The sequence below is a fragment of the Hemicordylus capensis genome, chromosome 1 (assembly GCF_027244095.1).
Source record: "Hemicordylus capensis ecotype Gifberg chromosome 1, rHemCap1.1.pri, whole genome shotgun sequence".
NCBI lineage: Eukaryota > Metazoa > Chordata > Lepidosauria > Squamata > Cordylidae > Hemicordylus > Hemicordylus capensis.
In genome coordinates, this window is record NC_069657.1 from 247,154,090 (window position 1) to 247,214,876 (window position 60,787).

Genomic DNA, 60,787 nt, shown 5'->3' on the forward strand with positions numbered 1-60,787 from the left:
TCCCAATTTCTTCCCCAAACTGCCCCAAAGTCACTAAAACTTCAAGAATTACCCAAAAATCATCCCTTTGCCCAATCCCCCTGAAATTGGGGTGGTAGCTTCCACCCATTGGGCAATACCACCCCACCCCAAAATTTTGCCCCTGGGCCCTTTCCCCCCCAAATCGATTTAGATTTGGATTAAATCCAAATCCGAACCGAATCAAGGGTGATTCGGGTGGCCCATATTCGGGCACAAAACAGAACAGGGGTGATTTGGTTTGGGTCCTGAACCGAATCACTGAAACTCCGAATTGCCACCCCTAATTCTGGGACATGTTTCAGGTGAAAGAATGGCAACAAAAAGAAGAAGGACCTAGGTGAGTCCAATAGAAACTCTATATTGCACCACAAGAACCCACCCACACAAAACATTTGCTGTATGCAATATTAAATAAATCTGTAAAAAGACATTAAGGGGACACATTCAACTGCAACCTATTGTAAGGATTTTTCTCAAAACATACCAAAGGATGAAAGTTGCTGGATATTTAATATATACTGTTTTATAATTACCCACATATATACTCAAATCAATACATAAATCCTTAAAATCATCAAAATCCACATATACATACACATTAAAATAAACAATAATACCCATTATGTTAATATTTCATATGGGCTAATACATAAAATCTAAAAGCACCCAACTATTCTTTCAATAATACCTTCGTTTTATAGCTTCATGAGTTCCAAACTTCCAAAAGATGCACAAATGCAAAGAAGGGGTCACAAAACTCTATATGGACTTCTTGTACCACATGTGCTGATGTTTTAAAATCCACATCCATAAGTAGCTTCCTCTGTCTCAAAAAGGTGATAAAACCAGCTCCACATTCTACAATGCATGTGTAAGCACTCCTTTCTGTACTGAGCTGAAAATGCCATCAGATAAATTCTGATTTTATTTATATCTATAGCCCTATTCAGATGTTAGATTATGTTCAGATGTTACAGATGCTACACATGTACACATTTTTCTGTGAATGCTTGTACATGGATTCATTTAAAAGTTGGACCTGAGTACAGGCCCCTCAAACACAGGCTACAGATATGAAGTGTACCATTGTTTGTGCATTGAACGTAACTTGTGAATAGGGCTTATTCGTACACATAATATGCATTCAAGGACACTGATTCCAAGTATGCTTACATGGCAGTCCAAGGAGCACACTTCAGTTTCCTTAAAAGGAAACAGCACTAGCATTTTTTGCTGTTTTTGTAATATCTTTTATTGACTGACCAATCAATCAAACTATATCAGGGGCTATCAATGGCCAGTTATGGAGAAGATGGCATGATTCTGTCATGAATACAATGTAGCAACACATGTATTTTGCCATAGGAATGTTTACAAAATATATAATGCATGAAGGTGGCATAAAGACACTGGTTGATACCAATGCTGACAAGGCACATGTGAATCCATGTCAGCATCCAGACTTCTGCTGCTCCATTGCACTCGTGGGAGACTGTCCAATGACAGTCAAAATGAACATTTTGACTTCCCCTTCCCTCTGAAGCCCACTGTGTGTCCCAAAAAGATGTCCCTGAGGGTTTCACAGCCCTTTGGAACATATTTTTCTGATGCACAAGGGGCTTCATAAGATAGGGGTGATTGTCAAATACTGCTGCTTCCCCCATGCACAAAATGACACAGTGGTACTCTGGATCTTCAAATTTCAACAAATATTTGTATACCATTTTTTAACAAAAGTGTTCAAAGTGGTTTACATAGAGAAATAACAAACAAACAAACAAAGTTGGATCCCTGTCCCCAAAGGGCTCACAATCTAAAAAGAAATGTAAGATAGACACCAGCAACAGTCACTGGAGGGGTACTGTGCTGTGGGTCGATAGGGTCAGTTGCTCTCCCCCTGCTAAATAAAGAGAACCACCATGTTTAAAAAGTGCCTCTTTGCCTTGTTAGCAGGGGTTAACTAGGCAAAGAGTTAATCCTGGCACTGCTGCATGAGCACAGTGCTAGTCAGGATGTCAGCCCCTGTTAAGAAATTTATCAAGTATGTGTGCGTGTGTGAATAAAAATCCAAAAACCTTCAACCTGAATACATTATTTTAAGCAAATGCACAGGAGAAATATGCAGGAGAAAGCCCACTGGCTAAGGAGAAAGCCCACCAGCTGCGGCTTTCTCCACATCTGAGCAGCTGTTTGGGTCCAATCTGACCCTTGTGATCTTTTGCAAGAAGTAACTGTCCTCACATTCCTTGAAAAGCTTGCAATATGCCCGAGGAAAGAAGAAGAGGCTGCTGGAAACCTGGGTGCTGTTGGGAATTCTCTCTGGTAAGAGAATCCCTTTTTCATTATAGCAGAGTGCAGAGGCATATCTAGTGAAAATAGCGCCTAGGTCAAGCATTGAAATTGCACCCCCTGTCCAAACATCTGACACCCATCTTTCAGATAACTTTACCATAATATCAGCTGAAAAATACAAGTCTGAAGGTCACATACAAGTCACATATCTGAATATGTGTACAGTGATTTATATTATATTAATTTTTTTAAAAGATTTTTACCTGTAGCCCCTTTGGGGGGCTTCCTAAAGGCCATGGGGGGTCTTCAAAGGTCCCCTGCTGGCCTCTAGGGCCTCACAGGGACCATTTGAGCATGTGCGGTGGCCATTTTTAAAAATAATTTAAAAAAAAAAGGCAGCTGAAAACAAAATGGCCACCACGCATGCTCAAATGGCCTCTGTGAGGCCTGGTATGGCCTAGGGCCTCACAGAGGCCATTTCAGCATGCGTGGTGGCCATTTTGTTTTCGGCAGGCTTTTCTTAAAAAAATTTTTTTTTTAAGAAATGGTGCCCCCCTTCAAGTGGCGCCTGGGGCACGTGCCCTGCCTGCCCCACCCTAGATACGCCCCTGGCAGAGTGCACAGAGGCACAGCACAGTGGAATTTGGTTAGGCATGCGTGTATGCTGAGAGTAAAGTAACTTGGAGCCAGTTCATAGTTACAAATCAATATATATGGCATTTATTAAAGAACTCCATTCTAGATAGGAAAGTGAGGAGTTAGGATCTCTAATCTAGCTAGCTAGCTGGATGCAGATGGATTCTGCATCTCTGCACACATGGTGCAGGGGAGAGGATCTTGCATGTTGCAAGGTAGAAGGAACAGGAAGAGAATGGAAAGAGGAAGTGCAAAACAGGAAGGAAGGAAGTTAGTCCCTAAGAGTAGCAATCTACATTCCAAAGGGATAGTGTCAGAGCAGTAGAGAAGGGATGACCAATGTCTTGACCCTCTAGCCCTCTGACTCACTAGTCTGCCCTCCTATGTCACTGAGACAAGAGACAGCGCAAAGTCCTTCACTTCCAACAGGTGCCACAGGTAAGCATGATGATCACCAGTCATGATGTTTATGGCACTGTCCCTCTCCAGACAAACAGTGCTGTAAGCATGGTTGTTGCGTGCAGGGAGGATGAGTGACAGCAGGGGGCAGAACATCCTCCCTGCTTCCCCACTCATGAGCAGTGCTCAGTTATGATTCATAAAGTCTGAAGAGGGCTAGTGACAGCTGCTTTTGTTGGAGTTGCAGCTCCAGTTGCATCGTCTGTTTGCACCTTTTGTCCTAGTTCCCACTAGCAACATTAGGAATACAGATAGTAAGCAGGGGTCTCACTCTTTGTCTCCCGCCCCCATTTCTGGTATCTCTTTGCTCTGCCTTCTGATTGGTACACCCAATTGGTATTGGTATTAACCCCACCCCCATGCCTTTGTGTCAGGTGGAATCAGAAAGGGAAAGGAGGAGGAGAAAATGGAGTTGTTGCTGAATAAACTCTTAGTTAAATCTATACAAGATGACTTTGTGTTTGTGAGGGAAGCAGCTATAACAATTGCCAATGAGCAGTGGTGTAACTAGGGAAAACGGCACCTAGGGCAAGCACTGAAATTGCGCCCCCTACGCCCCCCCCCATCCAAACATCTGACATGCATCTTTCAGGAAACATGTATTTTACCATAACATTACCTCAAAAATACCAAAATACCAAAAATATAGAAATTACAAAAAGTACAAGTCAAGCTCGTTAAACTTTTAATTAACAAATTATGATATGTCTGAAAATTATAACTAGACCGTCCTTGATACAGCATGATCTGTATCACCAACATATATGCCCTTCTCCATCTTTTATAAGCTATATCCTAGGAATCTTATCATATAGTCCTGCAACCAAGACACCTGCATCTTGTTTGTGCAACTGATGCCAATTGAATTGAATTGAAGAGCCAGCATGGTGTAGTGGTTAGAGTGCTGGACTAGGACCAGGAAGACCCGAGTTCAAATCCCCATTCAGCCATGATACTTGCTGGGTGACTCTGAGCCAGTCACTTCTCTTTCAGCCTAACCTACTTCACAGGGTTGTTGTGAGAGGAAACCTAAGTATGTAGTACACCGCTCTGGGCTCCCTGGAGGAAGAATGGGGTATAAATGTAATAATAATGATGATAATGATAACAACAATAATAATAATTCCTTTGCTACAGAAACAGAAAATGCATCAGCTTCTCATACTTGCATCATATATCCCTGTATGGAGTACACTTCAGAGAAGTAGAAATACAGAGCTATAACCCTTGTAATCATCACAAAGATTAAGTCAGCAACAATATTAGTTAGGAAAATCAAACTCTCAGAGAACACTGTGGAAAGGTTTCATTCTTATCAAAATGCAGTTCTGAAGGAATTATTATTACCCTGCTGTAATGACCATCTGCTAACATCTGCTATAAGCTTGCAGTGGATAGAGGAATCAAAAGCTTTTGTCAAAAAGGGTAAAAATAAAGAAGAGAGTAAAAATAAAGCATAGGGGAAAGTGTGTCCCCAAAGAGTTCACAGGCTACTATCCTTAAGTTTCAAAGAGCAGGAACATTAGATAAATTTGCCAAAGACTCATCCAGCTAACACTGCTATAAACTGCATTTCTCAAACAGAAACAGAAGAAAGGGGATGGATGGGTGGGGGGACAGGCACACACAACCGCTTCCCTCCGCTCTGCCCAACCAAACCGCACACATGCACCACTTCCCTCCTCCTCCTCCCCTATTGTGAAGAAAGGCAAGGGGAAAGGGAATATTGACTATTGAAAGGTTCTCAGAGTTTGTTTGTTTATAAACATGCTATCAGACCAGTGCCTTTGGGCTACCAGTTTTATTTATGTATATATTTATTACATTTATATCCCGCGTTTCCTAACGTCAGTCAGGTAATAAAATAATACACGAATAGACAGAGCAAGCAGTTCTTTTCTTACTTTGCAACTACTCCTTTACCATTTATCTCATATGTCCTCCAGTGTTTCTCCCCATATATAATGTTACATACAATATTACCTGCACAGGACCACACCTCCCCAGCTCTGTGCCCCCATGCTCTGGCCAAATTGAAACAGCGAGCGACCCTCAACCACACTGCCCCTCTCTCCTTTCTCCAAGTTATCACTACCTCCCCTCAAAGAGGTTATTCATTCTCCACTGAACTAATCCACCTCCTCCCTCGCTCCCAGGTGCCTTGCTATCTCGTCTTCCTCCAGTGGTAGCAGCAGCAGCAGCAGCATCCTCCCCGAGTCCCATGCACTGGTCATGGGAACTCGGCCATCAGGGATGGAGTGGAGGGGCAGGGGCACACTGAGATTTCCCCTTCACTCCGAAAGAGCGGCAAGGAGCCGAGGGGGGAGGTCGGCCCAATTAACTCCTCCCTTCAGTGGAGGCAGCAGCAGAGACTGGAAGGCGTGTGAGAGAAATGTAACCCGAGCGCGCGCCCCTCCTGCCTCTCTCTTCCCCCTTAGCTACAGTAGTCGAGGGAAGGCAAAAACGGGAGGAGCAGCCTTGCCCTGTGCAAGAGCTGACAAGCGCTGAGGAGAGTCAGAAGAACCAGCCACTCTCTTTCCATGCATGCATTATACCTACATACGCCGCCAGCCACCCTCTTCTCCAGCTTAGACCATCACCTCTCCCGGCAGGATGGGGGAAGAAAGGAACGCAGTCAGTCTCCCTCAGCCCCAAGTTTCCCTCCCAAGCAAGAGCCATCGCCGTGTGTCCCTCTCTCGTCATGTAGCGAGCCAGCCAGCTAGCTAATGTGCTGCCCCAATTCCTCCCCGCTTCTCCTCCTCTGTTCACATTGTTTGTCTCTGAAATAAAAACTCCATGCCCATCCTCGCCCCACAAGGAAGCCTCATGTTGAGGGATGAATGGAAAGCCAGGCTAGGAGCACAGGGCAAGAGCGCTTTCCGGAAGTGCTTTGTGGGTGGCAGCTTCAGCCAAGCAACACCCAACACTGCCGCTGCGGTGCCCCAGTTCTCTCAGCGCCCGGGCAGGCAGCAGCAGGGCATGGACATGGGAACGGTTCATTTGGGATGGATGGGAGCGGGTGGGGGGAGAGAGGCAGCGGAACGAGCCGAGCGGCTGCTGCTGACTGGGAAGGCAAGCCTCTTTTCTCTTCTTCTCTTGACGCCTCGCCTACACCGACCTCATCCACCACCCCACCGGTGGTGAGACTAGAGCATGTTTATTGCTCGAGGAGAGAGGGGTGCTTAAACAAGGGCCCACTGCTGCCCGCACCCAGCCGCCCAAGTGGCGTGGGGAGGAGAGGAGGAGAGGGGCAGGGTTGCTCATGGGGCACACGCACACACACAAAGGACATGCCCAATCTAAGCAGTGGGTGCGGGCGGCTGCTCCAAGGGGAGCTTCCAAGTTCCTCGCTGCTGCTGGCAAGCAAATTTGTGCCCCCTCCCTCAGCAGTCAGCTTGGCACTGCAGCAGCACAGAGCAGCATGGGGACCAGCCCAGGACTTAAACAATTATGGTAGTAAACAATGATGATGGCAGAGATACACACAAACTACATGCTGCCTACCTAATCCAAATGGCCGGGGCGGCGGCTCCATGGGGAGCTTTCTCGCCGCTGGCTGCTCACCGCCCCACCCCCCAGTAGCATAGTATAACTAACCCCCCCCCAAGAAAGAGACTCCCCTAACGCTGGCCATACTCTCAGTCAGGACTCAGGAGGGGGAAAAAACATCCATTTTGATTGTGGTTTGTGCACGCACCAGGCAGCCCGCCCTCCCGCCGCAGCTTGAGCACCCTAGCACATGGTTACAGAAATAAATTTTAAAAGAGTAAAGGCTCATGCTGCAAGCACTGCACACACACACACCTTTTAATGCTTGCTTTTTTAAAAATTGCACTGTTCGCTCGATGACCTTCTCTTCCTCCTGCTCTCAGCCCCGAAGAACAGGCAGCAGGCACCACCAGCAGACGCTCTCACCAGCAGCCTCGAAAAAGCACATGACGTGACTGATGAGATCTCGCGCAAGCGCGAGTGTGTGTGAGGGCATGGGACGTCCAGCTGTTCGGCCAGCCAATGGCAGCAGCAGGTGCAGGGAGCAGGCAGTGCGTGTCCGGAGTAGAGACGCCGCACCCAAGGAGGAAAGGCCGGCTGCGCAAGGCATTTGGCAATCAGGACTCAGGAGGATTAAGCTAGAAATTTGTGGGGGATGCTGAGTGGGGGCGGGGCCAGTCAGCATTTTTGCGCCCTCCTATAGTGGCGCCTAGGGCACGTGCCCTGCCTGCCCCCCCATCATTACGCCTCTGCCAATGAGATTTTGAACCAGCTAAGAATGTGAGCCTGCAAAGCTTGTGAATGTTCCTGCAACTTCGTTTCATTGCATTACTGGGCCTGCACTGCTTTCTGCTATTACTGCTGCTGATTGTTTCTCTAGCTTCCTGCCCTGCACAATCCCTGAAGGTACTTTCCCCTTATCAATCCTAGACTCCGTTGTTCCCTGGATGCCCACCATAGCATCCACACTAGTCCAAACTGGATTGGGCCCAGCTTGGCAGGGAGGGGGAGAAAAATACTTTCAATCCAAAAAATGGTGGACTTACTGCCATTATGGGGCTTCAGGGATGCTGCTGCTGTTGCAGCCATGGGGGGGGGGGTATCCTGATGTTCCCCCTCCCTCTTCTGTCCTCACCCCAGCCATTTTTGGCCACTTTGGTGCTGTTTTCAGCCCATTATGGGCCTCTCTGTGATGACGGCAGCCATATTGGAGGCTGCCATGCATGCCCACTGGCCATCTGCATGCCCCTGGCCACACAGAAGGCCAGTGGGCATGCACAGCAACCTACAAATGGCTACCACCATGGCAGAAAGCCCCGTTATGGGCCAAAAATGACCAGTGGGAGGCCAGGGGGAGAGGGACTACCCCCATGGCAGCACTGCTGAAGTCCTGCAAAGCCAGCAAGTCCACCTTTTTAAAAATCCCGAACTGGCCCCATACCAGACCTGCGGATTCATCTCGACTTTGAGCCGAACCAGGCTGGTCTGGCTCAAGGGCAAGCCCTTGAGCTGGGCCAGTTCAAGTGTGAGCTGGCTCAACCTCCAGCTGGCTCACACATCCCTAATGCCTCTGACAGGAAAATCCTCCGGGTGTTCGTCAGATGGTAACTTGGTTGCCATTTGACTGGAATAATGAAACAACATATAAAGCTCTGGGAGTTTGTGCTGCAATTTGCAGAATTTGTGTATAATTGTATTGAAATTTTGTTTTAAGATGTTTTAATATAAGGCTGTTGTAAATACTGGTTGCAGACTGCAATAAAATTAAAGGTAGTGCCCATTTCCCCTCCATTATGAACTAACAATAAATGGATGCTAAGTTAGACATTCAGTTCCCATTGCTGGAGGATTTAATGTGCATACTGAATACATAATATAGAATATACAATAAAACGCTTGCTAATATTTCCTGACAACTCTGTGCTCTCTCAGTGATGCCATTACTTTTTGCCATTTAGGACATCACATTTGTTATGCAAAGAGGAAAGAAGGCCTATAAACTGGATACATGGTAGGCAGGTACAGTGAACCATGTTGGTAAGTACATTATTTTAAGGAGAAAGATAACCGTGCTTTTGCTCAATGTCAGATCCATCATTTGTTCCAGTGTATAGTTATCATATTATGTTACAAATGCAGTCATAGAAACTCGTGTCTGGAATTAAATAATAATCTTCCTTCTCTACTAAATATTCATCCTGTCCCCACCCCCCACCCCCATACTTCAGAGCCTATCATTCTGGCTAGTGACAAGCTCTTGAAATGGGATGCAGCCTGATCCAGCAAGGAGGAGCAAGCAGCGCACACGCCATTCTTGTCTGGAGGCCACCACATGCTGCTGCTTCGTCCTCCTTGCTCTGCCAGGCAACCTGTGCTGCCTACAGTTTTACCACCCCTGCCTCTTGCTGCAGCTGCACTTCCTGTTCCAGCTCCGAAACTGGAGGCACAGTGCCTATAAAGCATGGAGCAGCATGGCTGCCCTGGGACAGCAGTGGAGTGCTGCACTCCTCTTCCCGTGAAGCACACTGTAAAAGGAAAACACAGACCCTACCTGGAGATGCCACCAGGGACTGGACCTGGGACCTTCTGCACGCAAAGCAGATATTATTTAACTGGGCTATAGTCCTGCCACCTTAATGAGCTTATTTCTTCTTTAACCAGTAGAAGCTGGATTGTGGCTCCTTGTGAATGGGGACTATGGAGGGGTGTTAGAGGGGCTATAACCCTCCCCTCCTTGCAATGGTTCTAATTTGGAGGAGGCCCCATTCCAGCTCCTCTTGAATTAAAAATGCCTGTCACGGTGGATAACACTTTAAACAGTGCATATAGTTTAGTATCAGATCTCATTGTAAAAATAATGTTTTGAGTCCTTTTGATTTCAGTTCTGAGATACACATTAAAATCATGGAGTGGCATCTCCCCCACTAGTCCAGTTGCTAAAAGGCAAATGAAAAGAATCCTATTATTTCCTCAAATCATATGATATCTAGGCTCATTTGAGGGGACTCTGCTCCGGGTGCCGACAATGAGGGAGGCTAGGTTGTCATGCACTTGGGACAGGGCCTTCTCTGTTGCTGCCCCCAGGCTTTGGAATGCTCTCCCTGTGGCCATTCGTTCCTCAGACTCCGTTACTGTTTTTAGAAAGCGGGTTAAATCTTGGCTTTTTATCCAGGCCTTTACATGATTGTTTTATTGCTGCTTATGTGTGTTTTTATCCATGTATTGTTGGGTTTTTTTGTATTTTGTATATATATTTTAATATCGGATTGTTTTTATATTTTTAGCTAAATACTTTTAATTCATTTTTATGTGTTTTAACTTTTGTAAACCGCCTTGGTGTTGTTTTTAGCGAAAGGCGGTATATAAATCTAACAATAAATAAAAATAAATAAATAAAAATTTAGTGAGTTTCAGGGCATGCAATTATACGGATTATTGAAGAGAACACTGATTGGGCTCTTGGCCCTCTTCCCTGGCAGCTTCGGCGAATGGCCTGGAAGCACCTGCTTGGGTAGCCTTCTTGAAGCTAAGTGGGCACGGGACTGAAGGGCCCTGCCTGGGCGGCAGACCACTGGGAGTCCTATGGGAGGAGCCACTCTCAGCTTTCTAAAGGGGGAATGGGATGCCAGTAGAATAAATGTACCTGGCAGAAAGATGTAGCCAGCAGGGTTGCCAAGCTGACCAAGAAATAAGCATGGCCTTCAGCTTGAATCGTGATTGTGCAAGTAGCAGCTGTGAGCATTGTTGCTGATGCTGGAGTGTGAAGCTGGCCCTTCCAGCCTTCCCCTTTCTTCTCATGGCCTTGACCTGGCTGCTTTTCCAAAGCCAACCTCTTGCTGTGCAGGTCTGAGGAATGCATGTTTATTTACTCCCAGTCACAGTCAGCCCTTGAATTAGTGGTTCCCTATTTGGAGTCCATAAAATTCCACAAATTCCACTTGCTCATTTACCTTTTTACCTTTAAAAAAATGTCATTGTGCTTGATAGGGAAACACACACATACACAGTTTATTTGTACACTACACTCACTGTTAATTGCAAAATGAGACTACAAAAACAACACCCCATCCTTCTAGTTTTCCACATCATCAAATTAAAAGCTTGTGTATGAGTTTACCCTGCAGGATTATAGCCATGGCTGGTTATTCTTTCTTGAATGTTAGAGCAATCATAAAACTGGCATCACCAGAATTCAAGACTCAATCATTTGTACCTTAACTTTTGGCAGAGCACCACTCTGTATGGAAGGCCTTTACAGAATTGTAATTGGAGTTGCACTCACAAGTTTCTAATGATGGACCTGTGCTTCACTGAAAATTAGAATGCATCCCTATGTATATCATGCAAGATTACTTTCACTTTCACATTCAATATTTCACAGTTAAAATGTTCTGAGTCTGAGCATGGAGAGCCAGTGTGGTGTAGTGGTTAGAGTGCTGGACTAGGAGTGGACAACAAAATGGCAAATGCAATTCAATGTAAGCAAATATAAAGTGAACCAGTGTGGTATAGTGGCTAGAGTGCTGGACTAGGACCAGGGAGACCCGAGTTCAAATCCCCATTCGGCCAGAATACTAGCTCGGTGACTCTGGGCCAGTCACTTCTCTCCCAGACTAACCTACTTCACAGGGTTGTTGTGAGGAGAAATGTAAGTATGTAGTACACCGCTCTGGGCTCCTTGGAGGAATAATAATAATAATAATGAATATGAAACTTAATAATGAATGCCTGAATCTTTATATGCTTCTTGCATCTATTTCCTATTTTTTCTTTAAAAAAAATCAATGGACATGCTATGATTGGAACTGCAGAATTTATCAGTTAATAACTAGATTCAGAATTCGCATGTAGCTTACTGAACAACATTCCAGATTAACATATAGCAAAGAATATATCAATTACTGTGAATTGAAATCAAATAATTGGGGGGAGGGGAATGATGAATACTTTGCAAGGTTTAAATATTTAGCTCAGAAATCTTCAAAACCATTTTCTTCAGCAGAACAAGAAAGAATTGAAAAGGGGAAAAGTTGACAAGAGTGTTGATAAAGTTGACATGAGTGTTACTCTCTTTACAAATGACTTTTGGAAATGTTCTTTTTTTATCTACCAATAATTTCAAATGCTACATCTTGATCAGTTTTAGATAACATGTTTTTCCCTCTTTGTGCTTATTATTTACCCGCTTCCATTTAAGAACAAATGCCTCAAGATCAACCTTGCAATGCTGAGGTGTATGTCATATAATGGCTTTTCCACATCTACAGGTGGCTTGGCATTGCTGGTACATCAGCTGATTATCACACTTGAACAGACGTAGCAGATCTTTGCAATTTTCTGTAGTATCCATGTACTGGCATAAGGAAATGGCTGAAAGAAATCAAACCAAAATGAACTTAGATGCAAACAACAGAAAACCAACCATTTTACTTGCACTGTTATTACACTCCCCTCTAGTTTGTATAATGCCTTGTTTCTCTTATTGGGGAGCATTTATGACAGATTGGTGTGCAACCATCTTTCAGAATGGTTGGAGGAAATTCATATTCACACAGGGCTGCTCAGAGACACCACTACACGAGTCAGTGCTGCCTTGGGAACTTTTCAGATTTATAATACATTGGGAGCTGTCCTTGAAAAATATTTAAAAGTGAGGGCTGGTGTGGAATGTTATGCCCTATTTATTAAGACAGCATCAGATCAGTCCAGTCATTATTCCAGTCTTGGGCTCAACACCACAGATTCCTGTCTGTTTCACGGGCTCAACTGAAGGTTCTATTTCTTATTACGTAGGAGGCCTAAATGGCCTGGACCCAGCCTCCTTTAGCAAATGTCATCTCACACAATTATGTCCCTGATAGCAAGTCCTTCTGGGAGGATCTTAACTTGGGGTTCTAGTCCCACTAGATGTTCATTCCACAGATGGATACAATACAGCCTCATCATTAGATGGTATCTAAATGATGAAATTCACTTCCCAGGTAAGGTTACAAGATTAAGCTAAGATTGTGATATAAGGGAAGTAGTTTCAGATAAGATTCTGGACTGATTTACTATATCTATCACTGATAGCTCAGAAGAGGATTTATATTATCCAAAGGAAATTGGTTTATATCAACTTACTGCAGAGTTTATCTTCACAATTGTTAGGGCAGTCTTCACATGGTGGACCTTCTTTGTAGGGTTTTGGGTTTCCTCTTATTACATTCCCTCTGAAATCACAGAGCAATGAAAGGTGTTTATCGTCAAGCCATTCTTAAAAGAAGGTACAATATCATGCAGCATTATTTTGCTAGTTTATATAGCATAATAATTTTGCACCACTTTCCGGAAATAATGTTTTAACCCTAATGTTTAGCAAAGCCTATGCGCATGACAGGGGCTGTGTCCATGAGAGATTCTGCAATGGAGAATCAGTATGTTGCTGAGCAAGCAAATGCATGTGTAGAGGAGGGGAGATTTGGGCCATTCTCTCCTCTCTTCAAAATACTTTTTGACCTCAAAAATATATCCCTGAGGGCTGCACAGCCCTCCCCCTCTACCTGCGCTTGCCTGCTCATCAGCAACACACTCCATGACAGAGTTTTCCACAGATGCAGCTCCTGTTACATACTTCTAACACTGCTCAGAATGTCAGGCATTGTCTTTATTTATAACCTGCCTTTCCAGAAATGTCAAAGGCAATTTGCAATGCAATGAAACAATAAAAACAACAAATACTATAAAAACACTGCAAATTAGCAGCCAAGATAAACTGTAAAAAACAACCAGAAATGCACCATAGAAAAATCAAGATATGTGAAGGAATGAGGCCTGAAACTCCTCTTTTTGTCTTACAGATTTCTATACTGCACATATATATGCTTACTCCTTATGTTCTGTGTCCAAAAGCTGTGCAGGGTTAAACGTTCACAGCTCCTGTTCTACAGTTTGGTTTAACAGGGAAAAGAGTTTTACTGGTTAACCTTTGGAGGGAAGAGAGGGTTTGATTTGATTGGGTATGTTTTAAAATAATGGAGGGAATTTGAGTTGTCCTGACTGGTTTGTTTAGAAAAATTTGGAGCAGGGGAAGGGGAATAAAAGGAGGCTTGCCTGCAGTAGAGCAAGTTGGAGTTGGAGTCTTGGAGAGCCAGGAAAGAAGAGCTGAGAAGAGCTGCTGAAATCAGAGCTGAGAAATCATTGGGAGAGTTAAGCTGAAAACTCTCTTGAGAACTGAATCACCCTCAAAGCAGCTGAAGGAACAGTCTGGAATTGAACCCCCAGTACTGGAAAGGAAGAGCCAGACTGAAGCTGAGCAAGGGAAAAAGCAAGGTTCGCTGCAGAAGTTGACTGTAAGAACGTGATTATAAGAAAATTCCTGGTAGAGGCTTTGGGTTAAGGCACAGTATTAGGTGCATGTTACATTGGACGTGTCTTTCTCCTATTTTATTTGTTCCTTTATGCTCATATGGCTGCTGTTTCTTTGTACGAAAATTTCCAAAAGAACTACTTTTTGAATTGAACAGTTTAAGAGTAAAATTTCTCTTTTTGAATTTAACAATCTGTAGCTTCTGCTTGTTTTCCCCACCCAATGCTTAGAAGCTTTTTCACACTACCTAACTTGGAATAAAACAGAGGTTTTTGAAGTCTTGTTTCAGTAGACTAAGCCATCGAAAATATAAAAGTCTACTTGGTGGCAGCGATGTAGCTTAAAATCACATGACTGGCTGAGACTGGGCCATGGCAAGATACATTCAAAGTCACATTAAATAAATATTTTCAGATTGCAGTGGAAGCAAAACATGGAGGGAGGGAGTCAAATGTCTTGATGCACAGTGTTCCACAACCTGGCCACTGCTAATGAGAAGGCTGTCCTGCGTGAATGTCAAACACCCCTTCAGTAATAGGTGGTATATGCAGAAGGGCCTCAGATATCCCATAGTAATCAGGCAGACTTCTATTGGAGAAGTTGGTCCTTTAGATACACAGCCCCCAGGAAGTTCCGTAAGCACAGGGGGCATTCCGGAGAGACCCCTGGGACCGGGATGCATGTTTTATCCTCCTGGTGGGGGTCTTCTCATGTGTTGCCGTGATGCGGAGCTGTGCCACAGCAGCACACGATCAGCCAAACAGGATTAGCAGAGAGCTCACTCCACTAACCTTTTTGAAGGGGAGGGTTACTTTTGGCAGTTTGCTGCCAGGAGCTATGTGGCTCCCATGGCAGCAGACAACCAGGAGGAATCAGACTAGGCTCCCTTAGCCTGATTTCTTTTGGTCGTGAGATTACTTTTGGTCTTCTACATGTGAGCACAGTAAGACCCTCCCCTTAGGGCATGGGACTGATCTGGGAAGAGCTTCTGCATGCTTGCCTCCGTGGCATCTCCAAGATAGGGCTGAGAGAGATTCCTGCCTGCAACCTTGGAGAAGCCGCTGCCAGTCTTTGTAGACATCACTGAGCTAGATGGACCAATGGTCCGACTCGGTATATGGCAGCTTCCTATGTTCCTCCCAAATCCTTTCTGGCACACAAGCAGAGGGCATAGGTGAGAAGCATGTCTTCTCTTATTTGCACTGGAGGGTAAGAAACTGTGGGTGCTCTCTCCTATTGCTTAAAAAGGATTCCTGCTGTTTCTTACTTTATCAAAGATGGCAGTGGAAATGAGACTTCTGGGGAGATCTGTGTGGTGTTGGGTGTGGGCTGTGTTTGCCAGAGGGCTGTGGGCATCACCACTGATGATATTGCAAGTGAATTTGTAAATGCCTTAAATTGAACCCAGAAACAAATTGGAAGACAGTGCAGGTGGAGGAGAATAGATGTTATATAGTCTAATAGACGACCCCATTCTGCAGCCCTAGTGCACATTCTGCACTAGCTGATGTTTCCAGATTCTCTTCAATAATAGCCCCACATAAAGAATATGACAACAGTCCGGTCTAGAGATGACCAAAGTGTGTCACTATGACAAGATCTGCTGGTTCAAGGAAGGTGAACAGCTGTCACATCCATCAAAGGTGGGCAAAGATACTCTTTGCCACTGCTAACACCTGGATCTCCATTATATCAGCGGAGAGCTAGAATTCTAGATTGTATGGCAAGATTGCTGGTGGAGAATTTCATTCAGAAAACTAGCACTTTCAAGAAAAATGTTTTGCCATCACCCTGATGCATTAGTTTAACTTCATGCAGGGAATGAAATACCGCAGAATGTTCAAAACTGCAACTGACACAGCTACAACAGCAGCGGCAAACCCTAAGGATTGGGGAGGAGATATTTTACATCTTCATCCATTCAGTGAACTCATCAAATAATCACTGCCATTAAAAGAACATATTTTATAGTCATATGTTAATATCATCTTATTGTCAATTGCTTGGAGGTCTGTTGTCAAGCAAGATGGAGGCGTCCAAAAATATACAAAATTCAATGACATTAATTGAACAGTCTGAGCATACCGTAGCTTTGTATGTGCATCAGATAACACATGGGACTCTTGAAAAGGAGGGATTAAGAACATTTTATTTGGAACTGATACTTGCGTAGGGCAATACTGGCATATGTAGAAGAAATGCAGTTTTCTCTTTGGGCAGTAGGCAAGTGCACATCCAACCTCAGTTGAATCATGCCAAATGATCTGTGAACAAAACATTTTAAAAAAAGAACCCACATTAAATCAAGGGTGCATTTTAATGCAGAGTTCCGTGACTGAATTGATATTCTTGTCATTACACAATCAGAGCTTTCCCCAGCCACATTAGGTATATGTAGTTTAGATTCACTTCTATAATAGCCCCACACAGAGAACATGACAACAGTCTAGTCTAGAGATGACCAAATATTCCAGACTTTCTGCCACACATTTATCTGTTGCATTCATTCTTTGGCAGCAGTTCTTGAGTCCTGAAATTACTGGGCCATGGGGGTGGGGAGCTAGTTTTGCTTCTCAAATTCTCACTGTTTACAATACAAACCAAACTTAGTGGCCATTAGTGCAACATATCGTGAGGGCCAGAGTATATGACTGGTGCTGGTGTTTCCATTCATACCTGAGTATAGGGAGAAAGACGTTTTCTTGGTTCAGCTTCCCGAGAAATTTGCCACAGTTCGATTGCCTCTGACCAGGGACTGGGATAATTTGTGTACATTATATTCTCACCACAAACGTCTCCTGCAATAAGAAGAAATGTTATGGTGTCTTGTATACATGTGCTAAATTCCTTTGTGCAGATTCATCAAGATTAGCCACTAAATTGATGCCAGAATTTGCACCCATCTGGACAGGTCAGCAGACTTACAGGATCTATCTTATGATGTTTTGCTGGAGCCCTGAAGTCATCCTGAGATTTTAAAAATGTCCGGAATTTGAGGGTGTTGTTTTTGTTTGTTTGCTCTTTTTTTTTTTTTAAGGAATTCTGACAGGATGGAGGAAAACCTTTATTCCTCTGGTTTTGGCCAGAAAAGCTTGGCCAGAAAGGTCAAGCTGAGGGGAAATGCAAAGCAAATGAAACACGTATCAGAGCAGGAGAACCTCAGGGCTGGAAGCATATCTGGGAAAGGAGGACGGATCGGAAGAACCTGATCTACCTTCTGGCAGCCCACTTAGGCCACAACAAAAGAATTAAATAAACAATGATCTAATGTGTTTAAATGCAATTTATTATTTGATTAAGCATAGTTTGAAAGAAAATACTGTTTCAAGTTATGAAAATTGCCCATGAGTTCTCAACCTCTCATGCTCCTGCATTCATAGGCCAGAACACTGGAAACTGGAAGCTGAATTAAGACCAAACTAGACATCATATGACAGCCACATGTCACAGCCTCTCAAGGTTTGTTGTGGTTTTTTAATTGTTAACGAAAAGCAACAATTGGAAGTCGTCCATTTGAAGAGATTCACAACCCTTTATTAGGCAATTATTCCCACCCATACTGCTTTTCCACTGAGTAGAAAACATCTCCCCCCACCCCTGTATAATGTATGAAATGTCCTTTATAGTGCAATCCTTTGCATGCTTACTCAAATGTAAATCTTGCTGCAGCACTAGGTGGAGCTTACTCACAGATAATTGTGGATAGGATTGTAGCCTTTGTCTTTTCACGTCACATACTAGGGCTGTGCAGTTGGACAGGTCTGACAGCATGTTGGACTCAGTATGGCCTATGGGCACTATTGGGATTAATTCTGCCCTGACAGAAGAATGTGGAATTCTATTGGAATTTCAATATGTCTGTCAGAACTTCCTCTGCCTTCTCCCTGTCCCCCTCCCTTACCTGGGATGCAGGTGGCTTCAGGAAATAGCAGACACAGTGTCCTCTTCATTCTTCTTGGAGCACTGGAGCCAGCCACAGCTTATGGTTTAAAACGTCCCCCTTCCCCCCCCTTTAGGTTCCTTGTAAGACACCAAAGGAGCTTGTGGGTGTATAGGTCTTCTGAGGCATGTAGCTATGGCTGCATTCCTTAAAAGAACTACAATCCCCCCCCCAATCCATAAGGTCCTATGAAGACCTTAAGCGGGGGGGGGGGGAGAAGCCACAGCTGGCTCCAGTGCTCTAGGAGGAGTGAAGAAGACACAATGCCTGCTGTTTCCTACAGCCATCCAAGTCCCAGGTAAGGGAGAGGGATGCAGGAGAAAAGCAGAGGGTGACAGAATATTAATTCCCCCCCCCCCCAGATTTCCTGACATGATCCAACCAAAGTGACAGTTTTAGGGGGTCATATTGGGTCCCTCTGACAATTTCCTTGTCAGTTCTCATTGGATCCAATCCTAGGAGAGGAGAGCTGGTCTTGTGGTAGCAAGCATGACTTGTCCCCATAGCTAAGCAGGGTCTGCCCTGGTTTCATATGAATGGGAGACTTGATGTGTGAGCACTGCAAGATATTCCCCTCAGGGGATGAAGCCGCTCTGGGAAGAGCAGATGGTTTCAAGTTCCCTCCCTGGCAGCATCTCCAAGATAGGGCTGAGAGAGATTCCTGCCTGCAACCTTGGAGAAGTTGCTGCCAGTCTGTGAAGACAGTACTGAGCTAGATAGACCAATGGTCTGACTCAGTATATGGCAGTTTCCTATGTTCCTATGAATCCAACAATTCTGAGCATGCATAGGTCTATCACTTACCTTTCACAATTCGCTCCTCTTGGGGGCTGCGTCTTCCAGGACACGTTTTGGCCCAGTTTCTAGCATTCATGCTAACTTCTTCACTCCATGTCTTAGCAAAGCAAACAAGAGGAAAACCCAAATATTGCATTTTAGATGCAACATCACAACAGACACTCCTGTACAATGCACGGAATGAGTTTGGAGGCCCTAACCCTAACCCTTTATGTGCCTCCGAACTGGTTCAAAAGGTGGCCGGTTCCACTGGTTCAATGCCTGGGGGGGGTTGCTGCTTTAAGAGCAGGGGAGGGTGCACTTACCCCTCCCTCCGCTCCTCCCCCACCGGTGTTCCTTTTTTCTAAAGTTCATCAGTGCAGCAGCATACCTCCCTGCCGCCTTGTTGCCCCCATTTACCGGATACAACCGGAAATATCCGCTGTGCCTGGGCACAGCGGGCATGAGTGTGTGCACTTTGCACGCGCACACACGCATGGCGGGCATGTGTGTGCAACATGTGCGTGCCCATGCCTGATGCGAGCAGGCATGTTGGTTACTTCCAGTTGTATCCTGTAAACAAGGGCAGCAGGGAGGTCTGCTGCTGCCCCGATGCACTTTTGAAAAAAGGATTGCCGGAGGGGGAAGAGCAGAGGGAGGGGTAAGTGCACCCTCTCCTGCTCTTAAAGCATCGCCTCCCTGCCATTGAAACCCCACCCCCACCCTGGCCTGGTTCCATTCACATCCCATATAGAGTGGACATATAGCCGCTAAAATGCAACTATGGGTGGGAGAAGAGAGACTAATTCAGATTTTGCGCACACACATACACACACCTCTTCCCAACCAGTTGATCACCAGGAATTTCCCTTTTTAAAAGAGGCTCTGCAGCCAGAACAAGAATTCTTGTTGAATTGGAGAAGGGAACTGCATTCATCTATCTACCCCCCCCCCCGCCACCAATAGTTCCTGAATAAAAACTAGCCCAGTAGCTTATAGTCAAACCATGGAAAGCATGACAATATACAGGGGGCGGAGGGGGGGAGGGAATCACAACATATTCAAGCAGCAGTTAAAAGCAGCTGTTTGAAAACATACCATGTCTCTGATTGACCTTAAAAGGTTTGTGGAACAAGAAAATCTGTAAACGTTTGAAAGTCGCAAGAAATGGGGCTTGACAGACCTTCCTGGGCAAAAAGGTCCACAAAAGGGGCAACTCCCAATCCCTGGTACTCAGCAAATTGACTGGTGCTAATGGTGGGCATCAGGTGCCATCTTAGGGCTTGCCTGTACGTGCTGGAAGTAGGCAGACTCTATGGTAACCTAGTCCCAGTCCATAGAGGGCATCAAAGCCAGCACTCTGCACTGACTGAAGTGTCTAAAACAGATAGCTATGTGTAGTTGATGAGACTTTATTTCTTAAGATTCAAGAGGTTCCAATTACCTGACAATATATGGCTCAGCTTAGAATATTACATTCTTATCTTGGAATGTTTCTTATCTTTTAAATTTTGTATACCACCTAGAGATGTACATATCAGGTGGTATTAAAATATGTTAGATAGATAGATAGATAGATAGATAGATAGATAGATAGATCCCAGACTCAGGGGTCTCAGAGAGCCAGCGTGGTATAGTGGTTAGAGTGCTGGACTAGGACCGGGGAGACCCAAGTTCAAATCCCCATTCAGCCATGATACTAGCTGGGTGACTCTGGGCCAGTCACTTCTCTCTCAGCCTAACCTACTTCACAGGGTTGTTGTGAAAGAGAAACTCAAGTCTGTAGTACACCGCTCTGGGCTCCTTGGAGGAAGAGTGGGATATAAATGTAATAATAATAATTAAAATAACAACAACAACAACAACAACAACACATGGATACTGAAATGTTTAGAAACAACTGGTGTCAGCAAAAACATTCAGATATTTATTATAAAAGCAATGAGCAGGTGGAGTACACAGTTAACAATCAAAGGCGAGGCACTTGGACAGGTTAGCATTAGAAGAGGCATTTTCCAAGGGGACTCACTATCCCCTCTGTTGTTTGTAATCGCCATGACCCCACTTTCACAAATACTAAACAAAACAGGCCTCGGATACCAAACATCTAAAACATCAAGTAAAATCAACCATCTGCTGTACATGGACAATCTGAAGTTGTATGGAAAGTCCCAGTCAGAAATCGAATCACTGCTAAACACTGTCCGTATATTCAGTAGCGATATAGCAATGGAGTTTGGACTAGACAAGTGTGCTGCATTAATAATGAAAAGAGGAAAAATAAGAAAAACAGAAGGAATAGAACTGCCCAATGGAAGCAAGATCAAGAACCTGGAAGAGAAAGAACGTTACAAATACTTGGGCATTCTCCAGGCTGATAACATCGCACACACTGAAGTTAAAAGAAAAATAGGAAGTGAATACATCAGGAGAGTTAGAAAAATCCTCAAATCCAAACTCAATGGCAGGAACACTATACAAGCCATAAACACCTGGGCTATACCTGTTATATTAGTTATACACTAATATAACAGGTATACTGTTATAATATAACTGTTATATTATACTGGTATAATGTATACTGGTATAATATAACTGTTATACACTGCAGGAATAACAGACTGGACCCAGGCAGAGCTAGAGACGCTAGATCGTAAGACCAGGAAAATCATGACCATCAATCATGCTCTGCACCCCCGCAGTGATGTAGATAGGCTCTACCTCCCTCGCAGCTCAGGTGGAAGAGGAATGCTGCAAGTCCATCAAACAGTAGAGGAGGAGAAAAGAGGCCTTGAAGAATATATCAAGGACAGTGAAGAAGATGCACTTCAAATGGTCAATAACGAGAAACTATTCAACACCAATGAAACAAAGGAGGCCTACAAGAAAGAACAAGTCAAAAACCGAGCAGAAAAATGGAGAAATAAGCCACTGCATGGTCAATATTTGCACAATATAAGTGGAAAATCAGACATCACCAAGACCTGGCAATGGCTTAAGAATGGCAACTTGAAGAAAGAAACAGAGGGTTTAATACTGGCTGCACAAGAACAGGCACTAAAAACAAATGCAATAAGAGCAAAAGTCGAAAAATCCACCACAAACAGCAAGTGCCGCCTTTGTAAAGAAGCAGATGAAACAGTGGACCACCTGATCAGCTGTTGTAAGAAGATCGCACAGACTGACTACAAACAAAGGCATGACAAGGTAGCAGGGATGATACACTGAAACATCTGCAAAAAATACAAGCTACCTGTAGCCAAGAATTGGTGGGACCATAAAATTGAAAAAGTTGAAGAAAGTGAAGATGTAAAAATATTATGGGCCTTCTGACTACAAACAGACAAACATCTGCCACACAATACACCAGATATAACTGTAGTAGAGAAGAAAGAAAAACAAGTCAAAATAATCGACATAGCAATACCAGGGGATAGCAGAATAGAAGAAAAAGAAATAGAAAAAATCACAAAATACAAAGATCTACAAATTGAAATTGAAAGGCTGTGGCAGAAAAAAACCAAAATAATCCCAGTGGTAACTGGCGCCCTGGGTGCAGTCCCAAAAGACCTTGAAGAGCACCTCAACACCATAGGGGCCACAGAAATCACCATCAGCCAATTACAAAAAGCAACTTTACTGGGAACAGCCTATATTCTGCGACGATGTCTATAATCACAGCAACAACATTGACAATAAAATTCAGCCATCCCAGGTCCTTGGGAAGGACTCGATGTCTGGATAAAACAAACCAGTCAATAACACCTGTCTGACTGTGTAAACAAGAAATAATAATCATAGCTGTGGGTCACCTAAGGCTTGCACAGTACAAGAATCCAGCCTGCAAGTCTCCAGCACACACTGCATCATAATCTGGCCTGTCACCCCAGCACACACCACACTTGTACAGCTTAGTTACCTCCATGTGGGATGCTTATATGGAGCTGATTACACAGTTTAGTGCATGCTGGAGAGACAGTGAAGCTTTGCAACTTGGGGTTGATCTCATCACTGCTTCTCAACATTCAGCAGCCTTCAGCAGCTCATGGCAAGCATAGAGAAAAACCTGTTTATATGACCACACACTGCTTGCATTTTGCTTTTCATTTCTTCCTTCTTCCATTCAGCTCTAGACTGGATGCTTCTCTTGTCATCCAAGGATCAGCAGGAAATTGGCTTGCCAAGGGTAGCCCGGGCAAGCTCAGACAGAGGGGAGTGGATGGGCTCTGTATTTGGATGAGCACCAGTGAAGTGGGATTGTTAGTGGAGGACATGGAAGGCTGCAGAGAATGGTGCTGCCATTGTCGCCTCCGCCATGAGGAAGAGTAGCTCTCTTTTCTGCTCCTAACATAAAGCATCTCCCATTGAATTTGAAGAAAAGAGAAGGAAGTTACACCTAAAAAGATCTTCCGGCACTCCTTTCTCCCACCATATTTTAATGTAAGAGTTTGCTTCTTTCTGCTCCTAAAAGTGGGGTGTGCAGAATAGTGGGAGGTGGAGTGGGAGAATCATCTGCACTGCAGTCAGTACCCATCTCAGTCTCTAGGTGGGGACTTGCATGATCAAATGCCAAGTCATAAGGAAAGTGCTCTACACATTAAAAGCTAGACATCAGAGAGCAAGGTTTTGGCCACGGGTTCTACGTAATATACTAGTTTGCTAGTAGCTATGAGCCCTGCATGAATTGCAGACTGTCCCAGAGGCCTCTGAGGTGTGTTCTCATTGACTTTTCATAGGAGGGGCAATGCCAGAACTATCAGAGGAAGGGGTAAAGGGAAATGGTAAAAGAAAAGAGAGAGAAAAGGATAGGCAGACTGTGCACATTGCCAGCTGGCAAGTGGTTTGTGGGTGAGGAAGGCTGAGCTTCACCAAGTGTGCTCACATTCTTCACAGCCTTCTATCAACAGTAGTGGCCTGCTGGGGTTGTTGTGCAACTTTAAAGGTGCTGCTGCTCTTTTATATTTAGTTGTGGGCCTAAGTGGGTCACTACTGTTGGCAGAAGACTGCACAGCACGAAGCCCACTTATTTGATTTGGCTGCAGGCCTCCGCTTTGGAACTTGTCTATAGAGCATCTCAGAAGTATGTGTTCAGATGGCTTCCGTCTCCGCTTCATATCATTTTAGAAGTTGTGGAGGAAGGTTTGTCTGGAATGCTGAAGTGAAAGAAAACCTTTCAACAATAGCTAGAAAAGCTACGAATTGTATCTTACCATTTTCTGCATATTGCTGGCTGTTGGCTTCACCCTGCTCCTGATTTCATTGTGTTTGTCAACAATTTCTTTCTGTTGCTCTTCAGAGGGGATGGTCAGTACGACAAAATTATCCTAATATTAAATATATAAATATAAATAAATATAAATAAATATAAATTTAGATAGACAGACAGATAGATAGATAGATAGCATTGATTTCTTTCCTACATTTTCATGAGCCTAATATGCAGTAATAATATTAACATCCTATTAGGACACCACTGAATGTTTAAATCCTGATCTTTATACTGTGCTTCTTGACAAGAATTTAATGAAACATTGAACTCAGCCTCAGCCTATCAAATGCATCACATTTCTATTCAATTTGCCCTGTTTGGAGACAATTTGTACTTTAACCCCCCACTAACTGGGCAAAGGTGAACTTTTAGAAGTGTCTCTTTCTTATATTTAGTAGTGGGAGAGCAATTGCCTCTATTCCGCACAACATAGGATACCTCACAGTGACTGATGTTGTTATTTCCCTAGTGTTTGTTTTTAGATAGTGAGCTCAGGGAGCCATTTTCTTACTGCTTTTATTTATTTTATTTATTTTTATTTATTTATTTGATTTATATACCGCCCTTCCAAAATGGCTCAGGGCGGTTTACAATTAAAACAAGCCACTAAAACAATAAAAACTAAAACAAATTAAAAACAATATAGCAATTAACAATATAAAAACATTTTAAAATAGGATTAAACAGTTTACAGTAATTAAAAGCCCCAAAATTGGGTTAAAATTTTAAAACCCTGGAAAGCCAGGCCAAACAAATACGTTTTAAGGGCTCTCCTGAAGGCTAACAGAGAATTCAAATCATGGATTTCCGCAGGGAGCGCATTCCACAGCCCCGGAGCAGCCATAGAGAAGGCCTGCCTCCGAGTCGCCACCAGACGAGCTGGTGGTAACTGGAGGCGGACCTCCTGAGATGACCTTAATGTGCGGTAGGGATCACGCAGAAGAAGGCGCTCTCTAAGGTAACTCGGGCCTAAGCCGTTCAGGGCTTTAAAGGTAATCACCAGCACTTTGTATTTTGCCCGGAAACATATTGTCAGCCAGTGCAATTGTTTCAAAATAGGTGTAATATGGTCTCTCCGGGTTACCCCAGAGACCAATCTGGCTGCCACATTCTGAACTAATTGAAGTTTCCGAACTACGTACAAAGGCAGCCCCACTTAGAGCGCATTGCAATAGTCAAGCCGGGAGGTTACCAGCTGGTGCACCACAGTTTTGAGGTCATCCTCCTCAAGGAATGGACGCAACTGTCAAATCAGCCGAAGCTGATAGAAAGCACTCCTGGCCATGGCCTCCACCTGAGATACCAGGGTGAGGCCTGGGTCCAGGAGTACTCCCAAGCTGCGCACCTGCTCCTTCTGGGGGAGTGTAACCCCATCCAGCACAGGGAGATCTAACTCACTCCTCAGATTCTGAGCCCCCACAATGAGCACCTCCGTCTTGATTGGATTCAGCTTCAATCTGTTCTCCCTCATCCAGCCCATTACTGCCTGTAGGCAGGCATTTAAAGATTGAGTGCCATTTCCTGAAGATGAAAAGGAGAAATAGATTTGGGTGTCATCAGCATACTGATAACACCCAGCACCAAATCTCCTGATGACCTCACCCAGTGGTTTCATGTAGATATTAAAAAGCATTGGTGACAGAATGGAGCCCTGAGGGACTCCATATAATAGCTCCTGCTTTGAAGAGCGACTGTCACCAAGCTCCACCATCTGGAATCTACCCGAGAGATAGGAACGGAACCACTGCAAAGCAGTGCCCCCTATTCCCAGTCCCTCCAGGCGACCCAGAAGGATACCATGGTCGATGGTATCGAACGCCGCCGAGAGATCCAAGAAGACCAACAGGGTCACACTCCGTCTGTCGATTCCCCGGTAAAGGTCATCCATTAGGCCAACCAAGGCTGTATCAAGCCCATAGCCAGCTCTAAAGCCAGTTTGAAATGGGTCTAGATAATCAGTTTCCTCCAAAACCGCCTGGAGCTGGTTAACCACCACCCTCTTGATTACCTTGCCCAGCCAGGGGAGATTGGAGATTGGCCTATAACTATCCATTGCTGAGGGATCCAGGGTAGGCTTCTTAAGAAGAGGTCTAACTATTGCCTCCTTCAGACAAGGAGGCACTCTACCCTCCCCCAGTGATGCATTTATGATATTAACTAGGCCATCTCCAACAATCTCTCCACTAGATCGAAGCAGCCAGGTCGGGCAAGGATCCAGAGAACAAGTGGTAGGCCGTACCGCTCCAAGCAGCTTGTCCACGTCATCAGGAGTCACAGATTGAAACTGATCCAACCTAACACTGCAAGAGGGATTGCTGGATACCTCCCTCACAGACCCTGCAGAAATAGTGGAGTCCAAGTCGGCCCGAATACAGGAGATTTTATTCGCAAAGAACCCACTAAAGGCATCACAGCAGAGTGTCTCTGGGAGCTGATTTGAGGCAGAAGGAGCAGAAATTATACTCCTCACCACCCGGGACAACTCTGCCGAACGTGAACCCACAGACGCAATGCGCGCCGACCAAAAATGCTTTTTTGCTGCGCGCACTGCCATTGCATAGGTCTTCAAATGGGTTCTATGCTGCATCCTGTCAGATTCGAGCTGAGTTCTCCTCCACTTGCGTTCCAGTCTCCTACCAAGCCACTTCATCCCCCGCAACTCCTCCGTGTACCAGGGGGCCATCTTAGAAGCAGGCCTGGAGGGACGCTTAGGAGCGATAATATCTACTGCCCTGGTGAGTTCTCTATTCCATGTTCCCACCAGGGCATTGACAGAATCACCGGCCACACCAACATCAAAACCCTCCAAGGCCTTTTGGAAACCCACTGGGTCCAGCAGCCTTTTGGGGCGGACCATCCTAATAGGTCCATCACCCCTGCAGGGGTGGATTGTGACCGTGATACCAACCTTAACCATGTAGTGATCCGTCCATGACAATGGGGTAACCTCCGGATTCCCCACCCACGGAACACCCCCCGATCCGAACAGAAGACCAAATCCAGTGTGTGGCCGGCAACATGAGTTGGTTCAGAAATTAACTGGGATAGGCCCATAGTTGTCATGGCCGCTATGAACTCCTGAGCCGCACCAGACAAGCCAGTCCCAAAGTGGATATTGAAGTCCCCCAGCACCAAGAGCCTGGGGGACTCCAACACCAACTCTGCGACCAGCTCCGTCAGCTCAGTTAGGGAGTCAGTTGGGCAGCGGGGTGGATGGTACACCAACAGAATCCCCAATCGATCCCTAGTTCCCAGCCTCAAGAATACACACTCAGTATAGGTCAACTGTCTCACAGGGGCCCTGGTAAGGGAGATAGTATTTTTATGGACCACAGCCACTCCACCACCACCCCCGCCCACTTCCCCTGGCCTGCTCCATGACAGAGTAACCTGGAGGGAGAAGCTGAGCTAAGAAAACCACTTTGAGAACTGTTTTTGTTGAAAAGTAGTATATAAATATTAATATTAACAACTCTATGTATGGCCTAGAATCCTCTGCAATGTGTTGGGATTCTGTGGCAGATGTCATAAGAACATATAAGAACATAAGAACAGGCCTGCTGGATCAGATCCAAGGCCTATCTAATCCAGCATCCTGTTTCACACAGTAGCACACCAGATGCTTCCGAGAAGCCCACAGGCAAGAGGTGAGGGCATGCCCTCTCTCCTGCTGTTGCTCCCCAGCAACTGGTATTGCAGGGATGTAGCAAGGTTAGAGTGGGCCCAGAGACAAGATTTTAAAATGCCCCCCCTCACTGAAGCTCAGCTCATGAAGTAAAGAATTCTTAAATGAGGCTGAATAGTGGTAACAAAAAGCCCAACCGTGCACTTGGATGATGTTCTATTGTGGCACATAGGAGGAGAGAGAGAGAGAGAGAGAGAGAGAGAGAGAGAGAGAGAGAGCCTCTGGGCCCACTCTATATATATATAGCGCCTCTGGGCCCACTCTAACCTTGCTACGCCCCTGCCTGGAGGACCCCAATTCTTACTTCTCTCCATTGTGAAAACTGTCCATTTATTCCTAGCCTCTAATTCCTGTCCTTCATCCAGTTACCAATCCACACATGAACCTGTCCCCTTATCCCATAACTGCTAAATTTACACAAGAGCTTTTGATGGGGAACTTTGTGAAAAGCGTTTTGAAAGCCAGGTATACTATGTCTTAGGATTAACTCAGTGAAAAGTATGTGGAAAAGGTCAGGGGCATATCTCTGGTGGGGCAGGCAGGGCATGTGCTCCAGGCACCACTTGAAGGGGGCGCCATTTTAAAAAATGATTTTATTTTTTTTAAAAGGCTGCCGAAAACAAAATGGCCACTGTGCATGCTCAAATGGACTCTGTGAGGGCCTAGGACATGCCAGGCCTCGCAGAGGCCATTTGAGCATGTGAGGTGGCCATTTTGTTTTTGGCGGCCATTTATTTTTTTTAAAAAAATTTTTTAATGGCCACCGCACATGCTCCAGTGGTCCCTGCAAGGCCCTAGGAGGGCCTTGATCATGCATGGTGGCCTCCAAAATGGCCACCATGCCAATCTTTGTAGGCCCGAAGAGTCCCCAAAATCAGCCCAGGACGGCTGCAGCAGTGAATTAAAAGGCCGGTGGGGGAGGGGGGTCCTTTGCAGCCCCCCCCATGGCCTTTAGGAAGCCCCTCAAAGGGGCTACAGATTTTTTTTAATTTAATATAAGTCACTGTACACATATTCAGTTTGGCACTATGTACAGGGCTTGTGAATACTGAGCTGAAGCTTATAAACTAGTATTGTATTCACTGGCTCTTATTTTGCTTTTTGTGATAAGTGAGTTAAATGTGATGACTTAATAATATGGCTATTAATGGTGAGTTTGTCTTTGAATCAGTGTGAAATCCTTAGTATTAAGGCCCACTGAGAGTTTCTTGTTCTTTTCTCTCATTTTAACTGTCTTTCTGAAATACTAGAATATATTCCAAGCAGTGACACAGTTTACTCTGCATATCCTTTAATTATTTCCAGAATATCTGGGAAAGGCAAATTCTCCATTTATTTTTAAAACTTATGTTTTCCAAGTACACCTCCACATAGTATTTGGGTATTTCATGAGCCCCAGCATACTGAAATCTGTAGTTTTCCAGCATTTTTTGGTCTGGCTATGTCCACTGCTAAATAGTTTTTGAAATATTAAAAGATTACCGAGCTTGATTTGTATTTTTGAGCTGATATTATGGTAAAGTTATCTGAAAGATGGGTGTCAGATGTTTGGACAGAGAGCACAATTTCAGTGCTTGCCCTAGGCGCTATTTTCCCTAGATATGCCTCTGGAAAAGGTTCTCTGAAGACAGAATATTTGAAAAGCTCTGCTTCATAGTCAATGCAACTTAGTATAAACCTTACAGAGAGAGCCTACCTCTGTGAGTATAGCTTGGGTCTCTTTCCATGTCCTCCATGCCTTCCATCCTTTTTCCTCTATACATTCTTATCTTATAGAAAATGGATAGGAACAAGGTGAAGAAGTATGACCTTCTGGAACTAGTGGGAAAGTATTTCAAGAAACTGTGGGACCAAACAATTGTAGCTTCCTGACCGAGCCACATCTGACATATGTTCCACTTACGTCTCCTAGAGATTGTTGTAGCACAGCAGCCAAGGGCAAGCAGATGAGCAGAAGAAGCATTTCTGGAGCAGGGTGGAAACAATAAGCAAATACAATTAGAATCTTTTGCTGGCCTATAGCCATAACAGCAGGATGATGATGATGATCTTGTATTTAGGAGGTCAGCATGGATGGTCTTGTGGGTGCTGTACAGTGGCCATGTTTTATAATGCCTGAGTAGGGCTTATGTGTTAGTATACGTTGATTCCAAACAGGGGTAACCAAGTTAATTCCATCAGAAGATGTATTTCAGCGAATGAAACTAATACTTTGATAGATTAGCATGTGGCTATGTAGCAATTATTTTCTAATTTTATCCTGACATCAGCTTATTATCCCTCTCTATTCATTCAGAAAACCAAATTTCACTGAAATTGCTGTACCTTGACACAAGTTAACCCTCTTAGAGTTAGTGATGTGCCCGGACCGGTCTGGAGGCCATTCTACAGGCCTCCAGACCAGTCCGGACATGGGCGGTTCAGGTTCGGGTGGATTGGGGTGGGGGGTTCCTTTAAGAGCGGAGGAGGGTTTACTTACCCCTCCCGCGCTTTCCCAACTCTGGCACCCGTATTTCCTTTAGCAATCAGGCAGCAGGATACCTCCCTGCCGCCCCTTCGCCCGCTTGGCTGCAAAAGGCTTTAAGGTATCCTGCCACCCGATTGCTAAAGGAAATATGGGTGCCGGAGCTGGGAAAGTGCGGGAGGGGTAAGTAAACCCTCCCCTGCCCTTAAGGAACCCCCCACCCCAGTGCCGGACCGCAGCTCCGCGGTTCCGTGCACACCCTTACTTAGAGTTGCCACGTTCTCTCTTGCACTGCAAAATGAGGCAGTCACCTATGGGTGTAAATTATGTGAAGACTCTTAGCTTTGCCTACCTTATCAGCATCTTCAAACTACTATCCTTATTCCCAATAATAAGGGTATTTACACGCACACTCGCGCAGCCTAAGCCAGGCTAGGACAGCCCAGCCTGGGTTAGGCTGCATGTGTGAAGTGCCAGGAGCAAAATTATTCCTAGCATTGCCCCCGCAACAAGCCCCGCTTTTTAACCTGGCATTTAGCCAAGGTTAAGTGGACCTGTGGTTTGTTTAGCCAAAGTTAAATGAATCTGTGGTTTGTTTATCCAAGGTTAGAGTGCTGGACTAGGACCACGGAGACCCGAGTTCAAATCTCTATTCAGCCATGATACTTGCTGGGTGACTCTGGGCCAGACACATCTCTCTCAGCCTAACCTCAGGGTTGTTGTGAGGAGAAACTTAAATATGTAGTACATCACTCTGGGCTCCTTAGAGGAAAAGCGGAATATAAAATGTAAAAACGGAAATAAATAAAATAAATAAACCTGTGGTTCACTTAACCTCGGCTGGCAATCATCCGGGCGATCACCAGGTTAAACAGCTTCCCCCCATTTCTGGCAGCAAGCCGGGGGTGGGGAGCAGCCATGCAGTGTGCGGTGATGTTTCTAATGAGAGCAGCTACCATGTCCATGTCCCAGGGCTCCCTGGGATGCGGGGCGGGGGGGGAGTTCCTCCCACTCCCAGCATCTCCCTCTGCTGCACTCATGTGGGCGTGTGGTGTGGCAGAGAGGCAGACGATGGCTGCTTGTCTGCTGGAGAAGGCAGGTGAGCTCCTGCCTCCACCACAGTCTACCCTCCCTCCCCAGCAAGGTCATGTGAAAGATCTCCGCATCTCTTTAATATTTTAATGGAGTTTGTCTCAGTTCTACAACATACAATCTAACATGTTAATTCTAAACAAACTGATTGCAGGTAGGCTCCACTGATTATCAATTATTCTTAAGTAATCTATTTAGGTGGTAAGGATTACTTTGAATGTTGTCCCTTACAGACCACAATAATCCATTCTCTCCTTTGCCACATTATCTAATCATCTTTCCTGCAATATACTTTTAATAGTATAAGCAAGATGAACTTCACTGCCTACACATGATTAGTTTTTCCTTACAACAGTAAATTTGGCAGACATACACTTGAAATATGAACCTGGGAAGCAGATTTTGGGTCAAAATCAAAGACTTTTCTACATTACCTTTCCCAGTCTGTTCTTCCGTGTCTTCAGAAGGGATTCAGTTCTAAATTTCTCTAGAGAGATGTATATATAGCAGGAACACTTCCTTCTGTGTAAATGAGTGCTAATAAACAAAACAAAAAATCCACATCAGAATCTAGCTGCTTTTTGCCTTTTTTTTTTTTTAGTTTTATAGTTCTCAGGAATTATCATTAACTGCTTTAAAATACTGGGTCCATTATATTCATCAACCACAGAATTACAAAAATAATGTGAAAAGTCAGAGTATCCAACAACAATATCTTGAGATGGGGGTGGGGGTGGGGAATGGAGCTGTGTTTTGATACTGCTGGGGCTGGTTTGGGAACTCCGTGAGCTTGGTCAACGTGTGCCTTCATCAGAGGTCTTGAACGGAGGTGCATGAAATCTCTGCTGGTGCTGCAAGGAAAGGCTTAACAAGCGACGCTGAGGATGATGCAGAAAACATCATGAACCTGCCCCATTTGCCACAGTCAGCTGTTCAGACTGATTTTACTTCCTGGGATCATGCTTGAAAGACAACAAAACTCTGACGCAGACACCAGCATATTATCATCCTCCCAGAGGCCCATCTGGTATGGACATGGGCTGCCATCTTGGCCATGGTTCACATACTGTGCATACTGTGCAGTGAGCTGCAGATCCAAGAGAGGGGTGAGCTCACTGCTTCCGAGGCACTCTGCAGCCCACCTTTGCTGCTTCCAACAGTGGGGCTGTTTCATGACTACTAAGGAGTGCATCACCTCACTTTTGAGGCTACTCCCATTGGGAATGGTGTATGACATTCACTTTAGCAGCCATGGAGCAGACCCCCTGTCGGAAGCAGCGTGGACAGGCTGCAGAGTGCCTCAGAAGCAGTGAGCACCCCTCTCTTGGATCGACGCCAGCAGCCACCCTCCCCCCAGTTTGGATCCCACCACACTGCTCAATCAAGCTCCCATATTGTGCAGTAACTGAAGTTTCTGATATCTTCAAGTACAGCTCCGCATAAAGCATACTGTAAAACACACTGTCTTGAGGTGACAAAAATGGTTGCCAGGTCAGCATCTGATTAAAAAGGTAGGACAAATCTGATAACCATCATTTATACCTCCATCAGCTTGAGGTTAGACCACTATAGGGTAGCTGATTACAGGCCCCCTAGCCCCTTCTGAATTCTTGGATTTCACATACTTATTTATTCTTGAATTTTATATACCTATTTTATTTATTTATTTTAAATATATATGCTTTTACTCCAACAAAGTGCACAGAGCAGTCTATAAGATGATAATACAGAATTATAAGGGCAAAGTTTCATGTTACATGGGATAGCTGTGATTGGATCTCTCGGTATTGTACCCGTATTCCACCCCCACCTCCCATGGAACTATCAGTAGCATGGAGGAGTCATCTAGATGGAGAGTATGATGCAGGGCAGAGGTTTAAAACACCTTCTCCAACCCTGCCTCAGCCAACTGGAAGACTGCTTAGGAACATGGAGAGCTGACTTCAGACCATTGGTCCATCTAGCTTAGTATTGTCTATACAGACTGGCAGCAGCTTCTCCAACACTGCAGGCCAGAGTCTCTCTCAGCCCTAACTTGGAGATGCAAGGGAGGGAACTTGAAACCTTCTGCATGAAAGCAATCAGGTGCTTTTCCCAGAGTGGCCCCATCCCCTACGGGGAATATCTTACAGTGCTCACACATGTAGCCTCCCATTCAAATGCAAGCCAGGGTAGATCCTGCTTAGTGCTCTCCTCCCATGTTACAGCTACTGTTCAGTAAAAATAACTCCTATTAAAATCATGCAACTTGCAGTTTAGCCTCAGGAGTCTGCCTTCACAACTATATCATATTCTGTTCACTCAACTCGGTTGAGGATAGCCTCTTGATAATTCCATCCATGACCCTGAGCCTGAGCCTTCTTACTTGTGTCTGATGTGTTCACCTTCCAGTTACAGACAACACAGAAAGAGAGCTTCATTTTGGAAATTTATGTATTTATTTAGATGTTTATGCCACCTCACACAGTTGGCTCTAGGCAGTTGACAAATATAAAAACAAAATAAATAATCCGTTTAGCACAAATAAAATTTAAACCGGTTTAAAATCATTAATCTGCACATGATGCACCCAAAGGCTTTATTTTCAACAGAAATTTTCAAGCATAGGCTAGATTTGCCTTTCCAGGCACTGCCAAAATATTTATGACTCTCACTTCCTATTGATCCCAGTGCAATGTTATGAGGAGGCCTATCTCGCTGGGCCCAATCCTCATTGCAGAACCACTGCAAGAAGATTAGATGGTTGTTCCTTGCACAAGCTGGTACTTCAGTGCAGCTGTGTGCCTGTGATCTCCCTCTGAATGCTCTGTTGCCCTGTTGCATCACCTAGAGAGAGAGGACAAGTGTGCAATTGGACAGAAATGACAATTTGCACTCTCTGGCTCTGGGCAGCATCATGGGGTCATTCCTCCCCTCCACGCCACCCAGAGAAAGAAGACAAGTGAAGAGTGGCTTTCTCTCTCTCTGTGGGCTGCGCCATGGAGCCCAATTCTCCTCCACATGCCACAAAGAGAGATAGTGCCCTTGATCCACCACCCTGGGAGCATTGGGCTGACTAGCAGTGAGGATGAGGGTTGGAAGTCCACCAACACCATGTTGTCAAAGGCCTATAACCTGGACATGGCAATGATCTGAGCTCCATGAGAGTGTCTGTATGCCTGACATATTCTTTAAACATTAACACTTATAAATAATAGTTGGGTGGTGTGACATTATCTACTTGCCTAGAAATCAGGAAACCTGTCACTTATCTGTCTGAAATTTGTCAGTCCTGATCCCTTTTTGGGGTAGTAAAATACCTGCAGAATTCATGCCAATTGGTTGGAAATCACAAAGATATAGGCAGCAGAATAGCAGCTGTGTCCCCCATTGAAAGCAATAGGAATTACAAAAATAAATGTAATAATGACAAAATAAATGTAATTTACAGTATATGAATGAATGAAGTTTTTGACACCTAAAACAGATGGAATAACAAAATGATCTTTTTTCTGCACTGAACTATGGAGCACCCCTCCAGTTATTTATTGTGTTAGACTTCTTTCAGTGACTGCATTCACACATAATGTGGAACTGCAGTTGAAGGGGCCAGAGGTTCTGCAAGCATTATGTCAGAATGTGTGCAGCTCAGGTCCAATGCAGTGATGTACCCAAGGCTGAAGTTTTGTGCCTCTGATCTGAACCCTTGGGTTACAGTGAGTTTTGTCAACACAACCCGAGGTTTGAAGCTGCCTGCGTTTCATTCTAATTCAGAACCGCAGGCTGCATCCCCTGGAACCAGAGTTGAGGAACAAAACTCCTCCCTAAACTCTGGCTGTGACTGGCTGTGTGAGCTATTCTGCATGGAAGAAGGAAGCCCAGTATCAGGCTCTCAGTATGGCCATCCGCCTTCCACTGCCAAAGGAGATTGAGGTGGCATCAGAGATTTCAGCCAGGGGAGCTTTAAAGCTTACAAGCCCAGCTTGTTCCATTCACGAGCCCACCCTAGTATTGCTACCCTCCAAGGCTCAGTAAGAATCCCAGGGCTCCTTCCATGCAGAGTCCTCCTGGACTGGCCCCTCATCACTGGCGAGTCCTCCCTTATATAGCTCCTGACAGCTGGGGGAAGTCTTGAGAGATCTCAGCTTGAGATTTTGAAAGAGCCACTCCCAGTCCTGCAAAGCCATGCTATCTTTTGATATTGAGGCAACATCTCCCTGCCTGGGCCAGCATAAATGCTTCCTGTTGGGCATATTGATGTCTACTTTCCCCCATGCCTGTTAGGGTCCTCCCTGCCAAACCTGGTGAGAGGAAGCCCCAACATGAAGCTCACCATGTTTACCTGCAGCAATCAGCTCCACCACAGGGATCACTCTACACCCAATCAGCTAGTTCCCCCTCCTCTCTGCAGTATTGATGACTACAAAGAGGGAGCTCTTTGTTACATCTGAATTTGGACAGGAGAGCGGGGGCGGGGAGAGGAACCATGAGTCCATTGGACCCACAGTTCCGTGTTACATGTGAATGCAGCCAGTATCTCAAAAATGCACCTACACTGAGGTTTTAGTAATGTGCAAATGTACCTATATTTAATTGATCAATTAATTGATTAATCAATTAAAGGGTAGACTATTAGATACCTAATATCTTCAGTCACTTGATAGCCTTAATCATTGCCACTCAGAAACCAGAAGACAATTTCAAAGATCCAGTCTTGCGGTGCTCTAGCTTCTAGTCATAACTGGCGGTTGCTGACCTAATTTCACTCTAGCTTAGCCAGAAGACACTTCAGTTATTATTGTGTTGACTATCACGTGTCCTGGAAGGGATTGGGGTCAGCTGGAACCATTAAATACAATGAGGCGATGTGCTACAAAAGCCCTTTCAGAACAACTCCCAAGAAGTGGACATAGTAGCATGTAGAGAGTTGGGGAAATTGAAAAGGCCACTACCAAGTCCAAATGGTCATCCATTTAGCAGACCAACATTATGACACAGCTTGGGTCAATTGGTTCAAGATGTCTGATTACTTCTTTGTTTTATTTTGCCTGACATCATGGATATTTATCCATCACTGACTATGAATTGTTTGGTAATGTCCATTTTTGTATAAGAAGGAACATCAGAGTGGACATTCAGTTGGGCATTCAGTTCCCATTGCAGAAGGACCTACTGGACACACTACGTACATACAGTATAGGATTGCTTGATAAGCAATAACATGATTGCTGCTGACACTTCCTTGTATGTTCTTTTGTGATGCCAAGGGGTTTTTGTTTTGTTTTGTTTTGTTTTGTTTTTTGTCATTTAGCCTATCCAGATTTGTTATGCAGAGGTAAAAGAAGGTTATAAACTGAGTACATAGTAGTAAGGTACAATGGACCATATTGGTTTAGCACCCAACTTTATGCAGGAAGATGACAGTGCTTCAACATAAGCTCAGTCATTTGTTCCAGTTAATAGTTACACTAATAGGTTTTGAATGCAATCTTAGAAGCTCATGAGTAAAATTTAGGTCTTCCTACTGTTTGGAGACATAATTTTTATCTTGTCTCCCATTCACCATGCTTTTGAGTCTGTCATTCCCTGTAACAAGCTTGGTTGCCCCATGTGTCAACCAGCAGAACCGTGAATCAGGATCACCAAGAGGCTATGTAGTAGTTTCTCTTTATAGTCAGGGATAAAAGGAGGTAATGGAGGAAAATAAGAAACTGGCCTCGTCTTGAACACCTAGTGGCTTATTGTACCATAGAATTTGAAAAAGAAAAAGAAACACCTCTGATTCCTGCACTGCATAAGGACATTTTAGGGAGGGATGAAAAAGGATATACCTTTTCACCTTCACCACTCTCCAGACATACCTCCCTCAGTATGTCACAATAAAGAGTCAGGTGGGTGTGTCTTGAATTGCAGCTCCCAGCAATAAGTCTCTGGCATCTTACCTCCTGCACCACCACTAGTCAGGCTCTGCTACAAACTTGAAAGATTGAGCTCTCTGGGTTAATGAAGTTTCTTCGGCCAAACGCATGTGCTATGGGGTAGTGTAAGCCTTCTATTCCAGGGTGGAAAAGCTTACTCACTCTGGATACGTTGGAATTCTGGGAATCTCAGCAACTTCTGCCAAACGTTATATATCTAGCCCTTTTGGTTTTGGCAGGGGCTCTTACTGCTTTCTAAATGCTACTAAGTATGTTCTCATTCTGCTACTTCTTTGACTAAATTGTGGTGTGTGTGTGTGTGTGTGTGTGTGTGTGTTCCTTTTGATTTTAGTTTTCAAGATGCACGTTAAAATCACAGAGTGGCGTCTCCCCCATTAGTCCAGTTGCTAAAATGAAAACAATCTGATTCCTGTTATTTCCTCATCACATGATAGCTAGGCTTGTTTCATGAGTTTCAGGGCATGCAATTATACGGATTATTGAAGAGAACACTGATTGGGCTCTTGGCCCTCTTCCCTGGCAGCTTCAGCGAATGGCCTGGAAGCACCTGCTTGGGTAGCCTTCTTGAAGCTAAGTGGGCACGGGACTGAAGGGCCCTGCCTGGGCGGCAGACCACTGGGAGTCCTATGGGAGGAGCCACTCTCAGCTTTCTAAAGGGGGAATGGGATGCCAGTAGAATAAATGTACCTGGCAGAAAGATGTAGCCAGCAGGGTTGCCAAGCTGACCAAGAAATAAACATGGCCTTCAGCTTGAATCGTGATTGTGCAAGTAGCAGCTGTGAGCATTGTTGCTGATGCTGGAGTGTGAAGCTGGCCCTTCCAGCCTTCCCCTTTCTTCTCATGGCCTTGACCTGGCTGCTTTTCCAAAGCCAACCTCTTGCTGTGCAGGTCTGAGGAATGCCTGTTTATTTACTCCCAGTCACAGTCAGCCCTTGAATGAGTGGTTCCCTATTTGGAGTATATTTAGAGTCATTCATTTTCTAAAATTTATTTATTAGTGCAATTGTGCTTAATTGGGGTGGGGGAATGATAACATTTTAAGCTTGAAGTTATTACAAAAATAAGACTACTTTTTAAAGGCCATGTTCCCAGAAAAACAGATCCTCATGTTAAAAACCCGTGTCTGACTTGGCGCTTAACTAACTGCAGGGCTGCAATCGTGGTTAGTTGTTTTTTCTCAAATAGCTGAAAATTAAGAGAAATTATGAACTGGAATCACTGGAGTTCTAGAAGGTATTTATTTTGAAAATTACTTTCACCTTTACAACAAACAAAAACCTTTGAGGCAAACAAATCAAACTGTATAAATACTGAGTATTAAACATCTTCTTGCAGCTATTTCTTACATTTTTAAAAATAAAGTCAAGGTGAATGATACGCTTTAAACCACAAAACTGTAACAGTTGTCAGCTGCCGTCAGGTTCATGTACGGCCTGAAGCAGTTAGAAAATTAATATGTAGCTAGCTGAACATCATTAGGGAGTAGCACAAAATTACTATCACACCCAGCTCCAAGATGAAAGTAGAATTTTGTAAAGGGAAAGTTGGTGAACACTTTGCAATATTTAAAATGTTCAAAACATTTTCTAAAGCAGAACAATAAGCAAAGAAAAACAGGCAAAAAGTGAACATAGACACTGATAAATTTTTCTTGCTCTATTTGCAAACAATTGTGAATGTTCTTTCTTTCTTTCTTTAATGGCTTTTGGAGATGCTCTGTTTTTATACCAATAATTTCAAATGCTATATTTTGACCAGTTTTAGAGGGGGAGAAGGGTTTTTTTTCCCTCTTTGTAATGTGAAATTTCCTTCCTCTCCAGTTAAGGACAGTCATCTCAAGACTAATCTTTTCACAGTCCTGTGTATTATACAAGTTCTGCTGAGCATTCACAGGTAGCTTGGCATTCAGTGACCATTGTTGCTTCTTTACATGAGAACATTTTTTTCAGTTCTTTGCAGCCCCATGCATTATCCACATACCTACATGGATTGGCTGGAAGGAATCACACCAAGACAAAGTTAGATGCAAAAGAAAGAAATCCATTCACATTTCAAAATTTTATTACTCCCCACTCTGGTTTCCGTAGTGCAGTCTTTTAATCTCCCGGTGGCAAGGCCCCCAATACATGCCTATACAAAAAACATTTGTTCACCTCATTCTGAGCATTGTGCTGTAGAGAAGACCTTGCCATTGTTATTTACACCTTCATAAAGTTTTGGATTCATTTCAGTAACATGTGATGCTGTCCTATTAAGAAGCTAGAGGGCATGCTGTGGTCTATTTATTAGTAACAGCAAATCATAGGGCTCATAGCAGTCCCGTGTTGCCTCTACTCCGCTAACTTCATTTCTATTTTGAGCAAGACTGAATGTGCCATTAGACCCAAATGATCTGGGCCCACCCTACATTAGACGCTGCCATCTCTCGTAGTGATCTCACAAGGCCTTGCTTTGGATTCTGCTACCATAGGAGGTTCATTCACCACACCAGATAGTTAATATATGTTGTTCTGTGTGGTGGCACTTAAATAATTGGAACTCTCAGGCGAGTTCACAGAGTCAGATCACGACATTGGAGAACTAGTTTCACACAACATTCTGAAGTCAGGGCCAGCATACTCAGCCAGCTGACCCCTTTGAGGTGGCAGCAGTTGAGGAAGTTGGCCAACAGACTCACACCACCCATACCTTTTTTGCTCTGTACTCTCATTGACTGGTGGGGCAGACAGGAGGAGGAGCTGTTGCTGCGTGTTGCTCTCTTGGAGTCTCTTGAAGACTCCTCCTACCTTCCCTACCAGTCAATTTGCTGTCCCAAAGGCCCCTGAAAGGATGCTAGAGCCTTTGGAAAAGCCCATTGGCTGCCAGAAGGAGAATACGTCATCACCAAAGGACTTTGTCACAGCAGCTCCTCTTTTTCCTCTCTGTGTGTGTGTGCATGCGCGCACACACACACGCACGTGGGGGCAAGGGGAGTTGCCTGTGGCACTGTCAAGTTATTTGGTGACAAATCTTCCCACTGTCACCCTCAGAGGCTGGGATGGGGAGAACCTGTCACTGCCCACCCACCACCACTCTGTAAACTGGGGGAGAAGTGTGGGGGCCCAGAGCAGAGACCTACTCCAGGGCCCAATACACTGTAGCACCACTCCTATCTGGAGAGACTTAATACATATATCAGAAGAGGATTAATATTATCCAGAGTAGTTGTCTTATGCAATCAGTAACTTACTGCAGAGTTTATCTTCACAGTGGTTAGGGCAATCTTCACACGGTGGGCCTGCTTTATAGGGTGTTAGCACTTCTCCTTGAATATTCCCTCTAAAATCATGGAGCAGTACAATATGTTATCATCCAAATATGGTTCTTAAACGATAGGTAAGACACAAAGCAAAATGATTTCGATAGATTTGACCTGGGACGGGGTGCAATAAAAAGCATGGGCTTCATGTCTCCATTCATTTCTGGCACTAAAAACCTCATTTGTGTCTGCATCTATTCATCAGCATTCCATTTGTGTTATCATAAAATCCATCCATTTTCACAGACTCATTTGTCTATTCATTCCTCATTGGTTCCAACGGAGAAAACAGCTCCACTTCTCCTGCCTCTAACTTGGTGATTCTCCGGCCAATCTGCATGCAACTGCAGGCATTCTTGGACCCCCCAAGGCATCATACCTGCCAGATGTCAGTCAGACAGCATCAAGGGGGCTCATTTTAGAAGTCAATAAAAAGAGCAACACACGCAGCATAACTGCCACCTACATTGACGGTAAATAGAAAAAAACCTATAGACATTCATTGAGGGGTCCCAGATATGCTGATCATGACAGATCCACAGACACACAGACCGTGTTCTCACTGGCCTTATAATGTGTCTACATGTGATGCTGAAAAATAGTTCTTTCATTGGGGGGGTGGGCAGTTGTTTGGAAACAATCTCACCAGCACATTCTTCATGCCAAGGAATCGCTAGAGTAGTAAATCAATATTTTGGAAAGGAGATTTCAAATAAACTTATAATATTATTGTATAACTAATACTAACTTGCCTTCTCACAAAAAAGAATTCTCACAGCCAAACAGCAAACACCAAAGGAAGGCAACCTCTGAATAATTAAGAATAACAACATGCAGAGCCAAAGGCAAGGATTTGAATGGTGGGGTGTGGGATCAGTTGTTTCTTTGCAAGTTGTAGACCGTAAAAGGACTGCTCCAGACAAAACCTCAAGGCAGACGGTACACCTAAGCCCCCCATATGCTTGGGAAAATGGAATAACTGAACTGCTTCAAACAAAGCCAAGCCAAGCAAGCAAGCAGCCTTAAACACAAGGCCCCCAAGGCCAAAACCCAAACTTGAAGTCAAACTAATCTGAGAGTATAAGGAAGATCAGATGGGTTCCAGTGGAACTGAAGCAAATGTTCTGACTATAGGTGAAACAATCCACAAACAATCTTTAAGAAAAACTAGCTGACCCCACACAGAGCATCTGTGCGCTCTTTGGTGCTGGTGGTTACCTCTCCCCCACCACACACATTCTGCCCCAGTCTCCGCTTCCTGAACATGGCCAGCTGTGCTGGGCCCAGCCGCCTCTCCTCCCCACCGCCACTTCTGCCCCCGCACTTTCTTTCCCCCCTCCTGGGCCTTGCTTCCACGGCTGAGACGGCCCACCGCCGCCACTTGCCTGCCTCCACGGCTGGGCCGGGCACGCCACCTTCTCTGGCCTCCATGGCCGGGCCCGCAGTCACCGTGGTGACCAGTCCTCCTGGGTGTGCCTCAGCCAATCAGGCGCCTCCACCGCCCAGCCATCAGCTTGGCTCCGGGACGCACATTCCAAGGCACACCCAGGATAATTAAATATACAGATATAGTGCTGGAATTAAACTCCTAAACAGAACTCATACACACACTGATACACACACATCTAAATATAAGGTGCCCCATTCATCTGCCTAGACAGCAGACTGGCAAGTACATTTCTTTGTACACATCAGTCTGTTTACTCTATTGAAATGAATGGAGAATCCCTAGTGCACAGGAGCTGTGGGTGCACCAAGACCACGCTGGGCACAAAACCAGGTGGACTAAGAACATTTATTCAGAACAAATACTTACGCTGGGCAGTAACGGCAGACATAGAAGAAAGCGTAGCTATTTTCTGGGCAGTAGGCAAGTGCGCATCCAATCTCATGTGAGTTATACCAAATGAGCTATGAAAACAAGGGAGGAAAACACATTAAAATTTAACTCTAATGCAAAGTTCAAGCCCTTGTACAAGCATAGGTTTAGTCAATTGCTTCCATTGTTCTTCAGCTTGAGGGCTACTTCACTAGGGGCGTGCACAAACTGTTTGATCGCAAACTGATTCACCTTGAACTGGGCCGGTTCTCCTCGAACCGGACCACATCGATGGTTCGATCGCAAACCGGACAAGCGGTGGTCCAGTCCGTGACTGAACCAAACTAAGCCCGTTTTGTGGTGGACCAGTCTGGCAGTTCAAGGAATCCAGTGAGGATTCCCCTTTACAAGCAAAGGGGTGGGGGAATCCTTCAAAAGTCTTCTAAAGGGTGACTGGGGTACAGAGAGAGGGCACCATTAAAAGTAGATTGAGGCTCTTATTGGCACAGCAGCCACTGCCGCCACTCCTCAAAGCCCCCTTGGTGCAGCCCAAGTGTGTGGCGCTCCTTCCAGCAACCTGCCACCCTTGCTGCAGCAGCTGTGTGGTTCTGGCCTCCGCGGATTCTGCCAGGCCAGTAAGAACCTTAATCTACTTTTAAAGGTGCCCCCTGCCCCCTCCCACCCCACCCCCAGTCACCCTTTAGAAGACTTTTCAAGGATTCCCCACCCCTTTTCTTGTAAAGGGGAATCCTCACCAGATTCCCCTTTACAAGCATAGACCCTCAAACCACTGAATTTGTTCGGTCGGACTGCCTGTTCTGTTTGACTGAACCAGTTAGAAGACCAGTGGCTGGGTTCAAATTTGGCCCAAATTTGAACCGACGTGCAAAATTTGGTTTGTACACACCTTTATACTTCACACATTACAGCAATTTTAGATTTTTCAGGTATGCCTAAAAACAAATCTGACAAATAGATTCGTCAAAGGTACACTCGCTGGGAAACCAGGATTGCTGTTATAGAATGTACAAAGCAGACCAGAATGTGGAACAAAACATCTGTATATGGGTTATGATGAATGCTGCCACCTTAAAGCTGATTGAATTACATTTATTACATATAACTTTATAAAGACCCCACCATAATTGTGTAATTACGAGGACTTGTAATTTGCATTACTATATTGTAGGTGATCGTGCTCTTTAAGCCTTTTAAGGACTTCACCAAAGACCTTGGTGCTGCCACATCATTACCCACAGGCAAATCACTCCCTTAGTCTGCATTCTTAGAGGCCCCTCATAATGTGAGGCCCTAAGCTGCAGTTTACTTAGCTTGTGCCTACATCCAGTACTGAAAGTAGCTTTGTCTTGATGACTTAAGAGGGGACACATTGAGCTGAGATCAGAAGGGGAAGGGGTGATGGGGTGGAGTGAAGCCCTTGTTTGTGCACAGAAATGCTGGTTCACATTGAATCAGCTCTTTAGATCCCCACCCACGTACATTACAAAGCTTAATGAAGGTAGGCTATCAGAAGAGTTGCTTTAGAAGCATCTGAAGAGCAAATATTCTGTCCACTGGTTCTAAAGCACTATTAGGTCCACTCCCAAAATACCACATTATCGTCTACTTATGCTGTTTTGTTCATACCTGAGTATAGCTATAAATGTCTTTCTTTGGATTAACTGGTCCAATGCCATACTGGAAATTAGACCGTTTACTATACCATGTTTCAATTACTTCTGACCAGGTGCTGGGATAAGTTGCTTGCAATGTACCCTCACCACAATATTTTCCTGCAAAAAAAGAGGAAATGAGCTTCTGTCTAAGCTGCATACTCAAAATCACTTAGAGTAGATTTGTTAAAATCAGCTGCAAAACTGACCCAAGGGTTCACTTCAATTATTGAATTGAATTCACTTCAATTAGACTATAGCCAAAAATGTAATTATATAGCAGCCTAATGTGTTTAAACCCAAGGTTATATACTTGACCTAAAGCTGTTGAAAATAAAATGTAATTTAATACAATGAAAAAGAAATAAATACCAAGTGCTTTTCAGCCATCAGATAGAAATTGAATGAATGAATGAATGAATGAATCACAGTGCCTTTGCACTTAGTGAACACTGGATGTCAATGAGAGCAACAGAGCGAGGATGGAAAAGGAGCTGCTTCCTCACAACATGAGGCTGCATCCTTGCAGCCAGAGACTTCCCCACTGCCAATGAATATGTGGATTTTTGTTTTTTGTTTTTGGTTAATCCATTCCTTGATCCAGGCCAGCTTTTGAATGGGGCTTTAGCTACTTGTATTCCGGTCCTGATGTAGAGGCGGGGCTAACAAACAGCCATCAGCAAGAGCACTGAGAAGCAGTCTGAACTTGCCTCTCTGTACATGATTTCTATTTCATTAAACTATTAATATTCCTGACACCACTCTACTGCCTTGTTCTTGCACACCACTACACTTTCCCTTGGATTCTACAGCATGCACACACATGCAAGGGGAGCAGTTTTGGGAAATCTTCTCTGGCTCCAGAAGAGCCCTATACCTTCTGAAAATATGTCTGGCCCTAAAGGTCACACAGCCCTCGGGGACATAGTTTTGTAAGACACAGGGCTTTTCCAGGGGCAGAGAAGACTGCCCCAAATCACACATTCTCTACACTCATGGCAGTGGAGAAGCTACTGGTTGTGTTAAGAGCAGCCTCCCACTGCAAGGACACAGTTCCCCTTGTGTCCTGTTGCTTGGGGTGTCAGCCACTAGAAGCTAGTTTCCTTCTCATTGAGTGATGAGTAAGTGCCTTATGAAGTGCCTTACATCACAGATGTATGAAACTCTCAAATGACATATATATATATATATATATATAGAGAGAGAGAGAGAGAGAGAGAGAGAGAGAGAGAGAGAGCGAGCTGTAGTTGGTGGTGGGGTGTGTGTGTGTTATCCAAAGTAGCATTCAAAAGATAATTTCATGATTCCTCCAAGGAAAAACTGAAATTCAAATGTAATCCCGGGGGGGGGGTGTCCCCAAGGAGAAAAATCCAAGAATTTTCTCAATTTATCCACATCCCAGCCCACAGATTTAAGAAGTTAGTAATTTGAGCAGAAGAATGGTTGGCAGAGATTGCTTAAACCCTTCACTTTGCACCATTTTTATGCTCAGAGGTTCACCTGGTGTCAAACATGGCTTTCTGCTATAGAATTATCTCTTCACTTGGCTTACCATCTACAATTCTCCCCTTTTGGGGACTGCGTCTTCCTGTACATTTTCGAACCCATGTTTCTGCACCCTTTGCGGCTTCTTCACTCCATGTCTTTAAAAAATAAACAAATGAATAAATATTAAAGTAGGTGAGGTCTGTTTTTGACCAGACAAAGTTATTTTGCATAGATTACACTTCTATTTATATTTAATAATTAAATATATGTAATGGAATATCTATATCTATCTGCATGCTAAGGTTGTACGTGGCAAGCCCCACCCACACAGTGCTTTACCAATCAGAGGTAACACAGCAGAAGCACCGTGGTGACTGGGCAGTGGGAATTCCATATGCAGATAGGGAAGAGGAGCTGGGAGGGGGCAGGCAGGTGGTGGGAAGGGGGCACCTGAGAGTGGGTTGCTGATACTGAGCAATAAAGCAGGGGCTGTGGGGTGGGGGAAGGGGAAGGAGAGCAACAAAGTCCTAGTGCACAGAAGCTCTGTGCAGGTTCAGCTAGTTTTTATTAATGTGCTTGTAAAAGGGAAGTAAAAGAACAGTATGAAATTTGTAGGATGGCAAACATATTTTATTTATTTATTTATTACATTTCTGTACTAGCCAAAACTTGCTTCTCTGGGAGGTTTACAATTAAAATAATTTAAAACAGCAAATCACTTAACAATTAAAATCATTTAAAACATTAAAAATTGTAAAACATTTCAAACCAAGTATTTTTTAAAAAATAGAACCATAGATCTAATTAAAAGCCTGGGTGAATAAATGTGTCTTCAGTGCCTTTTAAAAAGTTGCCACAGATGGGGAGGCTCTTATCTCAACAGAGAGCACATTCCGAAGACCAGAGGCTGCAACGGAGAAGGCCCGTCTCGAGTAGTCGCCAGATGAGTTGGTGGCAGCCACAGGCAAACCTCTCCAGATGATCTTAGAAGGTGGTGGGGCTCATGGCGAAAAAGACGTTCTCTTAAATACCCAGGGCCTAAGCTGTTTAGGGCTTTATAGGTAATAACCAGCACCTTGTATTTTGCCCAGAAACCTATCAGCAGCCAGTGTAGATCTTTTAAGATAGGAGTGATATGGTCTCTCCGAGATGACCCAGAGACCAACCTGGCTGCCACATTCTGGACCAACTGTAGTTTCTGGACTACATACAAGGGCAGCCTCACATAGAGCGCATTGCAGTAATCCAGTCTGGAGTTTACCAGCAGATGCACCACTGTTTTGAGGTCGTTCATCTCAAGAAATGGACGCAGCTGGCGTATCAGCCGAAGCTGATAGAAGGCACTTCTGGCCACTGCCTCAACCTGGGACACCAGGGAGAGGCTTGGCTCCAGAAGCACCCCCAGACTGCACACCTGTTCCTTCCGGGGATGTGTGACCCCATCCATAACAGGCAAATCAAATTTGTCTTTTGAGTTTCAACCCCGCACAATGAGTACCACAATCTTATTTGGATTCAGCCTCAGTTTGTTATCCCTCATCCAGCCCATCACGGACTCCAGGCAGGCATTTAGGGAGGTTATGCCCTCTCCCGATGATGTTGACATGGAGAAACAGATTTGGGTGTCATCAGCATACTGAGAACACCCTGCACCAAATCTCCTGATGATCTCTTCCAGCAATTTCATGTAGATGTTAAACAGCATCAGAGACAATATGGAGCCCTGAGGGACACCATATGAAAGTTCAGATTTTGAAGAACAGTCTCCAAGAGACACCATCTGGAATGTGCCAGTGAGGTAGGAGCGGAACCACTGCAAAGCAGTGCCTCCCACCCCCAGGCCCCTCAGACATTCCAGAAGGATACTATGGTCAAGAGTATTGAAAGCCACCAGTAGATTCAAAAGGACCAACAGAGTCACACTCCCTCTGTCAATTCCCAGTAGAAGATCATCCATCAGGCCAACCAAGGAATTTCCACCCCATAGCCTGCCCAAACTTCAAACATTATTCATTTTACTGAATAATTATCATATATGGTAAAATTGAATCAAAGTAAATTTGAATCTCAGAAGGACCTTCTTCTGCTTCTATTGGGCATGATGTTGTTTTGGAATTACCAAACAATCAATCAATCAACCAACCAAGACATCTTAATAGAAAATGCATGGAATAGTACTGATCTTAATAGTATCCCCCTCAGGTTCACCAGCATTTTTGCAGGCAGTTAAAATGTTGGGGGGGGGCTCTTTTGGCAGTTTCATGGAGATCGTGAAATTCAATTAATTTTGGGTGGGTGGAGGGGGCACTTACTATATCCAGTCTTGTTTTTTCACAGAAAATGCCATGCTTCTAAGAACAGTGACAGCAGCAGCAACAGTGCTAAAAGTTCTGGCTGGCCACCACCCAACACCAAATTCATTGGGGGCAGTGCTACATCATAAAAAGGAGAGCCCCCTGTAGCCAGTTCTGGGCTGATAGCCACGTAAGAGAGACTTTGGAAATGAGAACTGGAATAGACTGCTGTTCACAATGATCAGGGAATGAGGTAAAAGCCACAGGGAGAAATCAAGAAATAAAGAAAAGAATAAGCAGTTGAGTGCTGTTTGCTATCAGCAGGACCTGTGAACAATCAGCAGGGATGAACAAAGTTGAAGTGCACATAATGATCAAATTTGGGGAGAAAGTGGGACCTGCAGGTTTGGGATGGTGCAATAAAAACATTTCTTTCTGATCTGAAGATACATCTTTTCTCGCTCTAAATTTAACAGGAGGCTATGACTCATATGTATGTGTCATACGCCATGAGGGACAAAGATTTCCCTGTAGTGCTATAATGAAAGCCTTTCCTGCTCTGATCAAGAGGTAAGACTAGAAGACCTCCAAGATCCCTTTCAACTCTGTGATCCTATGAACAATAGCTAGCAATGTCAGTAAATTGCATCTTACCATTTTTAGCATATTGCTGGCCGTAGGCTCCACCTTTCTTCTGTTGGCGTTGTGAGCATCAAGAATTTCCTTCTTCATCTCTTCAGAGAGCTCACTCACACGGCTATCCTAATTTTTTTTTTTAAAGACATAATAGATTTCTTTGATTTAAACAATTCCGTTTCCTTCCTTCCATTTATCATGAGCCTACTGTAAACATTAAGATCACTTTAGGATTCCAAGAATGTTGAAATCTTTATTCTTGATGTTATCTACATCAATATGTATCAAACCCAGCCTGAAACTCAGCTTGATCATATGAATGTGCTTGCATTCACACCAGTTTACCCAACATCAGAGATAGTGTTCCCTCTAACAGGGATTTCTAGATGTTGTTGATTGACTGACTGACTGATTGATTGATTGAGTGCCGTCAACTCAGTGTCAACTCACAGCAACCACATAGATTCTCTCCAGGGTGATCTGTCTGAGTTGTTGATGATGACTTGATGAGTTGTTGACTACAACTCCCATAATCTCCAAGCAAAAGCCATTACAGCTAGGGATTCTGGGAGTTGTAGTCAACAACATCTTGGAATCCTTATTAGAGGGAACACTGATCAGAGACAATTCCTAGATTACCCACATAATGAGGGAATATGTAGAACTGAGCTCTTGGCTTTTAAATGGGAGATATGGTGGGGAGCCTCATAGTGGTCAGAGTGGTTCCTCCTGCTCCTACTCAAAGAGTCAAGCTACATGTGATGCAAAAGCATCATTTCATTTGTGATCCATTTCTGGGTTTTTTAATATTATTATTCAAATAGCATCCATTGGAGATGATCAGGATGGAGACTGTGGCTCATGGCAAAGGGTGTTGGACCCCCTCCGACTGCCCCACCCCACCCTTCTCCTGCCATCCCTTGCTCTTTTTCCAGCCCCCTCCCTTATCTGGACCACACAACAGCAGCATAAAATCCTCATCTCGAGCTCCTTTCCCCTTGCCATCAATTCTGCCAGCATGGTGGATTGTGTGAATTGCAGAACCTTTTCAAAGCATTAGCAGCAGCAAGGGACAAGTGGCCAAGTGGCTGCCTCCAGGTTCAGAAGAGGTCTGAGTGCTGCTGTTCTCAGGTTCAGTATGGGAGGGAAAGGGGGAGAGGGCAGCAAAAAGGCAGGGGAAGGGAGAAGAAGAGAGAGGGACAAGGAGGCGGCAGCAGCAGCAAGAGAGGAAGGGTCCAATAAAATGTTGAGAGAAATGACAAGTTCATTCCTTTCCAACTCTGACAGTTTTGGGAGGGCCATGTTGGTCATCCTGGAAATTTCTCTTTCAGATCAGTTTCGATCAGAATGGGTGTGACTTTCTCTCTCTCTCTCTCTCTCTCTCTCTCTCTCTCTCTCTCTCTCTCTCTCTCTCTCTCTCTCTTTTTCTTTCTGCTACTTTTTACTACCAGAGCTGAGCTATAGTACTTTTTTTTACTACTGGATCTAGCCTACTTTTCACTACTGGAGCTAAGCTACAATTACTTATCAAAGTTAATGTCCATAATCAATCAGTCAATATTTATTACTAGCTGATCCGGCGCACAGTATCTGTGCCCCTGTCTCTCCCCTGCCCCAATCTTCATTTCATCTCCATCCCTTCACCCCAGTCCGTTTCCCCACCTCCCTTCAGCCCCAGCCTGTTCTCCCCCTTCCCAGTCTGCTTTCTCTCACTGCCCTCCTGTGGTGCTTTCCCTCCACCCGCTGGTCAGCCGCCAGCCGCCCGTCCGTCCCCACCACTATCCGGCAGCTGCTTGCAAACTCTCGCGAGAGCTGCCACACATGGGATTAGCAATGGGTATGTTTAAGAGAAATATATATAGAGAGAGATGCTCAGCTAAAGGTCACTGCATATAAACAGTTACAGGTTTACTTTTAGTATTAATATGTACCGTTTTATATGTAATCACCTTTTAACATGTAATCTCACTTTTAACATGTAATCACCCTTATACTTTTTGCTGGTCTATGACCGTAATAAAGATTGGTTACAGGTTTGAGTGACAAAAACTAAGCACCGTCTGTTGCCAGTGATTGTTCACACCTGTTGCAAACTCATTTTCATGGTTTCATTGTTGTTCTTCTAGAGCCATTTTTCTTCAGCTTCAGTCCCCAGCTACATGGTTCCATGAAGAAGGTTCCAAGTTCCTTCCCTGGCATCTCCAAGATAGTGCTGAGAGAGCGAGAGAGACTCCTGCCTGCGGCCTCGGAGAAGCCACTGCCAGTCTGTGTAGACCAGGGATTCCCAACATGTGGGTCCCCAGATGTAATTGGTCTTCAACTCCCATAATTCCCAACCAAAGGCCACTGGGGCTGGGGATTATGGGAGTTGAAGTCCAATAACATCTGAGGACCCACACGTTGAGAAACCCTGGTGTAGACAATAGTGAGCTAGATGGACCAAAGGTCTGACTCAGTAGAAGGCAGCTTCCTATGTTCCTATGTTTATTTGCTTAAATTTAGGACGAGTAGGAAAGTTCTTTCCAAGAATTGTCAGACTCCAAGTAACCGTGAACTCACGATCAAGTCACACTGGGCAGCTGCTTTCCTTAGGACTTGAATATCATACCTTTGCTAGAGACAGTTGCAGCACAGCAGCGAAAGGCAAGCAGCAGAGGGCAATCCGAAGAAGCATTTCTAGAGAGGGGTGGGAAATCAGCAAATGTGGTTAGAATATTCACTTGTGTAATGTGCAAAGCTAGCTGAAGCCTTTTAGTGCCACTTCCCTGTGCCAGAAATGTCACCCTGAAGTGACAGTGGCAGACTGAAGCTGCTACTGCTTTCCTGCCCTGCCACCAGTACAACACCACTGGCAAAAGAGCTGGAAATGGGTGGTGTTGGGGCAGTGGCATCAGGCGGCAGTTCCAGGACAGGATGGAAGGATGGACACGGCTGCTACCACCTCCGCTCTCAGGCCTGCCTCCCTCTGCTGCCAGACACGCTCTATTTATTTATTTATTTATATGTAACATATTTTTATACCACCCAAAACATGTCTCTGGGCAGTTTACAACAAAATAAAAACAGAAAAAGTAAAACATTAGTTAAAACAAAAACAAGAGGTTTAACACATTACCACAATTGAAAAATTTTTAAACAATGTTTTAAAAGAGCATTAAAACCACATTAATTAAAAGCCTGGGTGAACAGATGCATCTTTAAAGACTTTTAAAAAGGTGTCAGAGATGGGGAGACTTTTTTTTTTTTTTTACTAGGGGGCACATTCCAAAGCCTCAGGACAGCAGCGGAAAAGGCCCTGAGTAGCCACCAGATGAGCCAGTGGCAAATGCAGATGGACATCTCCTGACAATCTCAATGGGCAGTGGGATTCATGATGAAGAAGAGGTTCTATTAAATAACCAGGGCCTTATAGGTTATAACCAACACCTTGTATTTTGCCCAGAAACCTATCAGCAGCCAGTGTAGATCTTTTGAGATAGGAGTGATATGGTCTCTCCGAGATGACCCAGAGACCAACCTGGCTGCCACATTCTGGACCAACTGTAGTTTCTGGACTACATACAAGGGCAGCCCCACATAGAGCGCATTGCAGTAATCCAGTCTGGAGTTTACCAGCAGATGTACCACTGTTTTGAGGTCGTTCATCTCAAGAAATGGACGCAGCTGGCGTATCACAGCCAAAGCTGATAGAAGGCACTTCTGGCCACTGCCTCAACCTGGGACACCAGGGAGAGGTTTGGATCCAGAAGCACCCCCAGACTGCACACCTGTTCCTTCCGGGGAAGTGTGACCCCCATCTAGAACAAGCAGATCAAATTTGTCTTTTGAGTTTCAATTCCTTCCGGGGAAGTGTGACCCCCATCTAGAACAGGCAGATCAAATTTGTCTTTTGAGTTTCAACCCCGCACAATGAGTACCACAATCTTATTTGGATTCAGCCTCAGTTTGTTATCCCTCATCCAGCCCATCACTTACTCCAGGCAGGCATTTAGAGAGGTTATGCCCTCTCCTGATGATGCTGACATGGAGAAATAGATTTGGGTGTCATCAACATACTGATAGTACCCTGCACCAAATCTCCTGATGATCTCTCTCAGTGGTTTCATGTAGATTTAAATAACATCCGAGACAATATGGAGCCCTGAGGGACACCATACAAAATTTCAGATTTTGAAGAACAGTCTTCAAGGGACACCATCTGGAATCTGCCTGTGAGGTAGGAGCGGAACCACTGCAAAGCAGTGCCTCCCACTCCTAACCCCTCAGACGTTCCAGAAGGATACTATGGTCAAGAGTATTGAAAGCCACCAGGAGATCCAAAAGGACCAACAGAGTCACACTCCCTCTGTCAATTCCAAACTGAAGATCATACATCAGGCCAACCAAGGCATTCTCCATCCCATAGCCCACCCAAACTTCAAACATTATTCGTTTTACTGAATAATTATCATATATGGTAAAATTGAATCAAAGTAAATTTGAATCTGAGAAGGATCTTCTTCTGCTTCTCTTGGGCATTATGTTATTTTGCAATACCTAACCAACCAAGACATCTTAACCAGACATCTTAATAAATAAATAAATAAATAATGACTACTCTACATTTTGCAATGAATTGAACACAATAACTCATACCTGCCTTTATCAAGTTATTTAATCCTCTTTCCTGGAAGACCCCTTTGGTAACATTATAGCAGTATAGGGAAGGTAAACTTCATCACCCACTGATGAAATTTCCCCTTTTTCTCAGTAAGCTCAGTTGGTAGACCTCTACTTGGAAAATGAGCCATTGTTTTGGAAAATAGAAAATTTGCGAAATAAAAGGCTTTTCTATACTACCTTTCGCAGTGTGTTGCTTTCCCTGTCTTCTGAAGGACCTCAGGAGTTAGCTCTAAAATGCACTGGAGGAGTGTATTTATAGCAAGGTCACTTCCTTCTTCATAAATAAGTACTACCAGAAAAATAGATCTACATCAGTACTGTACTGCATTCTACATGAGTACTTGCAAAAAAAATTTGTACATTAGTACTGCTTTTAAAAAAACACAAACGTACTTTCTCATGCAATAAGAGTCTCTAACTCTTGGACCAGTTGGACCCCAATGTTCTATAGATTTAAAAACAAAAACAAAGCATTGCTTACTTTAAAATACTGTGTCTATTAAACAATATTCAACCACAGATTTGTACAGGTCACAGAATTACAAAAAAATGTGAAGTCAGAGTACCTAATGGAAATATCTCAAGTTGGAAGAAAGATGGCACCAATGGGGGTTGCTTCTGAAGGTCAGGGAGGTTGGTAGGTGTGACTTCATCAGAGGATCTTGAGGAGAGAGGGGTGGACTCTCTGCCTGAGCTAGAATGAAAGGCTTAATTACAAACAAACCTAGATTATTATTATTTTAAAAGGTCTGGCTATAGGCAAATCCCTGCACTTGGAGAAAAACAGTACTGGGATTGATCTGTTCAAAATTGAGCACAGTGACTTTTGCACCAAGTACAAAATTGCAAACCTTCTCCCTCTCTTGATACAGCAACTAAAGTAGAATGAAGCAACCATATTTCAGCTATGTATTATTTCCTGTATATCCCTCTCCACTCTGTGATTGGAGGTTTCCATGTGTCGATAAGCCCTATCATATTCTTGGACACTTTGGCAAGAATGTGCCTAAATACAAGACTGAAACATTTGCTTTGTCAATTTCCCTTCTGCTCTTTCTCTTCCCCTATCCAACCTAGGTGTTGCTGGCTAGGGATGTGCAAAACATTTCAAACACAAAACATTTCAACTCAAAATGGGCCATTTCTAGGGTTTCGAGCTCAAAACAAAAGACCCTTAAAATAAAGGGCCTGTTTTGAGTGCCATTTTGGAGGGCTGTTTTTCCCTTGCTGATTGGTTTTCTGGCACTGCCTTCTGACCTTCTCAGTTGGCTTGTTATCATACAAATCAAGTAGTATCAGGGGCAAGTGTGCCCCCATTGGCTAGGAGGAGGAGGGGAGGGAACACAAAATGAGGGAATTTCAATTTTTTTCCAAGTGGCTTGGAGGCAGAAAGATCCCTTACATCAGGAGAGGAAGGAATCAAGTAAGATTTGATTTTGTGGTTTTATTTTCTCAACACTGAGTATAATATGCCATGCTTTGTGCCTTTGCTGCTATAACTATCTGGTTTGCTGGATCTCCTATTGACAAAGACAGAATTTGGGTGCTTGCCTTCCTTGGGTTGTGGTTTTTGGTTTGTTTGTGAGATAGTATTGTGGTGAAAAGTGGCAGCTCTCTTGTATGTGTAATATTTCTTGGTGATTGCTGTAATGAGCTCCATGTCTGGCCTTCTGAGTAACTTGTGCTTTACTCACTGCTCTGGTGAGTAAACTACCACAAATCTACTGTGCAATCTGCATTGCAAGGTGTAGTGTACTCAGTCAAATTGTGGCTGAAGTTGCTGTAGTAGAGCTTCACTATGGCTATGCTTTGCTGCTAAGGGTGTTGCTGTGGCAGCTGTTGCAATGCTAGAAAGTAATGTAAGGAGTCTTTGTGAGAGAGCAACTTGTGCCAATGATGTTACTGCAGCACCAGCACTGTGGCAGTGGATTCTGGGTCAGTGATTCTTTTGGCCATTTTTGGACTGTGTTTGAAATGTGTCTTGTTCTTTGTTGGGTGGTGGCAAGAAGGGCAAGCATGTACTCCCCAGCACATGCCCAACCTCCTTCTCACCGCCTGCTGTAACCAGAAGGGCAGGCGAGCAAGCAGATGGTGGGAGGAGGGGTGGTGGGCAGAGACCCTGAGTCCCATATGGCCCAGGTTGTCACCACATGCAGGTTTTGCACCCCAAGTGGGTGCTTAGCTCACTTTAATGGGTGGGCAGGCCCTGAAAAGGTCTTCATAGTACAGTAGCTGGATACCATCCAGCAGGGCTGTCCCTAGGAGGGTGTGGAGCTGGGGGTGAATCAGCATGTGCATGGCCTCATGGGGAGGTGGCTGTGGGTGAGAGTGCACATGCACCTACAGGTGGCTGGGGAAGGTGGTTCGGGGTAGAGTGTGTATGCAGTTGCAGATGGTTGGGGGGAGCAGTCTCCTCCTCAGAGCTGGCCCAAGAGTGTGGGGTGCCCCAGGTGAAGCCCCCCCAGGTGAAGCTCACCCCCATCTGCCCCAGGTGAAGCCCACCTTGGCACCCCCTCACCTGCCCCCTTGCCTGCCTGGGTGCCCCCAAGGCCCCATTGCCCACCCAGGAACCCTTCTGGCTACAGCAGGTGGCTGACAAGAGGGTGGGCAATAGATGGGCTTCAATGCATGCCTGCTCTCCTTGCTGCGACCACCTCTACAGGCAGCCTCTTGGCCTGCTAAGAGTTCCTCCAAGCCCCGACCTGGCCCGCATGCTCCTTCTGAGCAGCAGCCACTCAGGAGACAGGGTTCAGGCGGGATCCCTCAGGTCCCATGTGTGCACTCCCTACGCACCCCAACCAACCCCCACGGCCCAGCACCCAGCAGCACAGCTGCTGTTTGGAGGAGGCATGCAAGCTGGGCTGGGATTTGGAGGAAATTTCAGTACGCTTCTCCGGGAGGAAAGAGTGTCCAGAGTTCCTATGAGTCCTGGGCCCAGCCTGCACACACCTCCTGCATTGGGTGGGGAGAAGGAGGAGAAAGTGTGCATGCAGACTGTGTGGGGATGTGCTGGCCACACTCCTCCTCCAAGCAGCAGATGCACTACTGCTTCTAGGCTGTTAGAGAGGAGAGCTGGTCTTGTGGTAGCAAGCATGACTTGTCCCCTTTGATAAGCAGGGTCCGCCCTGATTGCATATGAAAGGGAGACTAAAAGTGTGAGCACTGTAAGATATTCCCCACAGGGGATGGAGCTGCTCTGGGAAGAGCAGAAGGTTCCAAGTTCCCTCCCTGGCTTCTCCAAGATAGAGCTGAGAGAGATTCCTGCCTGCAACCTTGGAGAAGCCGCTGCCAGTCTGTGAAGACAATAATGAGCTAGATAGGCCAATGGTCTGACTCGGTATATAGCAGCTTCCTATGTTCTGTGTTCCTATGAGGGTGGTTGGGGCAGGCGGGAGAGTGTGAGTGTGGGGCCTGGGGAAGCATGGGGCTGAGGGCAACCAACCCTGTCGCCCCACTAAAAGGATGGACCTGCCTATGGACCAAACTCCATATCATGCAGAGGATCCATGATTGAATCTCAGAATGTTTCCCCTCTGTCAGGGCTGTACTTAGGGCATAGCAATCAGGGCGACTGCCCTGGGCCCCACTCTTTTAACCTCCATTAGAACAAACTGGCTGATTTGCCCTGGGCCCTGCATCCCGCCAGGGCTCTCCAAGGATGGCCCTGCCCTCTATTTTTTTTCTCACAGGACTAACAGGAGCTTGGGGCAGGGATTATTTAATTAAGCACACACCCCCAGTTAGCTTTCAGTATGAATGATAAAAGAGAACGGTCTTTACGTCTGACACTGACTGGTCACTTACGATGTTAAGACTCATTTAGGGTCCCCAAAAGGCCCTTTGCACTGCGGTTTTAGTGGTGTACAAATGCATTATACTGAACTGCTCAATTAATTGATTATTCAGTTAAAAGGCAGATCATTGATATTCTAAATTCTCTTTAATCATTTGATATTCCCAATCATTGCTAGTCAAATCTTAGAAGACCATTTCAAAGGTGCAGTTCTGCAGTACTCTAGCTGATGGTCATAACTGACTGTTGCTGAGCTAATTGTACTCCAGGAGGCACCACCGTTCTGACTGTATTGCCTATTAAGAGTCCTGAAAGGACTGGAGTCTACAATAGCCATTTAATGCAATGGGTAGCATCCAAAGCGAACATAAGAACAGCCCTGCTGGGTCAGGCCCAAGGCCCATCTAGTCCAGCATCCTGTTTCACACAGTGGCCCACCAGATGCCTCTGGAAGCCACAGGCAGGAGCTGAGGGCATGCCCTCTCTCCTGCTGTTACTCCCCTGCAAGCGAAGCTCAAAGCAGGTCTATGTATAACTGCAGGGCTCTGCAATGTTGTGCTCCTGCTGGTGAATTATATGAGCGTGTGCAAGAGGTAATGAAAAGTGTTGCACAACAGTTACGCAGTATACCTTCTTCCTGCTGTTAGGATATCTGTTAGCACAACAGCCAAAAACAAGTTTGGGACTGATTCTACTTTCTTTGTGCAATGATGTTGTGCCATGTCCTTACACTAGTGCAACAGCATTTATATTAGTAAGAATCATCGGGATGTGGCCCAATCAGTTGATGTGCTAAAAAAAAAAAAAAATCCTGTCAAAACAACTCCAGAGAGATGAAAATACATGCACGTAGAAAGCTGGAGAAGGTGAAAAGGTCACTACCCAGACCATATGGCCATCCATTTAGTAGCCCATTTACAGAACAATGTTACATCTTGCCTGCGGTCAGTTGGTTCAAGATGCCTGATTACTATATTCAAGTAAACATATTTTTGCCTAATATTTAAGAGAGTGCCTTCTGCTTCAGGACCCCCACCACTTATTACAATCTTCGGGAGAGGTCCGCTTGTGGCTGGCTCCAGCTTCTCCATCGCTAGAGGGTTTTAAAAGAGCATTCAATATGTATTTGATTAATCAAGACTTCAGCCAGCTGTAAGTTGGTTTTTATGGTTGTTAACTGTTGCTTAATTGGTTGGGTGTTTTTTAAAAAAATAACTGTATTAATGTTTGGCTATAATTCTGGTTTTATCCTTTATTTTGTAAACTGCCATGAGGCATTTGTAGGAGGCAGTATATAAATGTAATCAACAAACAAATAACGCATTATATGTTTGAATTTGTTCATCACTGATTATGAAATGTTTGATAATATCTATACTTTCATAAGAATTACCAGCAGAGTGGACATTCAGTTCTCATTGCTAGAGGACTTATTACACAGTATGTACATGAAATATTATTTGATCAGCAATAAATTGCTTGCTGACACTTCCTTCTATGCTCTTTTATGATGCAAAGTATTTTGGCAGGCTAGCCAGATTTGTTATGCTGAGATAAAAGAAGGCTATAAACTAGGTACGTGGCAGTAAGGGAGAATCAAAAACTGGTGGAATTAAACACATAACTTTAAGCAAAAAGATGACAGTGCAACATAAGCTCCATCTTTGTTTCAGTTAATGGTCGCAGCAGAAGTTTACAAATGCAGTCTCGGACATGCATAGCCAAGGCCTGCCCAAGACGTTCTGGTGCCTGAAGTGAAAATAGGAAGATATCCCTAAAAATAAGTTTCACTGAACTCTCTGGCTGACCCCATAAGAACAAAAGAACAGCCCTGCTGTATCAGACCCAAGGCCCATCTAGAACAGCATCCTGTTTCCCACAGTTATCCACCAGATACCTTTGAGAAGTTCACAAGCAAGAGGTGAGGGCATGCCCTCTCTCCTGCTGTTGCTCCCCTGCAAGTGGTATTTAGAGGCATCTTGTCTCTGGGGCTGGAGGTGGCCCGTAGTCATCAGACTAGTAGCCAATCCAGTCCAATTCAGTTTATTGTATATGGCCTTTACAAAGCGATTTAAAAATACATATTCCAAAATCAGCTTAAATGTTCTCAGGCTGAAAGGTCTCTTTTACAGTTTACAGCAATATTTTCCAAAAAAGCAGTATGAATATATATAGCTGGTTTTGCAAACAGAGCATTTTGATATGTAATATGTGGATTGACATTAGTCAACAACCAGCACACTTTCTCCTTAGCACATTTATCATGAATTGATTATAAAATTTGTCCTAAAAATCTTTCTCTAGAGTCATGATAAAGAATAAATAATAAATACAATAAATAATGCTCTATATTCTCAATTTCATAGGTGCCACAAAGACAAAACCATAATTCTTTAGGGATTTGTCTCAGTCTTCCATATAAAAAGGCAGATGGCATAGTTTGAAATTAAAGTATATGCTGTTCTGTATATGCTGTTCTTAATGGAGCAAGGGAGGGACCTCCATGTAAATAGTGAGCACATTCATGTAGTAGCATCCTCTGCGGTGAAGACAGATGCAAAGAACTCATTCCGCTTCTCTGCAATCTCCTTATCCTCCTTAGCAGGGGCGTATCTAGGGCAGAGCAGGCAGGGCATGTGCCCTGGGCGCCACTTGAAGGGGGCGCCATTTTTAAAAATTAGAAAATTAAAACAAAATGGCCACCGAAAACAAAATGGCCACCACACATGTTCAAATGGCCTCTGTGTTTGAGGATGAGCGGCAGCCATTTTGTTTTCAACGGCCCTTTTTAAAAACAAAATTTATTTTTAAAAATGGCCACCGCACATGCTCAAATGGTCCCTGTGAGGCCCTAGAGGCCAGCAGAGGGAGGGGAAACCTTTGCAGACACCCCCCCCCGGCCTTTAGGAAGCCCCTTCAAGGGGCTACAGGTAAAAGTTTTTTTAAAAATGTTTTAATATAATATAAGTCACTGTACACATATTTAGTTTGGCAGTATGTACAGAGAATCAGGGCTTGTGAATACTGAGCTGAAACTTATGAGCTAGGATTCTATTCATTTGCTCTTACTTTGCTTCTTGTGATAAGTGAGTTAAATGTGATGTCTTAATAATGTCTGTTAATTGTGAGTTTCTTTTTGAATCAGTGTGAAATCCTTAGTATTAAGGCCCACTGGGAGTTTCTTGCTCTCTTTCTCTCATTTTAACTGTCTTTCTGAAAGACTAGAATATATTCCAAGCAGTGACACAGTTTACTCTGCATATCCTTTAATTATTTTCAGAGTATCTGGGATAAGTCAAATTTTCCATTTATTTTTAAAACTTATGTCATAGTGATGCTACAATGCATAGTAGAGAATTAGACAGGCACTTCTGTTTAGTAGGGGTGTGCAATTCGGATTTTCGGTGATTCGGTTCGGGACCCGAACTGAATCACCCTGTTCTGTTTTGTGCCCGAATATGGGCCACCCGAATCACCCTTGATTCGGTTCAGATTCGGATTTAATCCGAATCTGAATCTGAATCGATTTGGGGGGGAAGGGGCCCAGGGGCAAAATATTGGGGTGGGGTGGTAGGGCCCCATGGGTGGAAGCTACCACCCCAATTTCAGGGGGATTGGGCAAAGGGCTGGTTTTTGGGGAATTTCTGAAGTTTTCATGTCTTTGGGGCAGATTGGGGCAGAAAGCAGGGCCTGGGGCAGAATAGTGGGGTGGGGTGGTAGTGCCTAATCAGTGG

The 60,787-nt window shown here is 44.5% G+C and overlaps 1 protein-coding gene across 1 annotated transcript; it reads right to left on the reverse strand.

Moving 5' to 3' along the window:
* Window positions 1-12,063: 12,063 nt before the first annotated feature.
* Window positions 12,064-48,694, reverse strand: LOC128334887 (serotriflin-like). Its single transcript, XM_053272450.1, has 9 exons — window positions 48,548-48,694; window positions 45,733-45,823; window positions 44,155-44,300; window positions 42,505-42,599; window positions 40,620-40,708; window positions 39,262-39,383; window positions 38,535-38,575; window positions 13,021-13,109; window positions 12,064-12,267 (listed from the first exon to the last, which is right to left on the reverse strand). The coding sequence occupies exons 1-9, from the start codon at window positions 48,692-48,694 to the stop codon at window positions 12,137-12,139; spliced, it is 951 nt and encodes a 316-aa protein (XP_053128425.1). The 3' UTR covers window positions 12,064-12,136.
* Window positions 48,695-60,787: the final 12,093 nt, after the last annotated feature.

What these genes read in the sequence shown, in the direction of transcription:
- LOC128334887 (XM_053272450.1), bottom strand. Translation starts at nt 48,694, where the DNA reads ATGAAGAAGGAAATTCTTGATGCTCACAACGCCAACAGAAGAAAGGTG. An exon ending in GTGAATGCTCAGCAGAACTT is followed by an intron (nt 38,576 to 39,261) that starts GTATAATACACA and finishes CTTAATTTTCAG; the next exon opens with CTATTTGAGAAAAAACAACT. An exon ending in ACCACGATTGCAGCCCTGCA is followed by an intron (nt 13,110 to 38,534) that starts GTTAGTTAAGCG and finishes CTGTGATTTCAG; the next exon opens with AGGGAATGTAATAAGAGGAA.